This window comes from Alosa pseudoharengus, unplaced genomic scaffold, assembly GCF_046254945.1.
Source record: "Alosa pseudoharengus isolate Yale_2024_CS ecotype anadromous, Long Island Sound unplaced genomic scaffold, YU_APseudo_1.1 YU_APseudo_1.1_scf_4, whole genome shotgun sequence".
Lineage (NCBI taxonomy): Eukaryota > Metazoa > Chordata > Actinopteri > Clupeiformes > Clupeidae > Alosa > Alosa pseudoharengus.
Genome location: NW_027468774.1, coordinates 10,728,149 through 10,800,237, shown reverse-complemented (window position 1 = coordinate 10,800,237; position 72,089 = coordinate 10,728,149). Strand labels below are relative to the sequence as shown.

Here is a 72,089-nt window from a genome sequence, read left to right as displayed (position 1 = left end):
CAGGAATGGCCCAGGGACTCGCTAGCGCCCCCTAACGTCCCCTTAGATGACTGATCCCGTGGTGGGCATATACTTTCAGCTACAAACACCAAATTTGGTAGGTGTCTGTATCTCCCCAAGATGAACGACTTTCGTATCTACAATGAATTAGCCACGCCCAACAGGAAGTGAGGTATTTGGGATTTTGTGCAGACTAATATGTGATGAAATATATGATGAATCATGATGCCAAAAGAGGTGCTTCCCATGGGTGAAAACGCATGAAATTTGGCACACACATCAAGTGATACAGTGAATAGACAGGGATAAAAGCTTGGCACCGGGCGTTGCCCAGGAACTCCATAGCGCCCCCTTATGTCACTGTGACTTGTGGTTGGCATATAGTTTTAGATACACACACCAAATTTGGTGGGTGTATGTAACTCCCAAAAACAAACAACTTTTGTATTAACATGCCATTAGCCACGCCCACAGGAAGTGAGGTAATTGAGATTTTGTGCGTTGTGGACATGATCAATTTTGATGTACTCCTCCTAGACGGTTGATCCGATTCATGTCAAAGTTGGTATACATGACGCCGAGATGTTCCTGATAATAAATTGTGAAGATTTTTTTTGATATGTTGTAATTTGACGAAATGGCGAAATTATAAATTTTAATACCCTTCCACATAAACAATAAATGTGTCATAATTCACCATGCATGGCTTGAAATGTTTTAAATTTCACAGGTCATTGAAGACCATGTTAATGATAATATTCACATGCCCATAATGCATGTTTGGCATAGCGCCACCAACTGGCAACAGAAAGAATGACAATTATACTGATGTCACATGATCAATTTCAACATACTCCTCCTAGACGGTTTGTCAGATTCATTTGAAATTTGGCAAACATTATGCCAAGATGTCACTGATGTTAAATTGTGAATGGATTTTTGAATATTGTAATATATTTGATTTGATTTTAATATCTCACCACATAAACAGGAAATGTGTCATAAATCACAGTGCATTAAATGAATGGTCTGAAACTTCTCAGGTTAATAGATATCATGATTATGATGATATCCAGACACCCAATGGGCCTGCCTGGCATAGCGCCACCACCTGGCCAAGCAGGAAATGTGCCAGAAATGGACAATGCCTTAAGTGATTGATCTGAAACTTTATAAAATATTGGATATCATTATTGTGATGATATTCACATGTGTAATTCACAGGCCTAGCATAGCGCCACCTTTTGGCCAAGCAGGAAATGTGCCAGAAATGCTCTATGCTTTGAATAAATGGTCTGAAACTTTTCAGGTTAATAGATATTATGATTATGATGATATCCAGACACCCAATGGGCCTGCCTGGCATAGCGCCACCACCTGGTCAAGCAGGAAATGTGCCAGAAATGGACAACGCCTTAAGTGATTGATCTGAAAGTTTACAAACATTTTGGATATCATTATTGTGATGATATTCACATGTGTAATTTTCATGTCTAACATAGCGCCACCATCTGGCCAACCAAAAAGTGTATCAGAAATGTTCTTTGCTTAAAATGAATGGTCTGAAATTTCTCAGGTTAATATATATTATGATTATGATGACACCCAATGGGCCTGCCTTGCATTACGCCCCCACCTGGCCAAGCGAGTAAATGTGGCAGAAAATAAAATACAAAAACAAATAGCACACGCATCAAATATGTCCATTTCACAAACGCACCACGTCGGTGCTTTGTTGGATTCCGACATGTCACGGGTTGCGGCCCGCAGGTGCTCGGGCCCGCCATTGCCGCTTGCGGCTATATTTATTATTATTATTGTTATTAGGGCCCGAGCACCGAAGGGCGCAAGGCCCTATTGTTTTTGTAAGGATTATTATTATTATTATTATTATTATTATTGTTATTCCACTTTTTTGCTTTCCTGTTTTTGAGGTGGTTAACATGGTCGAAACCTCTTGAAATTTGGCACACACGTCAGGTGTCATGCATCGCAGTTAGGTACAACAGCTTGACCCCGGGCGTGGCCAAGGGACTCGCTAGCGCCCCCTTAGGTGACTGATCCTGTGGTTGGCAAATATTTTGAGGTGGTTAACATAATCGAAAACGCATGAAATTTAGCACACACATCAAGTGGTACAGTGAATAGACAGGGATAAAAGCTTGGCACCGGGCGTTGCCCAGGAACTCCATAGCGCCCCCTTACGTCACAGTGACTTGTGGTTGGCATATAGTTTTAGATACACACACCAAATTTGGTGGGTGTATGTAACTCCCAAAAACAAACAACTTTTGTATTAACATGCCATTAGCCACGCCCACAGGAAGTGAGGTAATTGAGATTTTGTGCGTTGTGGACATGATCAATTTTAACGTACTCCTCCTAGACGGTTGCTCCGATTCATGTCAAAGTTGGTATACATGACGCCGAGATGTTCCTGATTATAAATTGTGAAGCTTTTTTTTGATATGTTGTAATTTGACGAAATGGCGCAATTATTAATTTTAATACCCTTCCACATAAACAATAAATGTGTCATAATTCACCATGCATGGCTTGAAATGTTTTAAATTTCACAGGTCATTGAAGACCATGTTAATGATAATATTCACATGCCCATAATGCATGTTTGGCATAGCGCCACCAACTGGCAACAGAAAGAATGACAATTATACTGATGTCACATGATCAATTTGAACATACTCCTCCTAGACGGTTTGTCAGATTCATTTGAAATTTGGCAAACATTATGCCAAGATGTCGCTGATGTTAAATTGTGAATGGATTTTGGAATGTTGTAATATATTTGATATGATTTTAATATCTCACCACATAAACAGGAAATGTGTCATAAATCACAGTGCATTGAATGAATGGTCTGAAACTTCTCAGGTTAATAGATATTATGATTATGATGATATCCAGACACCCAATGGGCCTGCCTGGCATAGCGCCACCACCTGGCCAAGCAGGAAATGTGCCAGAAATGGACAATGCTTTAAGTGATTGATCTGAAACTTTATAAAATATCGGATATCATTATTGTGATGATATTCACACATATAATTCACATGCCTAGCATAGCGCCACCATCTGGCCAAACAGGAAATATGCCAGAAATGCTCTATGCTTTGAATGAATGGTCTGAAACTTCTCAGGTTAATTGATATTATGATTATGATTATATCCAGACACCCAATGGGCCTGCCTGGCATAGCGCCACCACTTGGTCAAGCAGGAAATGTGCCAGAAATGGACAATGCCTTAAGTGATTGATCTGAAAGTTTTCAAACATTTTGGATATCATTATTGTCATGATATTCACATGTGTCATTTCAATGCCTAACATAGCGCCACCATCTGGCCAACCAAAAAGTGTATCAGAAATGTTCTTTGCTTAAAATGAATAGTCTGAAATTTCTCAGGTTAATATATATTATGATTATGATGACATCCAATGGGCCTGCCTTTCATTGCGCCCCCACCTGGCCAAGCAAGTAAATGTGCCAGAAAATAAAATGCAAAAACAAATAGCACACACATCAAATATGCACATTTCGCAAACGCACCACGTCAGTGCTTTGTTGGATTCCGAAATGTCACGGGTTGCGGCCCGCAGGTGCTCGGGCCCGCCATTGCCGCTTGCGGCTATATTTAAGGCCCGAGCACCGAAGGGCGCAAGGCCCTATTGTTTTTGTAAGGATTATTATTATTATTATTATTATTATTGAGTATTATTATTGTTATTCTACTTTTTTGCTTTCCTGTTTTTGAGGTGGTTAACATGGTCGAAAACTCTTGAAATTTGGCACACACGTCAGGTGTCACACATCGCAGTTAGGTACAAGAGCTTGACCCCGGGCGTGGCCCAGGGACTCGCTAGCGCCCCCTTATTTGACTGATCCTGTGGTTGGCAAATATTTTGAGGTGGTTAACATAATCGAAAAGTCTTGAAATTTGGCACACACATCTAGTGATGCAGTGAATAGACAGGGATAAAAGCTTGGCACTGGGCGTTGCCCAGCAACTCCATAGCGCCCCCTTATGTCACTGTGACTTGTGGTTGGCATATAGTTTTAGATACACACACCAAATTTGGTAGGTGTATGTAACTCCCAAAAACAAACAACTTTTGTATTAACATGCCATTAGCCACGCCCACAGGAAGTGAGGTAATTGAGATTTTGTGCGTTGTGGAAATGATCAATTTTAACGTACTCCTCCTAGACGGTTGATCCAATTCATGTCAAAGTTGGTATACATGACGCCGAGATGTTCCTGATGATAAATTGTGAAGCGTTTTTTTGATATGTTGTAATTTGACAAAATGGCGAAATTATTAATTTTAATACCCTTCCACATAAACAATAAATGTGTCATAATTAACCATGCATGGCTTGAAATGTTTTAAATTTCACAGGTCATGGAAGACCATGTTAATGATAATATTCACATGCCCATAATGCATGTTTGGCATAGCGCCACCAACTGGCAACAGAAAGAATGACAATTATACTGATGTCATATGATCAATTTGAACATACTCCTCCTAGACGGTTTGTCAGATTCATTTGAAATTTGGCAAACATTATGCCAAGATGTCGCTGATGTTAAATTGTGAAGGTATTTTTGAATGTTGTAATATATTTGATATGATTTTAATATCTCACCACATAAACAGGAAATGTGTCATAAATCACAGTGCATTGAATGAATGGTCTGAAACTTCTCAGATTAATAGATATCATGATTATGATGATATCCAGACACCAAATGGGCTTGCCTGGCATAGCGCCACCACCTGGCCAAGCAGGAAATGTGCCAGAAATGGAAAATGCCTTAAGTGATTGATCTGAAACTTTATAAAATATTGGATATCATTATTGTGATGATATTCACATGCGTAATTCACAGGCCTAGCATAGCGCCACCTTCTGGCCAAGCAGGAAATGTGCCAGAAATGCTCTATGCTTTGAATAAATGCTCTGAAACTTCTCAGGTTAATAGATATTATGATTATGATGATATCCAGACACCCAATGGGCCTGTCTGGCATAGCGCCACCACCTGGTCAAGCAGGAAATGTGCCAGAAATGGACAATGCCTTAAGTGATTGATCTGAAAGTGTACAAACATTTTGGATATCATTATTGTGATGATATTCACATGTGTAATTTCAATGCCTAACATAGCGCCACCATCTGGCCAACCAAAAAGTGTATCAGAAATGTTTTTTGCTTAAAATGAATGGTCTGAAATTTCTCAGGTTAATATATATTATGATTATGATGACACCCAATGGGCCTGCCTTGCATTACGCCCCCACCTGGCCAAGCGAGTAAATGTGGCAGAAAATAAAATACAAAAGCAAATAGCCCACGCATCAAATATGTACATTTCACACACGCACCACGTCGGGGCTTTGTTGGATTCCGACATGTCACGGGTTGCGGCCCGCAGGTGCTCGGGCCCGCCATTGCCGCTTGCGGCTATATTTAGGGCCCGAGCACCGAAGGGCGCAAGGCCCTATTGTTTTTGTAAGGATTATTATTATTATTATTATTATTATTATTATTATTATTATTATTATTATTATTGTTATTCCACTTTTTTGCTTTCCTGTTTTTGAGGTGGTTAACATGGTCGAAATCTCTTGAAATTTGGCACACACGTCAGGTGTCACGCATCGCAGTTAGGTACAAGAGCTTGACCCAGGGTGTGGCCCAGGGACTCGCTAGCGCCCCCTTAGGTGACTGATTCCGTGGTTGGCATATATTTTGAGGTGGTTAACATGGTCGAAAACACATGAAATTTAGCACACACATCAAGTGGTACAGTGAATAGACAGGGATAAAAGCTTGGCACCGGGCGTTGCCCAGGAACTCCATAGCGCCCCCTTACGTCACAGTGACTTGTGGTTGGCATATAGTTTTAGATACACACACCAAATTTGGTGGGTGTATGTAACTCCCAAAAACAAACAACTTTTGTATTAACATGCCATTAGCCACGCCCACAGGAAGTGAGGTAATTGAGATTTTGTGCGTTGTGGACATGATTCATTTTAACGTACTCCTCCTAGACGGTTGATCCGATTCATGTCAAAGTTGGTATACATGACGCCGAGATGTTCCTGATTCTAAATTGTGAAGCCTTTTTTTGATATGTTGTAATTTGACAAAATGGCGAAATTGTTAATTTTAATACCGTTCCACACAAACAATAAATGTGTCATAATTCACCATGCATGGCTTGAAATGTTTTAAATTTCACAGGTCATTAAAGACCATGTTAATGATAATATTCACATGCCCATAATGCATGTTTGGCATAGCGCCACCAACTGGCAACAGAAAGAATGGCAATTATGCTGATTTCACATGATCAATTTGAACATACTCCTCCTAGACGGTTTGTCAGATTCATTTGAAATTTGGCAAACATTATGCCAAGATGTTGCTGATGTTAAATTGTGAATGGATTTTTGAATGTTGTAATATATTTGATATGATTTTAATATCTCACCACATAAACAGGAAATGTGTCATAAATCACAGTGCATTGAATGAATGGTCTGAAACTTCTCAGGTTAATAGATATCATGATTATGATGATATCCAGACACCCAATGGGCCTGCCTGGCATAGCGCCACCACCTGGCCAAGCAGGAAATGTGCCAGAAATGGAAAATGCCTTAAGTGATTGATCTGAAACTTTATTAAATATTGGATATCATTACTGTGAGAATATTCACATGCGTAATTCACAGGCCTAGCATAGCGCCACCATCTGGCCAAGCAGGAAATGTGCCAGAAATGCTCTATGCTTTGAATAAATGGTCTGAAACTTCTCAGTGATAATATTCACATGCCCATAATGCATGTTTGGCATAGCGCCACCAACTGGCAACAGAAAGAATGGCAATTATGCTGATTTCACATGATCAATTTGAACATACTCCTCCTAGACGGTTTGTCAGATTCATTTGAAATTTGGCAAACATTATGCCAAGATGTTGCTGATGTTAAATTGTGAATGGATTTTTGAATGTTGTAATATATTTGATATGATTTTAATATCTCACCACATAAACAGGAAATGTGTCATAAATCACAGTGCATTGAATGAATGGTCTGAAACTTCTCAGGTTAATAGATATCATGATTATGATGATATCCAGACACCCAATGGGCCTGCCTGGCATAGCGCCACCACCTGGCCAAGCAGGAAATGTGCCAGAAATGGAAAATGCCTTAAGTGATTGATCTGAAACTTTATTAAATATTGGATATCATTACTGTGAGAATATTCACATGCGTAATTCACAGGCCTAGCATAGCGCCACCATCTGGCCAAGCAGGAAATGTGCCAGAAATGCTCTATGCTTTGAATAAATGGTCTGAAACTTCTCAGGTTAATAGATATTATGATTATGATGATATCCAGACACCCAATGGGCCTGCCTGGCATAGCGCCACCACCTGGTCAAGCAGGAAATCTGCCAGAAATGGACAATGCCGTAAGTGATTGGTCTGAAAGTTTACAAACATTTTGGATATCATTATTGTGATGATATTCACATGGGTAATTTCAATGCCTAACATAGCGCCACCATCTGGCCAACCAACAAGTGTATCAGAAATGTCCTTTGCTTAAAATGAATGGTCTGAAATTTCTCAGGTTAATATATATTATGATGACACCCAATGGGCCTGCCTGTCATAGCGCCACCACCTGGCCAAGCAAGTACTTGTGGCAGAAAATAAAATACAAAAACAAGTAGCACACGCATCAAATATTTACATTTCACAAATGCACCATGTCGGTGCTTTGTTGGATTCCGACATGTAACGGGTTGCGGCCCGCAGGTGCTCGGGCCCGCCATTGCCGCTTGCGGCTATATTTATTATTATTATTGTTATTCCACTTTTTTGCTTTCCTGTTTTTGAGGTGGTTAACATGGTTGAAACCTCTTGAAATTTGGCACACACGTCAGGTGTCACGCATCGCAGTTAGGTACAAGAGCTTGACCCCGGGCGTGGCCCAGGGACTCGCTAGCGCCCCCTTAGGTGACTGATCCCGTGGTTGGCAAATATTTTGAGGTGGTTAACATAATCGAAAACGCATAAAATTTGGCACACACATCTAGTGATACAGTGAATAGACAGGGATAAAAGCTTGGCACCGGGCGTTGCCCAGGAACTCCATAGCGCCCCCTTACGTCACAGTGACTTGTGGTTGGCATATAGTTTTAGATACACACACCAAATTTGGTGGGTGTATGTAACTCCCAAAAACAAACAACTTTTGTATTAACATGCCATTAGCCACGCCCACAGGAAGTGAGGTAATTGAGATTTTGTGCGTTGTGGACATGATCGATCAATTTTAACGTACTCCTCCTAGACGGTTGATCCGATTCATGTCAAAGTTGGTATACATGACTCCGAGATGTTCCTGATGATAAATTGTGAAGCGTTTTTTTGATATGTTGCAATTTGACGAAATGGCGAAATTATTAATTTGAATACCCTTCCACATAAACAATAAATGTGTCATAATTCACCATGCATGGCTTGAAATGTTTTAAATTTCACAGTTCATGGAAGACCATGTTAATGATAATATTCACATGCCCATAATGCATGTTTGGCATAGCGCCACCAACTGGCAACAGAAAGAATGACAATTATACTGATGTCACATGATCAATTTGAACATACTCCTCCTAGACGGTTTGTCAGATTCATTTGAAATTTGGCAAACATTATGCCAAGATGTCGCTGATGTTAAATTGTGAAGGTATTTTTGAATGTTGTAATATATTTGATATGCTTTTAATATCTCACCACATAAACAGGAAATGTGTCATAAATCACAGTGCATTGAATGAATGGTCTGAAACTTCTCAGGTTAATAGATATCATGATTATGATGATATCCAGACACCCAATGGGCCTGCCTGGCATAGCGCCACCACCTGGCCAAGCAGGAAATGTGCCAGAAATGGACAATGCCTTAAGTGATTGATCTGAAACTTTATAAAATATTGGATATCATTATTGTGATGATATTCACATGCGTAATTCACAGGCCTAGCATAGCGCCACCTTCTGGCCAAGCAGGAAATGTGCCAGAAATGCTTTATGCTTTGAATAAATGGTCTGAAACTTTTCAGGTTAATAGATATTATGATTATGATGACACCCAATGGGCCTGCCTTGCATTACGCCCCCACCTGGCTAAGCGAGTAAATGTGGCAGAAAATAAAATACAAAAACAACTAGCACACGCATCAAATATGTCCATTTCACAAACGCACCACGTCGGTGCTTTGTTGGATTCCGACATGTCACGGGTTGCGGCCCGCAGATGCTCGGGCCCGCCATTGTTGCTTGCGGCTATATTTTGACATCGTTATTTGTACACAATGTAACTAAACAAATCACAGCATGTAAATAGGAAAATGTTGGAATTCTCACTATTGGGAGGTGTAAGCTAATGAAGCCGAGCCCCTTCGAGGCACTTGTGCTAAGCACAAGTTGCACGCATGCACTGTGCAGTTCCAAAGCACCATGCAGATGTGTGGGCAGTGCAGTGTTGCAAACTGGTATGTCTACTGAGACAAATTAAGTTTCAACTTCTTGAACCTGCATTGTTGATTGTCACCTACCTTACAAACTGCAGGTGGTTCATGTGACCTAAATCCTCCAGGGCATCTTTCAAATGTCAAGCCGTTTGACTCACCAAAATGGGACTTTCCTGGATTAAAGGGTTTAAGACAGTACATTACAGTATACATATGCAGCCAAGCATAGGGACACGTGGCTTAAATATGATGGAGGACAGTCACAGGGAACAAAGCTTTAGTTGACACTATTGAAAGTAATTGTGGTGAATAATTACTTAATATTAATCTTAGACTGGTGAACTTCAGGAAAAACTCAGGAATCAGGTTTATTCTGTTACAGGCAGAGAGAGTACAAAAAAAAAGGTCTATGGTCTGCAAGTTAATCACTTTGTTTAACTCATACAAAAGTGATTAACTTGCATTGTAAGACACAAGATTAGGACATGGAGAACTGAGAGAGAGAGGGTGATCCTGGGCTAGGCCTACATAGACCATAGACCTTTTTTTTTGTACTCTCTCTGCCTGTAACAGAATAAACCTGATTCCTGAGTTTTTCCTGAAGTTCACCAGTCTAAGATTAATATTAAGTAATTATTCACCACAATTACTTTCATGGAGGTTCCAACCGCAGAGATAATATACTTTTGTCGCTGATTCTAAGATGCCGCAGTTTTTTTTTTTCTTTTTCTTTTTCTCATCGCTCTGGTGACAGCTCCCAAGTAAGGACGCTTTTTATCTGCATTTCTTCTTTGGTGATGAACGAAGGTGGATCTGTAAACCCGGGCGGTTCCTGCTAACCACAGTTTGGGACGGGCGTTAAGATATCGGAAAAGGCATTCTGAGTGAGTAGACATTTTGGCAAAACCGTAACTTAATAGTGGACACAAAATTGTGCTTCCCCGATTTTGGCAATATTTTGGCAAAACCGTAATTTAATAGTGGACATAAATTTGTGCTTCCCTGATTTTGGCAAAACGTTGCACAAGACGAATTCATCCATATTTTGTAAATGGCCTCATATGTGTTGGATGACATTGGCTTCTATGAAGCCCAATCCAGATAAGGGAGCCTCTTTATTGGATATAAAGAGTAAATAGATTAGCGAGTGTGCTAGGCAGCTCAGTATTAAACACGGTGGTTCGTGTGCGATCTATTTTTCGCGGTTTTAGGGACGCCAGGTCCTAAGAAGTTACGTAGCTTATGTCCCTCTTTGTTTACAGAACATTGTTATTCCTTCACTACCAAAACAGAATATTAGACAGAACTTGGCGCTGCTGTTTTTGTTTTTATCACCAAGAGCGTATGAGCGGCTAGAATCCAAAGTGTTAAGCTAACACTAGTCTTGTTTTGTTTTTGAGTAGATGTGTTGTTTTGTTGTACATCTACACTCAAGTATTAATAGACTGATATATGATGAATCCAGGATTCATGTCGCAGACATCCCAACCTGCAAAAAGTTATTTCAGGGAGGTATCACGACCCCCCCCCCCAAAAAAAAAAAAAAAAAAAAAACTTTAGCCTAGTCAGTCGGCCTACACCAAATAAGGAAGGCCTATAGATATAAAATATTTAGATTTTGGTAGTTTGGTGTTTTCATGTAGCCTTGGCAACTAGCCATCTAGGCTATAGGCCTGAATAATATGCACATTAATTGGCACTTAAACTCACCTCAACATGTCTTTTGCAATCATTTCACCTGGCATGGGCAATGCTAAAGTCACTGTTACAAACAGGGCAGCGTGCAAGACTAGGCCTATCATTTTTTACTCTTATGAGACAAGGGTAGCCTACATTTTCTTTTTTTTTTTGAGGCACTGACTCTGCTATGACGCTCTTATTCATACACTGAACTGATTAATTAAGTTCGGGAGAAAAGAGATCAATTAAAGCCCGAATACAATGAAAACTGATTGGTTGATTTAGCGAAACAGGCCAATCAGGATGCTCTCTCTCCCTTGGATGCGCTCAGGCACACACGCACCACCCCTCTCTCTCTCTCTCTCTCTCTCTCTCTCTCTCCCGTCGTGTGCGCGCTACACTCAGATGCACACGCGGTCTCGAATGCTCGCTCTTGATCGCTCACTCTAGATTCCGGGAGATTTTATCTAATTTGCGGGCGTCAGGGAGCCGCTATCAATATACGGGAGACTCCCGGAACTTCCGGGAGACTTGGGATGTCAGATGTCGTAGGCTAATAACCTTTTTCAAGTGTGAAAACAGCATAAGCTCAAAGAGCGTAGGCCTAAGCTCAAGAGAGCATGGTTAGGCCTCTTTTAAGTACGCCTGAGCTAACTAGCTGCCGCTAGGGGCGTCTAGCTGTCTTTGTCTTTGAGCTAATATGAGCTAACTGAAAAGGCTTGACTAAACTTCTTTTGTTTTTTTAAGCAGGAAATTCTTCCTGCAGCCATTTAAGTTGTCCTCCAGCTCCATGGAGCTGTGTGTGTCCAGTATGAATGAATGCGCGTGTGGGCCGGCCCTGTGTGTGTGAAATTTGTTTATTTCTTTATATGTGTTTGTTTCCATTTTTTGTTTCAAGTCCTTCTGTTTTGAAATGTATGGGTGAGGAATTGTTGCAAGTTTATAATCTTATCAGGATCAAGGACAAAGTAGTTTTTCTTTTCCTGTAACTTTTATTTCCCAGCTGAAATGGATTGCTGTTGAAATGTTGTCTTTGTTTTCTAGGGTCAAAGGTTTTCACACCTCTTGCTATCTTATCTCACTGCCTTTGTTCCTAGCATCACTGTATTCTATAACCAACCCCCCAGCTTCTCCCCCATGGACACAAAAGGAACTTCACTGGGGAGATATGAACCTAAGAGAAATGTATGGGAAACCATTGTTGATTTCAACCATTTTCTTTCTTTCATTTGAGGGACATCTTTTGGGGTTAACATATTAAGACATATTTTTATTTTTGCTTGTATGCCAATGGGAAATGTTTGCTACATGTTTACGCCTTGTTTGATGTGGGCAAATGTTCAATTGAATGGATTCATACCCACAACTTGAGTTTCTTTATGTTTGAAATTACTTTTATTTGGTTATAGTTAAGAAACTATAAAAAGGGGGAGATAGATGGTATTGACTTGAAATACTTTCTTCTCTAAGTTTACTGGTTTTATTGCTCAAATGGTCATTTTTTTTTAAATGCCTACTGTTTTGTTTTACTGACCCTCACTTCTAATGCAAAATCTCTTTAAAGAAAGGGATACCCTACCCACGTGAGTCTGTGGATTTTTCTTTTAAACATCTAAACTTAACCAAAGTTTATTTATTTTCTTTATATTGGCCTTTGCCAATAGATGCAAATGTCTGTTTGGAGGTAAATAGCCCTGCTATGTTAGAAGACCCATAGGTGTGACTGTCTCCAATTGAGAAACTGAATACATTAGAATACTGTTGTTGACTTGTGAATCTGCATTCACGAGACACTGTTTGACTCTGTTTACACTCATGCTAATGTCTCTCCAAGTTGTTGTGAATCCACTCTCCAGTCTCTCTAGAATCTCTTTCATGCCAGAAGGGACAAAGGGAGGTGTGACGTGCCTTTGTCTTCAACAGACCACCAAGCAAACATCTCAGAAGATCCTTTCAGGATGGCCGATGGCTCCACCAACCAGGCTCAGCTACCACGCCAGTACAACCCAGCAGCCGTGGAGACCAGGCCATGCCACTGGACGAGATTGATGGACCAGACAACTCTGCCCAGAGCAGCAGCAGTGGCCAGCCAGGCCAGTCATTGGACGAGACTGGACGAGACTCAGGAACCACAGGTCCAACGGAACCTGTGGCAGAAGCAACTGCCATGACTCTGGAAGCAACAAAACTGGACTGACTGAAAGCAACAAAAGCAACAAAAGGGGGTGCCGAAAGCAGCCTCGCACTCCTGCATCATCAAAGACACTCATCGCACATTGTTCACTGCCCGCAATACATGTGGAAATATTTGGACTGACACAAGGGTGCACGCCGAACGCGGCCTGCATGCACACCCTTTGCACTCACATACACTTACACTGAAACAATGCAGGCACATTCAAGTTTCATAAGAGGACCCTTCTTCAACGGAAGAGAAACGCAAGAAAGGATGTATGCTGAACGCTGCTTTCCTTGCTCACGCACACACTTACATTGATTATGGACTGATTATGGACTTAATAAAAAAAAAAAAAAAATTGTAAAATTGTTCAAGAATGCTCATGTTTATGGAATCTTATGTTAAAATTCAAGTCATTCAGACTTGAAAAGGGGGAATTGATAGCAATAAATTTATGGTTAAAATGGATAATAATTTAACTTCAAGACTGCTTTTAGTTAGCCATGTAACCTTCCTTGGTTTAAACAAAGACACCCTCCCCTCCCCCAATGGAATGCTAATGTGCTGGTTAAGGACTATCAGGTACACAAGACAAAGGATGCTACCTTGATATAATGTATCCATGTGTCATGAAATGTAAATGTATTCATGTTTGGTATCATTCTGATAGTCTCAGTACAAGGATTGTAATGATTTGATTGTGAGAATGTTTGGAACATTCTATAAGTGATATTTCTGATATATATGATATCTCCCCTCATGCTATTCTGATAAGAATGCATAGGTGTGAAATAGGTGTGTGAGTAGGTGTGTCTGATGCCAACTGGAGAACCAATCATGTGGGATTGTTCTTGGCGCCATTTTCCTCTTTGTTTAACTCATACAAAAGTGATTAACTTGCATTGTAAGACACAAGATTAGGACATGGAGAACTGAGAGAGAGAGGGTGATCCTACAGAGGCCATGGCCTGGGCTAGGCCTACATAGACCATAGACCTTTTTTTTGTACTCTCTCTGCCTGTAACAGAATAAACCTGATTCCTGAGTTTTTCCTGAAGTTCACCAGTCTAAGATTAATATTAAGTAATTATTCACCACAATTACTTTCACTATGTAGTGATGGACATGTTACATTTTAGCTGGCCTAAGAAAAAGATGAAACTCAGTTTTGCACTAGAAGTCACCTTGCTATATTGACTAAATCAACGTTAATCATACCTGAAGGAGTTGATATCACACAAAAGCAAACATGTACAGTACATACTGAAGTTTCCATTCTACTTATGGCCAGCAAGCAAAAACTGTGTTTGAAATGTTATCATCATACTGTAGCAAAAAATTGCCTGCTTTGAAGAGCCTAAAATATAAAACATGTAAACAAACAGCTTTGTTTACTCTTCTTTCGTTTCCTACATTACTCTTATCCCTGTTAATTCATAGTTTTCAGTTTTACCGTTAGCTTTTTTTTACTATTCTCGGGTTGTTGCTGACAGGCTCAGCCACAAGTGCAATGGATCAGACATAGGCCTACGACATACATAGTGCTACATGTAATAGCACTACATGTAAAGCTCTTACATTCGTGCGTGTAATTGCATGTAGTGGAGCCACCGCACCTGTAACACCTGTAGGTTGCTCACACACCAGACTCCCAACACCTGTCCATTCCGTGAAAGAATTAGAAGGGTGAAGCTATCAGGTCTTTAAACCAGTATCCTACATGTGAGTGGAGCAAAACATTTAGAGTTAGCCGCTGGAGTCCAAAGGTGGTTTCACCTTACCGTAAACTACGTTCCAGTGCTCCACCTCAAGATCTGCTTTTCATTTGGGTGCTGTGTGTGTGTGTGTGTGATTTTTTTTTACAATTTTATAATGTAATGTTCTGTTTGATTTTTTTTTTGTACTCTGTAAGTTTGATTCAATCGCTTTGTGAATTTGGCGAAACATGCCACTCCATCTGACATCTTGTTTTTGTTTGTTCTTTTTGCAACTTACAGTATCTAGATTAACATGCATCTCCTTTATTACGCATTTATATCATATTCCAATATAAAGCTCAAATGATCATTATGGAAGTATAGATATTGATTAAAATCAGTCAATTCATCCACAGTAGAATCCATAATTACAAATATATCATCAATAAACCGCCTGTAGAATAGTATCTTCTGTTCAACACATACTTGTTTTCAAAAGGACCTGTATAGACCAGCTACTGCAGCATTTCATTCTAAGTGTCTGCAACTAAGAGTAGCAATAAAAATGTGTTTGATTTCTAATAAAGGCTACTAGCCTGTTAGCTTTGTCAGTGTGGATTTCACATGGAAAAAATACTAAGGTCACTGCTATATATTCATATCGGCTCTTCAATTTCACACAATCTTTGAATACAGTTAGGAAGTCAATTATTTTGTGTTTTGTACATTATCTGTGCCTGAGATTCATAAGTCAAGTCCAATGCAGAACTGAAGAAGAGGATCATAAGGCTATGTATCCTGCATGTGACAAACTTGATGCCTAAATGTCTTCAACATGAAGTAGGCTGTTAATAAAATAGTTAATTAGACGAGTTGAGCTTCTCCCCACAGTGGAATGTAGAAGGGAATTCAAACACACCTGGCACTCAAGAGTAAATGAAATGTGTCAACACCACCGAAACTAGATGTACTGCAGAGTGGTACAAAATGTGACCGCCGCCCAGTCCTGCACAGTCTCTCTACACATGTCTCTGTTTTTGTGTATTTGTGTGCTTCTGTGTGTGTGTGTGTGTGTGTGTGGGGGGGGGGGGGGGTGGGGTGGGGGGGTGGAAATGGGTGTGTGACAAATTACCTAGCAAACAGCCTACAAATACCCACCATATCATCATTGCCACACTCACAACTGCAAAACTGATCACATTAGAACAGAAGCACACCCATTTAAATTCAGGTCCACAGTATCATCTCAAAAACACACACACACACACACACACGCTCACACACAGAGCAACCGATGGAATGCAATTCTTGAGGTGGAGCACCAGAATGGGCGCTCCACTTCAAGAATAGCATGTCATGTGTTATTATGACCGCCACGCTAGCCAAGCCAGTTTACTTAGAGTTTTTAATTTCTTCATTTAGTTTTTCTACACACACACATAAACACATGCATACACACACAGCACACACATGAATAGGCACACAAACACACATGAAGACACACACACAGTACATATGCACGCACACACACGCACACCGGCACGCATACACACACATAACCACACAGTCCAGAGTTCATAATTAACATGCATAACAATAGGATTTAATTAGCCTATTGAATTCTTTCTTTCCAGTTACAACATGAATTTGCAAACGGAGTGAATTCCATAAAGACATGGATCTATAGAAGGCTGTTTTCTTCATTGCATTCGTTCAGTGTCCTGCTATTGCAGATCTAGTACCATATGAATGAGCATCAGAGTAGAAACCAATTTCATTGAAGAGAGCTCTAGGAACATAAGTGGAAATTACATTCTTAATAAATATCAAGGACCTAATGGATAACCTATCAAGAACTTTAGGCCACTTCAGATCAGAATGCATTCGGTCAACATTTGATCTGTAAGATCTATCAATGGCAAGTTTCGCAGCCCTGTTTTGTACAATTTGAAGTTTGTTTAAGTCAATCTTAGGGACAGAGGCCCAAATTACAGAACAATAGTCAAGATGGCATAATACTAATGTTTGAACAACCTGTCTACAAAGTAGATGGCACATTTCCAGACCGTCGCAATGCTTCTACTCATCTTGGCAGCTATCTGCCTAACATGATCAGTCCAGGACCGAGTGTTACAAATGGACAGTCCTAGAAACTTACTCTCCTGCTTGACTGGTTGACCAGAAATCTGCAGATCAAGCATAGGCTCACTGGCTAGACTATGCAGTGATCCAAAGACAAGGCTCAAAGTTTTTGATAGGTTTAAAACAAGTCTATTTGCTGTAACCCATTTAACCACTGCATTCAGATCTTGTGACAGAACAGACTTAAGTTTACAGCATGTAGATGCAGAATAGTACAGTGTAGAATCGTCAGCATATAAAACCATCATGGATTCTTGAATAACAAGAGGTAGATAATTCGTAAAAATACCTGTGATTACAACGCCTCGTTTTTGCTTTGTCATTTTTAAGGTGGCGCTATTCTTCAAATGAGTGGATATAATATGGGATGGGTTGACATGGCCCCATGAGACCCACATGTGAAAAAGAGTTGGTCATCCTAGGCCCCACTGTTCTTGAAATATTCACAGAAAAACAATGGTTCCGTGTCATCTACTGTATGTGGGGCTATATGCCCACCAAGTTTCGTGCAGCCCGGTCTTTTAGTGTCCCGGGATTCGTTGACAGAAATGTACTGAAGAAAAAATAAATAAATAAATAAAAATCCAGAAGAAAAAAACTGTGACTAAACTAACTGGCTTGGCAAGCGTGGCGGTCATAATAACACGTGAAATGCTTTTCTTTGGAATTGCATTCCATTTGGTTGCTCTGTGTGTGTGTGTGAGATGATACTGTGGGCTTGAATTTAAAAGTGTGTGCTTGTGTTGTAATGCGATCAATTTTGCAGTTGTGAGTGTGGTAATGATTTCATGGTTGGTATTTGTACCGTAGGCTGTTTGCTCGTTGAGATTTGTAGTGTACATTTTAGTGTGGTTGTTTGAGATTGGCAAAACCGTGTTTGGGCCTTACAAGGTCTGCAGATGATATCATTACTGCTATGATGCTATTCCCAAAAGGCTACTGTGGAATGATGTTTGACTACTCTGTCAATACAGATGACACTATCACCAAAATAGGACTTTCCTGGATTTGCAAGCTTGAGTACATTACAGTACACATCTGCAGACAAGCATGGGGACATGTGGCTTAAATATGATGGAGGAAAGTCACAGTGAAATTTTGGTTGCCCTGAGAAAAAGATGCAAACTCAGTTTTGCACTAGAAGTAAGGTGACCAGACACCCCGGTTTGGAGGGGTTTCTCAGTTCTTTGACCTGCAGCCAAGGGCAGATGATATAGATGTGATTGGTCCCCTTTTAAAGGACTCTAGTAGACCAGACAGAAGCGTTTCAGTGATGCTTGAGTTACTATAAGCGGTATAAACAGTAGTCTTCTTCTGCATGGAAAGCTGTGGCTTGTGCTTGCATCAGTGAGGCCACCATCCCCTCATGTAAATCCTGAACATGATTTCTGTTACTGACAAACCCTGCAAGGCAATGCTCACTGACACTGGCACTAGATCATGCAACTCAATTGTATTGCAATGAATTGAACTGTTCAGCACAGTTACAAACTTCTCTCTTGAATCTTTTCCACATGTAACATTAAAAGCAGAATTGGTAGTATTGGTATATTTATTCTCTCTTCACTGCTTCCAGGGCACCCCTACATCACGCTCAATTCTTGACACCTGTCAAGGCATCAAGGAAGAAAAATTAATATTTGAGACATGATTACAGGGAGCCTTAATACACTAAATGCTTTCATCAAAAATCAGCAAAACTGGTTTGGAGATTGCGCAATAGCACAACAGCAACCTGTCAACAGCACCAAGCCGTATATAAATGAGATGGACAGGAGCAGATGTTATAGATCCAGGGGAAACTCAGGAGTGAAGAACAAGAGCATTGCAATCACATTATTCTGCACAACCTCAACCAGAATACTGGTAGGATGTACCATGTATTTGTACCATGTAAATGTTTTTGTTATAGTTCTTTAATCATATAATGTTTGCAGAGGTGAAATTGTTGGTGACAATATCTCACCATTTCGATGCATTTTTGATTCAATGCTACACTAGCATTGAATCAAAACACTATAGAGAGAAAAATATCTTTGTGAGTATGAGTACTTAAAACCAATGGTTGTAACAGTCAGTAGACACAGACAAGTACAGAAATAGACATAATAAAAGCTCATTATTATAATAAACTCTTTAGTTATCTATGCCGTTTTATACTCTGTCAGTATGTGGAATTATGCCATTATTTTATTTGAGTGAGACACTATTAATCATCGCATAGCATTTCATATTGGCAACTGCCTAAAATATTTAATAATTAATGACAAAATTATGACAATGGCATTACAATTATAATATATAGCAATATAGCCTTTTGTGAGTAACCCATAGACTAATCAATATATATTTTAACATGCTGATATAACTGCTCAGACACTTCCACATGATAGCATTCGTGCCTCCAAAAGAGTGGGTACTTGTTAGTGCCTAAGGTAGTGAATGGCTACTCTAAGCATAGTTTTGTGTTTGTGGACATTATGTTGGGTGCTGTGTAGATATCAGCAGCTGAGAGGAGTGGACCCTGTTCTGCTTGTGAAAGAGACCAGGTGCAGCAGTCACCATGGGCTTTGCCGTCTGTGTGTGTCTGCTATCCGCAGTTATGCTGATGATGGGTAAGGCCTCCTGCACACTGTAGCTGGTTTAGGCAGATTCCCACATACAGGTGATTCTCAAAAAAATTTAATATTGTGGAAAAGTCCATTGTGCTGCCTAGAATGAGATATGAAAGGCTCAGGAAACCATTGCCAGTGTTTTGACTTAATTAGCTGATTAGAGTTCTTCTCAGGGTGAAGTTTCTGTATTATAAATTCTTTATTCTAATATTATGAGATGCTCGATTTTTAATTTCCATGAGCTGTAAACCGTAATCAAGATGACAATAATCAAGACAAAAAAAAGACTTAAATATTTCACTTTATGTGTAATGAATCTAGGTTGTACTTTTCCATGATATTCAATTTGTTTGAGATGCATCTGTACACACACAAGATGTACCATTAGATTACACAACTTTGTGCCATTCTACTGGTGCTAACATGATATGCTCTTTTTCATAAACAGGTGAACTGTCAGCAGCACAAGGTAGGAATAACTTCAGAATTATTCAGCACTGAATGGCATTAAGCCACACTTACAGCTTTTCAATGGTCTTAGGGCAGGGGTGGGCAACTAATTTCCCCAAGGGGCCACATGACAAACTGGGACTGTTGAGGAGGGCCGGACCCAAAATACCGAACTCAAGTCTGAACTCAATTCTGTTCTATTCTGTTCTTGTATAACATTAAGTAAATCATATGGTTTTGTTTACTAGTCGTAAGAACAGATGAAAATGTGAGGGAGACAAAGGAAAAACAGCAATATTTAATCTATGTCCAGTATTTAATCCTCATTCTCGAAAATGATTTTTTGACATTGACATTTTTTTCAGTTTTCAAAGACTGATATAAAAAAGTACTACAATATCTATATAATTAGGCTAGGTCATGAAAATGTGAAGGAGTCAGTACAACCGATAGGCCTGTGCCACCATTTCATCAACACTCAGCAATATTTCATCATTAAATCATTACCATCATTAAATTAACTCTATGCAGAATTAGACTACGAAAATGTGGAGCAGACAATAGTAGGCTGTCATTAGTTAATCAACATGCACAAAGAAAACTATTTTAAAAATGTAGGCTATGTTTTTGCTTTAACTTTATGCACATAACTGTGATTGGTCAACTCGCTCTGTGTTGAGCCGGCTGCTTCAAGCAACCTGTGGGTAGTAGCATCATACTAGTTCGCTAACATAAGCTTTGCAAATAAACTCAGACATATTTTGGTTACAATTACGGGGTTATCCGATTGTAAACTGTCTATCTGCCAGTAACGTTTTGAAATGAACACTTCGTATCGCCAACGAGCAGCAGTAGGAGTTCGTTCTAACAACCTTTGCGGTGGTGAGCGACGCAGACATAAGAGACACAAAACTTTGAAAGGTTTACGCCGACGTAAAGGCAACTGCATTGTGTCGACGCAGAAGCATAAATTCACCAGCACATCAGTGAGGGTGTTTACGTCGTATGCATCCACGCACAAATGTATGGGCGTACAAATAGCACTCGCTTTCAAAATAAAAACAACGATATTGATTTGCATGCATTATCTCTATGCTAGGCTCTTGACTATTGTTCTTTCACGGACCTTACGCGGGCCGGTCAGGGAAAGCCCACGGGCCGGATGTTGCCCATGTATGTCTTAGGGCATGATACCTTGACTCTGATACCTGAATCCAGTTTTACACTTTCCATATAATGTACATACACATCGTGTGTGTAAGGCTACGAATCTGATACAATCATCTTAAAATTTACATTTGTAAAACAAATAGTACAACGTGTAAATGGACACATGAACAGTCTACACAAATAATGTTATAGTACAGTAATGTCTTGTGTATAAGACACACTGTGTATAAATCACATGACTTGACCGCAGCCGTATTTTGTGTCACATTTCAGTCGTGCATTTCAGGTGGTTACGGGCCGTCAAGCTATCTGCATGTATAAAACCACTCAGTTTTGGGTTGAGTGCCCACAAGGAAGAACAGACAATTTACCCCTCCCTGTTAATCCACTCACATAGAATAAACATGAAAGATTCTTTCTAACATGTATTATGAGGTTAACACAGTTCAAATGGTTACTGGCATACTAATCCTTTTGGTTTTGCTTTGTGTGTTGCCTCCTTTGTTCTCTGAGAACAAACACAAAGAGGAAAAATGCCAACCTGCTGGCACAAATCCAGACTTTACTCTCATCTCCTTCCACCAAGCATGACTATTTCTGACTGAAGCTTGTTAAGATTACATTTTTCAAGAACAATTAACAATTTTTGCCTCAGTATTTTTGCTCTCCTTTTTGGTTAGACATTAATGGATGGATCAACTTGCATCTTTGGACAATAAGTTCTTGTCAATGACAATGTCAACAATGTAACCGTGCTGTTTACAGCACGCAGGACTTTATGTAACACACATGAACAGAAATCTTCAAAAAAGTAGAACATTTATTTTAAACACCAGTTTAAAAATATACACTGACATGCACTACTACGCAGGTAAAAACACACACAATAATTGTAGCTGACTTCTCCAGTCCAATGGCTAGGTGGAAGTTACAAATCTGGTGCCCCCTGGCTGACCAGCGAATAAAACAGTTATATAGGCTACCACAAGAATTAACTTAAGTAGTCGTCTTTCGCACAGCACACAGTCACACGTGAAAGTTACACAGCAGGCAAAGATGCATGAATAAGAAAGTACGTAAAGTAAAGTGTAAGCACGGCAAAAATAGGCACACGTTAAGAGATGCAATTCTACAACTACATTAATACATTCAGTGGCAGCCTTTAAAACTATTTCTTCATCCAGTGTGAATATTAACAGCGAATAGGCGAGCAGCCACAATAACTATCCCACCAAACCAAGTGGAGTATACACAGGGGAAGTTTATGGTTATGGTTATGGATTTAGCAGACGCCTTTGTCCAAAGCGACACATAAATACAAAACAACATAATGATATTTAAAATTGAACAGGGAACAGATTAGAATGTAGGTCAAATATAGTAAGGCCCCCCATGAACGAAAGTACACAAAACTTGGCATGCATTTGGAGGGTGTCATAATGATCCTATACTTTTAATTTCGTGCAGTTTTGACCTTGTCAGCCAGAGATATTGTAATGAAAACACCTAATTTTTTGCTTTTTTGTTTTTAACTAGGTGGCGCTATACATGAAATGAGTGGTTATGGAATGGGTTGACATGGCCCCTTGAGATCAACATACAAAAAAAAATGGTCCTCCTAAACCCTACGGTTCTCGAGATATTCACAGAAAACTGTGTCTGCCCTACCCTCCTTTCGGGGGGTCCAGTCCAGCGGGGGGGCCACAGATCAAAACGAAAAACGATGGTTCCATGCTATCCATGTGGGGTTACATGCCCACCAAGTTTCGTGTACCCCGGTCTTTCAGTGTCCCGGGAATCATTGACGGAAATTTGGGCATGCGAAAAAGAAAAAAAAAAGAAAAAAAATAAATAAAATAAATTCTGACTAAACCTATATGACCGCTGCTTCGCTGCGCGGCGGTCATAATAAATACACATCAGTGCCCACACATTCATAGGTAGCTAGAAAGAGTTCCCACTTTCCTTAATCAAGCTGAATAGAGCGCGTTGATTTATCGTAGGCCTCGCTGTCTGGCTTCAATCGAAGTGGCTGCAACTGCGGTGGTGTCGTAGTTTATAAAGGTTCGCAGGCACAGTCTGACGTCTTTTGTGATTGGGCGTAGGCATAGATATCAAAGATTCTAGAGCAAGATGGATTACTGGCTCTAGAATCTTTGATAGATATATACACTAGATGTCGCCTTGACTACTGCTGTTCATTGGAACGAATGCGTCAATCGAGACGCCATCTTGCTTCAGTGATCCACTCCTCTATAATGCATTAGCGTCAATCTGGGCAAAGATCTAGCGAAAATAAAATCACCATAAATCGTCAAAATCTCAAGCAATTATCTAGTTTTTTGGGATGTTCCAACTGACAGGCATGTATTTATGGTTGAGTCTAGAGAAAACTAAGCTTAAGACGATAATAAAGATACATTTTACCCTTCTAGCCCCATAGACTCCCATTCATTGATTCATTCTGCACTAGCTAGCGGCGGCCCCTAGAGGAACAATGAGTAAACTGCAACCAGGTTCGATACAATGAAAGTAAACAGGCTCTTCGTAGACAGGCTCTGGTTGAGGCCACATACCCCTCGTCTCGTTTACTCATGTAAGTTGTAATCTCACCAGAAGTTGCTGTAGATCTGAAGAACATTTACCTCTGCTACTACATAGGCTACGCCAGTCGTTACTTTTATAATCATGGGTCAGTGCCATGGGCAAACGAGATGTAGCTGAATTCATAAATGACAAAGCCATGAGAAAGGTGATTTTCTTACGTTTCAACAACAAAGAAGCCGATCTGCCATCATTGTGAGAAGTTCCCAAATTTGTCGCTAATCGCTAAAAAGGTTTTCTATCGCTGGGGATGGCCAAACGTCGCTAAATAGGTAACGCTGACAATACAGGAGAACTAGTTTAGCGCTTCAGATCCCTGTTCAAAGATGGCGGCGGTGTTGACGCATGCTGAGAAGCAGAAGGCGACATCTAGTGTATATATCTATGGGGCGTAGGTATACCGCTGGCTCATCAGTTATATTGGACGCACCTGACACACCTGTGAACAGAGGCTCGCACAGACACACATGCACACCTGATAGACATTAACGTTTACAACACATCTACACGTATACAGGCCTACCTAGAAATGTTAAACCATGGAAATATGTTGACACGATGGCATTAAGGCCGATTCACACCAAGAACGGTTAAAATTCGATGGGTTCTGATTGGCTATTAGCTTTTTATTGTTCTGAAAATCGCTCTGAAAGTGATCCCCAACGATATCGTTCTTCATGTCGTCATCGTTATAGTTTATGTGTGAACGTCATCATTCATATTAACGAGAACGATATTTATTTATAGTTATCGTTCTTGGTGTGAATGGGCCTTTACACTAAAAATGAATGCTCAGACCAAAGCCTCAAAACCTAAAGTTAACCATACTTTAAACACTGTGTAATCATATATATGCTGGAAAGATTAGGCCTATTTTTTGGTCAAAGTTTTCTCCATGGATTCCTGGTCAGAACCCCTATTGGAACAGATTAAAACTTGGGGCATGTTGAATTTTGTCCAAAAATCCAATATGTCCACCATATTCAAAAATTGCACATTTTTACACACTTTTTGCAATGCTATGGGGACATTTCCGCTAAAAACAGTGTCATTTTAGCTGTCCTTTTCTATCAAATACATATTTACAGAGGTTAACTGATGATTTTTAAAACCCTAAGTATTTTTCTAACAATTTTAAATCATTAAAAAATTATAATTTTGTCAGATATTTGTCAAATATCAGAAATCATCAAATTTCCCTCAAACAGGTTAAATACAGTTCAAATAAATTGGGTACCTTAAAGGTGCTCTAAGCGATGCTGGGTAACGTCACTTCTGTTGACTTTCAAACAAAACAGGGAGCTAACTCGCTACTTCCTCCCCCTCCCTCCCGTGCTGCTCCCTCCCGTGCAATTGAAACTCTCCTAAACGCACATCTCTTCTGTGATTTGCTGCAACAGTTTGTTATGTTTTTATGGGCTAGGTTTGCCCAGGTTGTTTTTGTTGCCGTTTTTGGAGCCTGGGCTGTCCACAGAGATCGCGTTTGTTTACAGTGTATTCAGGACACAGACAGCTAGCGGTTGGTTAGGTGATGTTTGCAGTAAGTGACAAAATGTTTTAGCCTAAAAAACATGCGGCATCGCTTAGAGCACCTTTAATTTAAACAGATTAAAACATATGGCATTTAGACATTTTCCCAAAAACTCAATATAAATTCAACTAGATGTACCGCAAAGCGGTACAAAATATGACCGCCGCCCAGTCCAGCACATTTTTTCCACAAAAATAAATCACGCTGAAAGGCCTATATGATTCTAACTGTCTCACTAAATTGCATTATCCACACTCAATTCTCACTGGTATCTGCTAGACAACAAGTACCAAAACATGATTAGTGCATAGATTTCACATGTAAACAGACATATGTCTACTGTGTGAGTATGTGTCATACGTATGATTACTGTGAATGTATGTGTGTGTGTGTGTATCTGTTTGTGCACATGTGTGCACATAAAATGGGTTAACATGACCCCTGGAGGCAAACATACGGAAAAAAATGGTCATCCTAGGCCCTACAGTTCTCAAGATATTCACAGAGAACTGTGTCTGCCCTACCCTCCTTTCGGGGGGTCCAGTCCAGCGGGGGGGCTACAGATCAAAACGAAAAACGACGGTTCCATGCTATCCATGTGGGGTTACATGCCCACCAAGTTTCGTGTACCCCGGTCTTTCAGTGTCCCGGGAATCATTGACGGAAATTTGGGCATGCGAAAAAGAAAAAACAAAAAAAACAAATCTGACTAAACCTATATGACCGCCGCTTCGCTGCGCGGTGGTCATAATAATATCTCCAAAATGGGGATTTTTGGGCCTAAACTATCACAGGAACGGAGAGCAATGGGCTACTCATCAGATGACCGCAGTGAGTGGTTGGGGATGTTCAGCTGGATCATAGAATTGAGATAGCCGTATAGCAGATCTAGTAAGTGTCCTACAGTAGAGGCCAAGGTCTATTATAGGGAGCCAATGTAGAGTAACTAGGAGAGGAGTTACATGTGTCCTCTTTGGCTGATTGAAGACCAGGCGTGCTGGAGCATTCTGAATCATTTGCAGCAATGATCTCTTACTACACAATCAGGCAGGCCAGCTAACAGTGAAATACAATAGTCCAGTTTGGAGATAACCATAGCCTGCACAAGAAGTTGTGTGGAATCTTGTATCAGATAAGGTCTAATCTTCCTAATGTTGTAAAGGATAAACCAACATGATTCTGCAATTCAGGTTACATGCTCAAAGAAATTAAGTCGGTCATCAATTATGACGCCAAAGTTACATGCCAAACTAGTTGGGGTCAGTGAAGAGGAGTCAAGCTGGATGTTAACCTGTTGGGGAATAGCTCGTTTAGCTTGAGACACCAAACGCTCAGTTTTTAAGAGATTAAGTTGAAGGTGTCGGCATGGACGGATTATGAACTTTCGGGGGGATGCGATTTCCTGTATTCTGGTGCATTTTGGGGATGGCCAAAACTAAATTCAATCAGATTCATAGCCTACATCCTGATGTGTTTATTGAGGCAATGATTTCATGCAAAGGCTTGGGCTTCAGGGCTCTCTGACCCCTTGGGCCCCTGGGCCTGGGCCCGATAGGCCCGTGCAGTAATCCATCCCTGGATGTCGGCCTGTCATCCAGACTGAAATATCAGGCATGCAGAAATGATGGGAAACAGTCCTCAGGTGGTAAAGACAGGTAAAGTCGTCCGCATAGCAGTGATAGTCAAATCCATGGGAGCGAATGGTCTCACCCAAGGAAGAGGTGTAAATAGTGCCCTAATACTGATCCTTAAGGCACACCTGTGGTGAGGTCATGATCATTTCTTTCCCAGAAATTCCCAGTTCAGACAGTGTAGAAAGGAGAATGTCATGGTTTATATCAAAGGCTGCAGGTAAGTCTAGTAGAATTACTGTAATACTGATGACTGAGCAGACTCCTGATTTGAGGTGTTGCTGTTTTAGGGGTTTGAGTCCGGGCGTGTGCAGGACTGAACCACGCAGGTTAAACACAACATACGTTACATTAGCTACTCTCAATGCTTCAGTCACAGACAGAGCATTTTCAGTACAATGACCACTCTTTCCAGACTGCATACGGTCTAGCAGTTTGTTCTGATACAGGAAGTCATAGACTTGCTTGAAGAACACTTCCTCCAAAGCCAACAAGAAAGGAAGAAGGGAGACGGGTCTCTAGTTCTTCATCAATTGTATGAAGTGTACATTTTTTAGACATACTGTAACCTTGCCTGTTTAAAATAAGAAGGAACTATTCCTTCAACAACAATTCACAGGGCAAAGCTCTCCTAATGGGCTCTCCTAATCAAACTGAACACTTATCCTGTTGTTTTCACGGTCAAATGTGACCGATTGACAATTATTCTCTCTAAAAAAATATTGTTAACTTATTCTGACTATCATGAGGCTTCTTGACTTTGTTAACACAGGGCATCTGGACACACAAAACAAATTTGAGTGTTTTATTTAACTTTAGAACACCCATGTGTATTTCCAGTCAAATGACCGGCCATTAGAAATTAATGTGTGAAAAAATGGTCAGTGTATAAAATTGAGTCCAGGCACATACTTATTGATCAGATGGATTGTATACTGTATGTGCTTCTGTACATTAAAACACACACACAAACACACCCTCACCCCCCCCCCCCCCCTTGCTTCTATGTCAGCCCCCATTGGAACCTTTCCCCAATAAAATCTTCCCCTTTCTGGCTTGCTAAAGGTCAAATGGAAGTTTAAAACTGGTTATATCCAATAGAACACAAGTTGATACAAAGGTCTATCACAACATTAGATGATAATATGTGTGTTACTATGGATTTATAGACAACAGCTACTTCTGTATCAACTGCAGAAATATCATCAACGACTGCAACATCTCCATCAACAACTACAACATCTCCATCAAGTACGACACTAACTACAGCAACATCTACAGAGGAAACACCAACAACTGAAGCAATGACCACATCAGTATCAACAGCAGCAATATCAACAACGATTGCAACATCTCCACCGAATACAACATCACTTATGACAAGCACCATATATATGCCACCTGGTATGTATAATGCTATAATATTTCTGTAAAATGATAACGAAGGAGGCAGTTTATCACTCACTTGTTTACTCTCTCAACGCTCGGTGCAAGTACTGTACTGTACTGTATTACAGATGTGTACTGTATTCTGTAAGTGTACTGTATTACAGATGTCACTGCATGAAAAGTGTGATTTTCGTCAGTATGAGGCACTGTAGATTGTCGTGGAAGTTCAGGTTATTGGCTGTTCACGGCAATTTGCAGGCAACGCCGAAAACTGCCACGAATTGTCAGAAATTGACATGGGCCTTGCTTGGCAGTCGTCCCCCCATAACCCCCTCCTCCTAATTCTAGGGGAGGCTTTAACATGTACTGTAAATGAAAATGCTGTGAGCTATACAAAGGAAAACCAGGGTTGCAGGGGTTTTACCCCAGGTGACATTTTTCTAAAAGGTAAGAAAATCTCTGGTACAAATAGATCAGGCTCAGTATAGCCTAATTATAGACTCTTACATTTTAGCTTGAATTGAAAAAAGTATGCTAAATTACTGTGTATGTCATTAGCAATGGCAAATGTTATGTAAAAATGATACACAAAAGAATTTATTTCAACAATTAGTTTTAATCAGCCTTTGCCACAAAGGTAAAATGTGCATTTGTCCCGTCAGGGACAGCTCCAGTCCCGATTTTCAATCACAGCTCATCGGCCTTGTTAACTTGTCAATAGTAGGCTACTGTAAACGCACCTGGAACAAAGTGTCCAGTCCCCCCGCTACCACGCGCATCTCACACTGTGCCATTTACATGAAGCACATAGGCTATGCCAATTGTAACACTTTCCACTCAGATATCTAGGTATGAACCAGGTTCATAATTCACTTCTAATTGTAAACAGAAAATATCTAGCTAGCATCATTACATGCTTCTATTTCCACAGGAATGAAGGTTGTTTATACCACCTTAATATACTTATCATAGCTAATATTGTGCCTAAATGTGGCACAAACAATGTTACAGTTTGTGGAATAGCCATAGGCTATATTTGAATGGAGCTGGAGTTAAACAGCATCAAATCGGTAGTATTTCTTAAGAAATGTATCAAATAAAAACAAAATTACTTTGTCGTTATTACCATTTGAATTATATATAATTCATATAATTATATTCCCACATTTGAAGTGAAGTGTCCCTCATTTGGGGTTGAGGAAGTTGGGAACCATAGGTGATGACCCTGGGAAATCGAAAATGAATTGAATTAATTCTCAAGAGAGTATTGGTCTGGTGTGAATCATAGAAAATAACAAATGGTCGCACTCCAAAAAGTCTTTTCTTGCTTTTAATTCATTTTAGCACAGGGGTTAATTGACAAACGTTTCGGCCTGATGGCCTTCGTCAGTGTGTCTGGTGTGAATCAGACATTAGCACTTACAGTACTTACCACTGATTAACTGTTATGACAAATCAGATTAACAGCTGTAACAAAACAGATATAGATAGATAGATAGATAGATACTTTATTGATCCCTAAATTCAAGGCCACAGTAGTGAAAGTAATTGTGGTGAATAATTACTTAATATTAACTTAGACTGGCAACCTCCAGGAACACTCAGGAATCAGGTTTATTCTGTTACAAGCAGAGAGGGTAAACAATGGTCTATGGTCTATGTAGGCTAGGCCATGGCACAGCGGCCATGGCCTCTGTTGGATCAACCTCTCCCTCTCTTCTTCAGTTCTCCATCTTTCTTCTTCTTCTTCTTCTTACAATGCAAGTCAATCACTTTTGTATGGGTTAAACAAAGGAAGAATTTGGCGGCAAAACAATCCCACTTGGTTGGTTCTCCACTTGGCACCAGACACACCTACTCACACACCTACTTCACTCCTATCTGAATAGCATGAGGAGAGATATCTTATATATCAGAAATATCACTTATAGAATGTTCCAAACATTCTCACAATCATTACAATCCTTGTACTGAGACTATTACAATGATACCAAACATGAATATATTTACATTTCATGACACATGGATTCAGTATAGCAAGGTAACATCCTTTGTCTTGTGGATCTGATAGCCCTTGGAACCAGTACATTAGCATTTCATTGGGGGAGGGGAGGGTGTCTTTATTTAATGCCAAGAGGGGCCACATGGCTAAAACTAGTCTTGAAACACAACTAAAATTATTGCTATCAGTAGCATACAGACATACACACACACATTCACTAACAGCAGAAAAAGTAATTAAAGTATATAATATAAAAAACACAACTAAGCAATAACTGTAGAAGATAAAGAATATACTAAATATACTAAAATACAAATTATACTAAATAAAACTTCAATCAGGTGCACTTGCAATGACTAAAGCAGGGACTAAGCCTGTGGTCCTTTGTGCATAAGGTAAGGTGCTCTTTGTGAATGAGTGTCATGGTGATGGTGCAAATGAGTAAGTCAAACAGTGCAATAATAAAGTCTATATATCTATGTATAATAAACTATATTAAGAAAGGTATAATAATAATAATGTATTTTATTTAAAGGCGCCTTTCTTGGCACTCAAGGACACCGTACATACAAATATAAAATATTTAAAAAAAACAAGCAAGAAAAGACAAAAACAGAAACAAAACAAACAAACAAAAATAACATCATATGGAATAAACAGTTTTAAAAAGATGTGTTTTGAGTTGTGATTTGAAATGGGGGAATGAATCAATGTTTCTGAGTTGGGGTGGTAGTGAATTCCAGAGACGGGGAGCAGAGCGGCTGAATGCTTTGCTCCCCGTGGTGGTAAGACTGGCAGTGGGGACAGACAGGTGTATGGAGGAAGAGGATCTTAGAGAGCGGGAGGGAGTGGGAACATGGAGGAGATCAGGCAAATATGGAGGGGCGAGGTTGTGAATGGCCTTGAAAGTAAACAGGAGGACTTTAAATTGGATGCGGAACTGAACCGGGAGCCAGTGGAGCTGATGGAGGACAGGAGTGATGTGGTGAATGGAGGGGGTTCGAGTTATGATGCGGGCAGCTGAATTCTGGACTAGTTGAAGTTTATGGAGGGATTTGTGGGGGAGGCCGAAAAGGAGAGAGTTGCAGTAATCAAGACGGGAAGTGACGAGACTGTGAACAAGAATGGCAGCAGTGTGGGGGGTTAGGGAGGGGCGGAGGCGATTGATATTACGTAGGTGGAAGTAAGCAGACCGAGTGATATTATTGCTGTGGGCTTGAAAGGATAGTGTGCTGTCAAGGATGACACCCAGACTCTTAACCTGAGGGGAGGGTATAAGTGTGGTCACAGTTCGGCTGTGGCATGGAGGGAGGGGTTGTGCATATGTGCTAATAAAGCACGCAAACAGTGAGGCAGAAGACAATGGTAAAGTGGCTAGTGGACAGACAGTTCAAGACATGGAGGTGGTGAAGAGGCAGACAGACTATGCAGATAAGTCTATTTCTCCTCTTCCCTTAAGTGATGCATTGAACAGTTCAATGGCCCTGGGGATGAATTACTTCCTCAGTCTGTCTGTTGTGCAAGGCAGTGAGCGAAGTCTCCAGCTGATCAGGCTCTTCTGCTTAACAATAGTGCTGTGGAGTGGATGACACTCATTGTCCAATATGTTGATCAGTTTGTTCAGGGTCCTTTTGTCAGATATTGAAGTGATGCACTCCAGTTCAGCTCCCACTACAGAGCCAGCTTTCCTTACCAGCCTGTCAAGTCGCCCCGCATCCTTCTTCTTTGTGCTTCCTCCCCAACATACCACTGCATAGAAGAGGACGCTGGCAACAACAGACTGGTAGAACATCTGATGGTAGAACATCTTGCTGCATACATTGGTAGAACATTTTGCTGCACACATTGAAGGAGAGCAGCCTCCTCAGGAAGTACAGCCTGCTCTGCCCTTTCTTGTAGAGTGCGTCAGTGTTGGCTGACCAGTCCAATTTATTGTCCAAGTGGAGACCCAGGTACTTGTAGGTGCTTACCACCTCGACATTGACCCCATCAATGGAGACTGGTAGCAGAGTGGGCTTAGACCTGCGGAAATCCACCACCATCTCCTTGGTCTTTGAAGTGTTGAGTTGGAGATGATTGAGTTTGCACCATTGCACAAAGTCCTCCACCAGGCTCCTATACTCCTCCTCCTGCCCGTTCCTGATACACCCCACAATTGCAGTATCGTCAGAAAACTTCTGCATGTGGCATGACTCAGTGTTGTAGCAGAAGTCAGATGTGTACAAGGTGAACAGGACTGGAGAGAGCACAGTTCCCTGTGGCGCTCTGGTGCTGCTGATCACAGTGTCAGAGAGACAGTTCTTCAGTCTGACGAACTGTGGTCGCTCCGTCAGGTAATCTGTGATCCAGATTACCAGGTGAGCGTCCACACCCATCTGCAAGAGCTTGTCTCCCAGTCTGAGGGGTTGGATGGTGTTAAAAGCACTTGAGAAATCAAAGAATTCTCACAGCACTTTTCCCCTTGTCCAGGTGAGAATGTGTCCTGTGTAAAAGATAAGTGATTGCATCGTCCACGCCCACTTTCTCCTGGTATGCAAACTGTAACGGGTCTAGTGCATGGCGTACCTGGGGTCTGAGCATACCTAAGACGAGTCGCTCCATTGTCTTCATCACATGTGATGTTAGAGCGACAGGTCTGTAGTCATTAAGCTCACTAGGATGTGGCTTTTTAGGGACAGGGGTGAGACATGATGTTTTCCACAGTTTTGGAACTTTTCCAAGGTGTAGACTTAGATTGAAGATGTGCTTCAGTGGCTCCCCCAGCTCAGCAGCACAGGCCTTGAGTAGCCTCATTGTTCGTGATCGCCGTGTGGGGTAGGGGTGCAATATCCAGTGATGGTGGGGGTACGATAGCCTGTGATGGTGGAGGTGAGTGTTGCACTGGTATTGAGGGGTTGTGGGGGTGGGGGCTTGGGGATGACCACCTCCTTGATGTCCCTGTCAAGGCTGCCAGAGTCGTGGACGCCTCAGCAGGCACAAGCAAGGAGGCGTCAGGTGGGGGCAGGGCGTGAGGTGGTGATGGTTTAGGTCATACATGGGCAACATACGGCCCGCGGGCCACATCCGGCCCGTGGGCTTTCCCTGACCGGCCCGCGTAAGGTCCGTGAAAGAACAATAGTCAAGAGCCTAGCATAGAGATAATGCATGCAAATCAATATCGTTGTTTTTATTTTGAAAGCGACTGCTATTTGTACGCCCATACATTTGTGCGTGGATGCATACGACGTAAACACCCTCACTGATGTGCTGGTGAATTTATGCTTCTGCGTCGACACAATGCAGTTGCCTTTATGTCGGCGTAAACCTTTCAAAGTTTTGTGTCTCTTATGTCTGCGTCGCTCACCACCGCAAAGGTTGTTACAACGAACTCCTACTGCTGCTCGTTGACGATACGAAGTGTTCATTTCAAAACGTTACTGGCAGATAGACAGTTTATAATCGGATAACCCCGTAATTGTAACCAAAATATGTCTGAGTTTATTTGCAAAGCTTATGTTAGCGAACTAGTGATGCTACTACCCACAGGTTGCTTGAAGCAGCCGGCTCAACACACAGAGCGAGTTGACCAATCACAGTTATGTGCATAAAGTTAAAGCAAAAACATAGCCTACATTTTTAAAATAGTTTTCTTTGTGCATGTTGATTAACTAATGACAGCCTACTATTGTCTGCTCCACATTTTCGTAGTCTAATTCTGCATAGAGTTAATTTAATGATGGTAATGATTTAATGATGAAATATTGCCGAGTGTTGATGAAATGGTGGCACAGGCCTATCGGTTGTACTGACTCCTTCACATTTTCATGACCTAGCCTAATTATATAGATATTGTAGTACTTTTTTATATCAGTCTTTGAAAACTGAAAAAAATGTCAATGTCAAAAAATCATTTTCGAGAATGAGGATTAAATATTGGACATAGATTAAATATTGCTGTTTTTCCTTTGTCTCCCTCACATTTTCATCTGTTCTTACGACTAGTAAACAAAACCATATGATTTACTTAATGTTATACAAGAACAGAATAGAACAGAATTGAGTTCAGATTTCGAGTTCGGTATTTTGGGTCCGGCCCTCCTCAACAGTCCCAGTTTGTCATGTGGCCCCTTGGGGAAATTAGTTGCCCACCCCTGGTTTAGGTCATTGGGCGTGAGGTGGTGATGGTTTAGGTCGTTGGGTGTCACCAGGATGCAGAGGTGGAGAGACTGGGAGGCTGGGAGGTGGGGATAGGGCAGGCACGCAAACAAGAGCAGTGCCATATGAAAAATGTTTTGAAGTGAAGGTTTTTATTCTAGCATGCAATTTACAAAATGTCACCCTTACAGATATATTCTATCCCTATGGACTTGGAGACAACGTGAACAACCGTGCACTTGATGGGAGTTCCCCTCCGATCAAACTGCTTCAACCATTTACATTTTTTGGAGTGACATACAGCCAGACATTTGTGGGTAGACACAAAAGCTTTTTTATGGGCTATCTGTAAGCACATACTGTATGTGTTACGTCATAGTTTTGATGTCTTCAGTACTGTATGATGTAGAACATAAGAAAAATTAAGAAATATGAGGTAAAACCACACAATTTTGTTGCAGGTAAATAACAATGGTGACCTCACCTTTGACAGTTCATGGCACAGATGGTATCCTTACCAATTCCCGGGATATGGGAACCGAGATATAATTGCCCCGTTCTGGACAGACATGGACAACAGATGGAGAGGCATCATATCCTACCGACAGTACACCAACGGCAGTGTCCTACAGCAAGCCACTACAGACATTAACCAGTACTTCCCTGGAATGATCTTCTCCGCCTCCTGGGTCTTTGTTGCAACATGGGACAGAGTGCCATACTGGCAAAATGACACAGTAGGTCACTAAAATTATACTCATACACCAAGTGTAATTGGGTGTGTACATGTGTATAAAATAGTTAGGAAAATGTATTTATAAAAACACATTTGAACACCGCTTTCACTGACCAAAGTGCAGTACAAAATAAAACAAATAAAATAAAATTAAGTAAACAAATAAATACAGTAAGAGATCTACAACAGCAGACAGACACAGATCAACAGCAACAACAGCAGGAGACATGAACAGAGTTACATATATGGGAACAGACAGAGGGTTAGGAAGCTGGGAAAGCCAAGGTGGGTTTTGAGCCTAGACTTAAAAGCAAAGATAGAAGGAGCATTTTTAATGTCCAGGGGCAATTGGTTCCACAGCCGTGTCGCTGTATCTGCAAAGGCTCAGTCTGTCACCCTTTTGTTTGAGCCGTGACCGGGGCACGTGGAGGAGAGCTTTGTCTGCGGATCTGAGAGACCTGGGGACTCGGGTGTAGATGGATGAGGTCAGTGATGTAACTAGGGGCCTACCCATTAAGAGCTTTAAAAACAATCAAAAGGACCTTGAACTGGAATCTAAAATTAACAGGAAGCCAATGCAAATGTAGCAGGGCGAGGTTTTTGGGGGATGGCACTAACAGCCAATCACTGTAGCCAGACTACGCCACCCTGGGCCTAGCACCCAGGGAATGAGTTAAGAGAACACATAATTGCACCATTGCACACAGGTTCGTATACACGAGGCAGAGACGTGAATTCCAGTGAAAACATGACCAAGTTTATTTAATAGAAGCCAGGGAAAAGGAAATGGGAGTAGCTGCAAAAAGACATAAAGACTAGTCTGGGTTAGGAAAGTAGAACAATATTTATTATGTTTTCTTGATGTACTTCTGTTTTAAAAATCATCATAACTAACAGACTGGTTCCATAGGGGAGGCACGATGGAGCAAAATGAGCAAGGCAGGAGCTTACCTGGGGGAGGCAGACTACTGATAATGTGCCCTAGAGCCCACACAGATGCACACGCACAGCAAGAAAGATCAAATAGTAACACCACAGACCACAGCAAACATTTTGATAATTCACACCAAAATGTGCATCTTCACTGCACCACCACTAGGTGACTGACTAGCCTCCCGTCAGCGAGAACCCTGCCTGCCAAATTAACAAACAGTTAAAAGTTGTTGCCCCCAGACTCTATGGAATAGACAGACACTGGGTAACTAAGATAATAAAGTAAAGTAAAACAAAAGGGTACAAGTACAATGCAGACAGTTGCCAAGTGCAAGCAAAGCTAAACAGAAACAAAACAAAACTAAGACAAGACAGCAGCACGACCTACGCTTAGTACAACGCGGATGGAAAGGCTGTGTTACCTGGAAGACAAACAAAACGTACATCAAACCTGATACCATTTCCCAAAACATCCACATTTATTTTAAAGCTATACATACCCATACTCTTCTCTATACCAATTTTCCCAATGACAACAGATGAGGACAGCATTAGTGATTTGCCCAATGAAGCGAGGCTTCGGAGCTTGTATCGAGCAGAAAGTTGCGTGCCAGATGAAGCCCCGGTTTGAGGCTTGTTTCGTTTCCATAAAAATCACGTGACTGATGACAAACGAGGCCTCGGTTTGTGAGTGTGACGTCTGAAGCTTTGTTTGGGACACACACCCACGTGACTGCTCGGAATCTGATTCAAAGGCTTTGAATTGCGCGAACCAGGGCATCCGCTCTAGTGTCGGAATGAGTTGTGTTGTATTGCAAGAGTCAGGCGAATTATGGATAGCCCATATATGCTTTCTCTGTTTGGGAATTTACGTTCCTTTCTTTCCAGAAAATGTCCATAATCCATAATATAATGCACATAGAAATAAAGAAGAAATAGCCTAGGCCTATAAAGCTTTGCCATTTAGAACAATGACATTAAAACGTGTCTGTGTTGCAATCTTGTCTCAACTTCAATCATGTAATTTAAAAGCAATACAGGCTAATCATTTCTATGTAGGCCTAACAATAATGGCTGACATAATATTTTCCTTTTATTGAAAGTTTGATTCATGAAACGTCAAAACATGTCGGGCCATATAGGATTTGGTTTAATTAGGCGCCTGGTCGTTTCCTTTTCACTCTTGTCCATAGCGTGTTGAGGTTGATAATACTTCGTCCTGGTCCAGAAGCTAAGTAGTGTCTACTGCGGTTGTTAAGTGGATGGGAGACCGATTGGATCATTGACTGGGATAACACATGATTTCACGCCTCCGCGGAAACACCAATCTTCATGTGACGAGTTTATGCTGCCTAATCGTATTTTATTGTATTGAATTGAGACAAACAGATAATTTCTGCGATAATTTATGCAAACCTTGTCTTCCATGTTTCGAAGCTTCGGCACATTACTCGACACAGTAGGGAAATGTGCCGAGTAGCGCTCGAGGCTTCATTTACCCATCACTAGACAGCATATCCATCCATCTACAGGGCTATAGAGAAATGGAGTTTAGCTACACCAAGCACATGGTTAGTGTACAACATTAGGGCAGCAACATACCTGACGGTCGGTAGACCCCAGTCCTCAAACAAGGGACAACCAGTGGAACCTAACGAGCTCCTTGCTGTAGAGCTCCTTAAGTAGTGCATGGTTGGCCTAATTGAATGATTGGCCCCACCCACTCATTAGCAGAGAGCCAGGGAGAGGCCAGGAGGAAAAAGCAAGCAAGCAGACAAGGTCTGCCTGCTACACAAGGAAGCCAGGACTGGAATAATGTGGTCACGTTTCTTAGTACCGGCAAAGTCCTTTTAGGCAAGTCCCTCCACTCGGCGGCCATATTGCAACGCTTTTTGGGCACTCATCGGGCATCCTATTCGGCAGAAATGTGCGTGCGCAAGGCTTCACGACACCAATCTTGCTCCAGCGGCGAGTTCACAACACATGAATGGCACGATGTCTTCACAACACACCATATGATTGGCTCAATGTATTCACATCACACCACATGATTGGCTCAATGTATTCACATGCAGAGGTGGGCAGTAACGAAGTACATTTACTTAACCCTTTAGCCGCCAGGGTTTAAAAAGAATAAATTGGATTTGTACATAAAAATTTCAAAAGGCCATGGCTTGCAAGTGGTCAGAGATAAAGTCCTACTGTAAATGTGAAAATCATTTAGTATGAACAGAAGTTTATGAAGGGGGTAAATTTACTCATCTAATTTGCATATTATGACGTCACTGGATGATAACCACCGTGAATTATGCACATTTCAGTAAATACTAGATGTTGAACATATTTGAGCAGTTTTTCTTTCTTTTTTTGTCATTTCACCGACATAACAAATGAACAGGAATACAGTCACATGTAAACCAACAATAGTAAACTATTACTATAATCACAAACCCTATGCTAGCCTACTATAGCCTACAATAAAGTAGCCTGGTCAAATCAGTTCCATATCGCGGGTGACTGTAGTTCTTCAGAGCCCTATTTTTACAACCCCTGCTGTCTATACCACGTCCATTACGGACACTGTCATCACTATTGTCACTGGTACCTCCAGCTATGTTGGGCAGAGGGTCGAAATCGGTCGAAATAAGCATGGTATGCTTAGTGGACACTGTCGCAAAGACGTACCTCCATTCACAGACGCACCGTGACTATCAGTCAATAGACGATCGATCATATTCTCCAAAAGGCAGATATTCTCCTTCAGAATCATAATAGGTGAATAACAGATCCAAGACTTCATCACACGTGAATTTTTTTTTCAACATTTGGTGTATTTCTGCTTCAATTTGTGCAAAACTATGGCCCGCATCGCTTCCGCGTTATGGAGGAAATGCACGTCTTCTTCGTGTGTTTCTCGCGTGTTTTCACATGCTTCCTGAAAACTTTGAAAAAAAAGGTTGAGCTTGAATCGAAGCTCTGGGTGTCTGCCAACTAGTGGTCAAGAGTACAAATGAGATTTTACACTGTACTCGCGTCTATCGTCTGTTTTATTCAGTAATGACGCTTGTCGCAATATTGCGACATGGCGATTAGAAGGTTAAGTACTGTACTTATGTACAGATTTTGAGTATTTGTACTTCACTTGAGTTAATTTTTAAAAAAATACTTCCACTTTCACTTCACTACATATGAATGACAAAAATCGTACTTTTAACTTCACTACATTTCTGTTAAGGCTCTCGTTACTTTTAACTTTCAATAAACTAGGTCTAGCCTATATCGAAACTCTGTCCCCCCTCCCCTCTCTTCTAAAATGTGATGGTTTGTTCGCAGGTGACAGCCTATCACTAATCAGGGTTGCGTCACATCTGTGCGCTAGGCTATAAAACCAAGTTCAACGTCTAACCGTTCTCTATTCCTAAATTGACAGCAAGATGGAGGTAGACGGAGACGGAGATGAAGGCGGATGCCCTGTCGAGTACTCGCACCCATGGCCGTATCTCGACAAAATGTTTAAGTTTACTGAACGGATGAACGATTCCTATCGTTTTAAATGCGTGCTTTGTTTGCCGAAAGTAAACCACATCACTGCATACACACCTACCTTACTTGCCCTCAGAAACCATGAGCCACTGTTGGACCTGTGATGTAAAGTTGCTTGAATGTTGCTTTCATGTCAAGCCAGTTTGATAGAAAATATGTTTATCTCTATAGAATAACATTTTCTTTCTGTCAGTTGGGTTTCTTCATTCTGTAACATTCTATAATCCCTTATTCTGCAGCTTATACAAGCTAGTCAGGGGCATGCATTTAAGTGTTAAACCTTACACATGTAATTTCAAATTGTACTTTAATAAAATATTTTTAAAATCAAGTACTTCGGTACTTTCACTTAAGTACAATTTTGAATATGCAACTTTTACTTGTATCGGAGTAACATTTGACCAGTAGTATCTGTACTTTGACTTAAGTACTGAAATTGAGTACTTCGCCCACCTCTGTTCACATGTCGACGTTTTGCCGAGGAAGGGGTGGGATATGTGTAGACAACGGCCTAGCCCCATGCATTTCTATGGAGGATTTTTTGAGTGCTGTGTCTCCTCATTAGAAAGTCTCTGGTACCGGTCAGCAGTCTAGCAGCTGCATTTTGGACCATCTGAAGATGATTTTGCAGGGACAGGGGCAGGGGCGTCACTAGACCTTATTCACTGGGGCACGTGCCTTAGTAAAAGTCTCCAGTGCCCCAGTAAAATTCTAGCGCTGCTCTCGCTGGAAACGGCATTCATGAGCGCATCTCCGTGCCTGCTTTAGTCATGACTCGAGCCTGTCACTTACCAGCCAATAAAAAACAAACAAGGAAAAAAAGAAAGGGGCCATAATAGCCAATCAGGAAATAGCACCTCTGTAGCTGGTTAAGATTGAACGCAACAACCAATGAAGATCGATGTTAGAGAATGTTGCCCACATAATTAGTATCTGTTTTTCAATGCTTAGCGTCAAATTTGTAGCCTAAATTTAGCAACAGTTTACCAGCTTGTGCTCTCTCCCTGACACACACACTCACACCATGGGTAGGCTGCATGCACACATGCAGACAATTAATAATGATTTACGTATAGTGTAGAGAGAGTCTAGTAAAAGTAGCCTATACTGTTTGTGAAGTTGTCCTACTGTAAAACTAAACATAGCCTTCTGATAAACTATTCAGAGATGGACATCAGAAAATTCTTCCTGAACAGAGGCAGAAGGAGAGGAACAGTGAGGAGAGATGAGAAGGATGAGGGAGGTATGATAATTGCCCACATTAACGGTAACATTAATATTTATGTAAAAGTGCCAGTGCTGTGATTTGATCAATGGTTTAATGGCAAACTTAAATAAGTTTGCTGCATTTGCAAATGTAGTCTATAACTAGATGTACCGCAGAGCGGTACAAAATATGACCGCCGCCCAGTCCAGCACATTTTTTCCACAAAAATAAATCACGCTGAAAGGCCTATATGATTCTGTCTCAGTAAATTGCATTAGCCACATTGAATTCTCACTGGTATCTGCTAGACAACAAGTACCAAAACATGATTAGTTCATAGATTCCACATGTAAAATTCATTTTATACAACCCCACCCCCATCTTGCCTGTTCATAATTCTTGAAAAAGAAGAAATTCTTGAATTGTGTGCATGTGTGCGTGTACACGTTTATGTTTATGTGTGTGGGTGTGTGTGTGTGTGTGTGTGTGTGTGTGTGTGTGTGTGTGTGCGTGCGTGCTTGTGTGTTTGCCTGCGTATGTGTGTTTGTACATGTGCATGCATGTGTACATATGTCTACTGTGTGAGTATGTGTCATACGTATGATTACTGTGAATGTATGTGTGTGCGTGTGTATCTGTTTATGCACATGTGTGCACATGGAATGGGTTAACATGACCCCTGGAGGCAAACATACGGAAAAAATTGGTCATCCTAGGCCATACGGTTCTCAAGATATTCACAGAAAACTGTGTCTGCCCTACACTCCTTTCGGGGGGTCCAGTACAGCGGGGGGGCTACAGATCAAAACGAAAAACGACGCTTCCATGCTATCCATGTGGGGTTACATGCCCACCAAGTTTCGTGTACCCCGGTCTTTCAGTGTCCCGGGAATCCTTGTTGGTGTACGGTCACTAAATGTACACATAAATTATTTTATTGTAAGGCCCCCCATGAACGAAAGTTCACAAAACGTGGCATGCATTCGGAGGGTGTCATAATGATCCTTTCAATTTCATGCAGTTTTGACCATGTCAGCCAGAGATATTGTGATTATGAAAACACCTAATTTTTTGCTTTTTAATTTTTTAACTAGGTGGCGCTATACATGAAATAAGTGGTAATGGGATGGGTTGATATGCCCCCTTAAGACCAACATACAAAAAAAGGTGGACCTCCTAGGCCCTACGGTTCTCGAGATATTCAGAGAAAACTGTCTCCGGCCACCTACAGGCCAGTTGGTGTATAGTAACATAAATTAATTTATTGTGTGGCCCCCCATGAACGGAATTCCACGAAACTTGGCGTGCATTCAGAGGGTGTCATAATGATCCTACACTTCCAATTTTGTGCAGTTTTGACTATGTTAGGTCACAGATATCTGCGATTACAACACCTCATTTTTACTTTTTTGTGTTTAACTAGGTGGCGCTATACATGAAATGAGTGGTTATGGAATGGGTTGACATGGCCCCTTGAGATCAACATACAAAAAAAATGGTCCTCCTACACCTTACGGTTCTCGAGATATTCACAGAAAACTGTGTCTGCCCTACCCTCCTTTCGGGGGGTGCAGTCCAGCGGGGGGGCTACAGATCAAAACGAAAAACGATGGTTCCAAGTTTCGTCTACCCCGGTCTTTCAGTGTCCCGGGAATCATTGATGGAAATTTGGACATGCGAAAAAAAAAAAAGAAAGAAAAAAAAAAAAAATCTGACTAAACCTATATGACCGCCGCTTCGCTGTGCGGCGGTCATAATAATCTACACAAACTCTGTGTAGATTATAGGCTACATTTGGAAATTATCACCAAAAGTCAATATGAAGGCTTTCGTAGGCTATTTAAGCTACAAAGAACTGCAGTATTGCCAGGATGACTATAGGACCCTTGCCTGGGAGGGAAGTATATCTCAATTTTGACTAAAAAATAAGCTTTCCCTTGTGTTAGTAGGAAAGCCTATTAAATTCATGCAGTGAGTATAGGCCTACTTATGCCTATGTGTTTGGATGTTGCTGGATAGTGGTTCTTACAAAAATTTAGGGAGAGAGTGCTGGTCCTACAGTATGACAGTGACAATAATGATTTTGAAGCTTGTAGCCTACCCGTAGGCTAGCCATTTATTTCATATTGCGCCACATTTTTTTTTTTTTTTTTTTTTAATGTATTGGGAGTTGGGAGCCTGTGCCCCAGCAAAGCTCTAGATCTAGAATCGCCCCTGGACAGGGGGAGGCCTAGATAAAGGGAATTGCAATAATACAGCCGTGAATAAAATAAAGTGGATGTTTGTCAGGTAGACCAATTAATTGGTGTATATATATATCCGAGTATATTAAGCTGATTAACAGGCAGGTGCATCTGCGGGCAGCCCAGTGTTATTGTTGCTGTGGAACACGTATGATGCACACTGCCCCTTGTGTCAATTAAATTACCAGCAAACCTCTAGTCAGAAGTCAAATGGAGTAATAAAAGACTGGCAAATGAAGAGCTGGAAGTGTGTGTGGTCCATGGTGGTATAGTGCAGGTGTACAATAAATACATTTTAAAAAGATAATTATGACCGCCGCTAGCGAAGCTAGCGAAGCGGTCATATAGGGATTGTCAAAGTTTTTTTTTTTTTTTTCCCCGTCATCTACTTCCTGAAATTTTGGTCAACGATACCCGGGACACCGAACCACTGGGACACATGAAATTTGGTGGGTATGTAGCCCCACTAGACTTTTACGGAAAAATTTTGTTTCGTCCCCGGGGTCCACTCCCCCCCCCCCCGTGCTGGGCCCCCCGAACCGCAAAAAAGCAGTTTTTCCTAAATAACTACCTGAACCGTGGCACCGAGGATGAAGAATCTTTTATGGTATGTTGGTCTCAAGGGCCCACATCAATCTGGCCCATAATCACTCATTTATGATTTGCACCCCTACCGGTAAAAAATGAAAATGCAATATTATTCTGCTTTAATCGCCCCTATCTTCAGTTAAGATGTTCAGAACTGCACCAAATTTTATTTGTATGATTGACCTGGCATTCTCTGGGGGTATGCCAAGTTTCATAGAATTTCATCCATGGGGGGGTCTTAAAAAAATAGATTATGTGTACATTTAGTGACTGTACACTCATTGGCCTGTAGATGGCGGTGCACACATATACACATGTACACACACACAGGCACCCACATACTATCGGTATTAGAACGGGCGATACATAATTACAAATTCAGTAGGATTAAAAGAAAGCCAAAATATATCATCATCATCATAGCTGCATTTCCAGTATTGGCGATAAGTAGTCGTTTGTCCACTAGATGGCGCATCGTTGCAGTGAGACGTAATTTTGTTGGAAGTTAATCGTGGGTTGGAATAACAATGGACGCTTCCTACAAGGACTATAGTTTACCGCATAGAACGTCTAATAAGGATAGGATGATGATCACACGAAATGTAATTCCCATTTCTTCTTGAAGCCGAAATAAATGGATGTTTATCGGACATGCTTGGTTTTTACTGCAGGTACGTTAATCTTATAATATCAATAAGGACCTGTAGGTAATGTTACCGTTAGCGTTGGTTGAGTGATGGAGGCCAATTTGATTGATTGCATTTGTAGAAAACTATAAATGCGGTTATACCAAGCAAATTGATAGCAGCACTGTAATTGTATCTTTCGACTGTCATTTGTTGCATTTGCTATAAAAATCATTCTGTGCAATGGAAGATTTACCAACGTTACACCGGTCTGATACAGTTTTGCCTATACATGCGTGAGACTGAGACGCCTGTTTATTTTGTTTTAAGTGCGTGCAGGGTGTGAGAGGGGAATCGATGTGCTTTGATTCCAGCTTGGTAGTTGTAGTCTGTGAAATTAAAAAGCATGTGTGTGAGAAGTATCCAAACAATGACACCTTCATTTCATTATGGCTGCTTTAGCAACAAACCTTAAGCTACTGTGTAGTGGGTCCCATTTAGAAGTGGCTACTTCATTCGCGCTTTCCTTGACTCATGGAGCTGCGTGAATTTTATTACAACTTTTCGCCACGAAATGGCAGTTTAAGTCCGCTTGATACTGTAAGGCGTAAGCCATTGGTTTCCAAAGGAGATTTTATTTGTGTCGCCAGCATAGCCTATTGACAATTTATGTTGTAAATAGGCCTACCTTATAAGCCTACCTGTAGCTTAGGGAAGCTAACAGCTTTCTATTAGGATCTAGTTTGTTAGTTACAGTTTTGTCATAACTCCCTGATGCATTTTTGCATTTAGAATAGCCAGAGCGTGAACAATATCGGGTGCCTATGGACTAGGCTTGGTGAACCCAGCCTGATCTGCCCGCTATTTAAGTGTGCTTGCAAAGCAGCACACTTATTGTTCTTCTTAAGTTTTATTATTTTTCCCGTCTCCCTAATTTTTTGTCAGCTCTAGTGCCTAGGCCCTTTGAGACAGAGACACCGTTCCAACTTTAAAACGTCCGGTCAGTACCGGTGTAAGTTGGTCGCGAAGATGACGTCAGGTGGGCGTGTCGTTCGTCCGCCATATTGGATTGAATAGAAAGCAAAACTAAATTTTCACAGGTCACAAATTTGGTCCGAACGCCACGAAACTTGACGTACATTATCCTTGGACCAAGCCTCACAAAAGTTAGCGGAAGGATTTTTGATTTTCGAAAGCGTTTGCCCGTCACAGCCAAACGAAATCAGCGGCGAAGCTCCGAAACAGGAAGTTGTCCATATCTCAGGAACACTGTCACATATCGATACCAAATTTTGTATATGAACTGGGGACTCCAGTGTGAGGGTGCATAAGCTAAAAAAAAAAAAGAAATATTCCAAAAGTTTCCATCATTTGGCAAACCACCTACAGGTATTTGGTAACTCTCACCATTCACCTTTGCACCATTCACCTTTTATCACAATGCCTTCCAAGTATGCTCAATGTCTCCGGGCAACCTTGCCCAATCATGAAATCCTTGCTCTGCCATGGGATAGTACGGACTTACAAACTGAAATAGTAAGGAGAACAGTAGCTATATATAGCTTACATAATAGAGTTGTTTTCACATTGACGGTATTCAAATAAAAATTTTCCTTATTGTTAAATATCATGATGAGAGAGTATTATTAAAAATTGTACAAGTATGCAAATTCATATGTTTACGGGAAATTAGGTTTTACTGGGTTGTTTTGTTGTAAAGACATGCAAGGCATTCTGGGCCATGTAATAGACAAACAGTGGTCGGCAGCGTTAACTTGATTTCCATACGTATTAATATGAATAGGTGTTTCTGTAAACCTAGGGGCAATAAACAACCATCTCTGTTACAAAAACGACCAGGTAATCGCTCACTGAAGAGGAAACTATGATAAAAACATTGTTTTCCTCAAAGCATGGATTTGACGACAGTTCAAACCGGACATGTCACGTTAATGTTAAATACATCTGAACACTAGGTGGCAACGTTGTATTACATTTCACATACATACGGTGACATCATTAGAATTATGTGATGTGAACAACAAAAATTTTCCTTATTGTTAAATATCATGATGGGAGAGTATTATTAAAAATTGTACAAGTATGCAAATTCATATGTTTACGGGAAATTAGGTTTTACTGGGTTGTTTTGTTGTAAAGACATGCAAGGCATTCTGGGCCATGTAATAGACAAACAGTGGTCGGCAGCGTTAACTTGATTTCCATACGTATTAATATGAATAGGTGTTTCTGTAAACCTAGGGGCAATAAACAACCATCTCTGTTACAAAAACGACCAGGTAATCGCTCACTGAAGAGGAAACTATGATAAAAACATTGTTTTCCTCAAAGCATGGATTTGACGACAGTACAAACCGGACATGTCACGTTAATGTTAAATACATCTGAACACTAGGTGGCAACATTGTATTACATTTCACATACATACGGTGACATCATTAGAATTATGTGAGCTTCACAAGAAAGGAAGGTGCAAATATTATGTAATTTATAATGGGAAATGATTGGAAATGTTATTTCTTGTTTATTGTAATTGCAAACCACACACATCCATTCGTGTACACCAGTGGCGGCTGGTGGTATTTTTTTCTAGTGAAGCAGTTATGAAATTATGACCCCCCCCCCCACCCACCCCCCGCCCCCGGAAACGAGCATTGCGCCTAACACACCAAAGTTGGTGAGGTTGAATGTATGAGACACATGATGACATTGAACTGTCTGCAATGGCATAAACAAAAGCTATGTTGTTTGATCAGTCAGAGCTCAGAGTAATTTGTTGAGAAATCAAGACCTGTTTACCACCATCTCAAAGTACAGGCCACAAATGGGGTGTAGCAGGCCTAAGACTGGACAAGACAGTAAACAAGGTTTATGTATTATTATTATTATTATAAGTTTGCATATTTTTGTTAGACATATTGCTTGCAAAGACTAGGCTATCTATGGCCATGCCCCCAAAAATGAGCATCTCCACTTTAGCACTAATTAGTGACTAGGTAAGTCTCTATATACTGAAAACAATACCAACTATATTTTCTGATCTTGATATAAGATGAATAACACTTGGTTAGACTGTATTAGATAAGCAGTTTTTGCAGTGTAGCCTATTAATGCCAAGTTGTTGATGTCCACATCTTGAAACAACAACCTTCCAATAGGCCCTATTCTAAGCTACTAATTATGCCCCATAAGCAATGTCAAATTCATTTGACATTTGCCTCCTGATACACTTTATAATCCTAGAAAGTTTTTCTGAATCAATCCGTGTCTATTTCGTTTTTAAATTGTAGTTGAAATTTAGCTTCAAGTAGATTGTTCTGAATTGTCTTTGACAAAATTGAGGATTTAAAATGGGAAGCCAAGACGTTATAACACATCCATAACATAGGCTAATGTTATCATAACACATCAGTGAACTTACAGGATGGCTACGTTGAGAAGCTGCACTTTCTAATGCATAGCCTACTTGGAACAAGTTTATCCTTACCGTAGCACCCACGAACTGTGTTAATTTCACAGAAAGTCTCTTGGTCTCCCCTCTGCAGTCACTCATAGGTCCTCATTTCAAAAAACTGTAAAGAATCCTGTAAATTGCGGTCAACGATGTTCATCGCCTGAAACTTCCGTCGAATCCATCTTGCTAGGACTTAGCGAGTCACTAACGTTAGCTGTGGGGAGACCGCTAGCAAGCTTTCCACCTAGCTGATGTTAGAAAACACAGAGCTACACACAATACTTCTAAATAAAACGTTCTCCCCTACACAGAAAAAAATCCGATGTACCTTACAAAATGAATGTAAAACAAACTATGTGAATGAGTTACACAATTTATAATGAAACTCTAGTGAGGTCACTGAAAGCAACTGAAAAGTGATGGCAAGCAGGCTGGAGACAGTGATTAGCCAGAGTGTTGCGTCAATCATATTCAACGGCAGGAAGTGTGAAATTCTGCCCAATCGGTCACTGCTTCACGGGTGGGACTTATCTGCCATAAGGATCAATTGAAACGGAAAAAATCCACGAGCCGCCTGGGGTTTCACTCGATTTACATTGAAGTCAATGGGGAAAGATATCTATGGTAGTGAAGCAAAACGAAAAGTTGGTGAAGCAGTCTGATTCACTGTAATTCTCTGTTCCACCGCGGGTGACTGATGGCGCTGTTGTCTCTCACAGAATAGATTTCAGGAAAACAGTTCGTGTTAGTGACTGTATTTCTGTTTCAAAGGAGTATAATTGGGATTATTATAAGATTTTTTTTGTGTTTTGTTTTTTACTTTTCTTTGGTGAAGCACTGCTTCAACTGTAGTCTTATAGAAGCCTCCTCTGGACTGTACACGTGTACACATTTAATACTGAAAGACACTCATTTCGTTTATTTGATGTTGCCCCTAGCAACCCTGGGTGCAGCCTACAGTAGTCCAGTTTCAGAGTGACGAGTTCGTGGCCAAACAAGTGCCCAAAATATCGGTTTCCATGTGTAGAACTGTGCTGGATGGTGTGTGTCCTTTATGAAAGTAAGTGTTTTATAGAGTTACAGACATGAGTCATGTTGTAGTGGTCAACATAAATGTGCCCCTTCTGTTATTAGAATGCTAAGCGGAGAAGCATGCTAAACAGAGATTAACTATCATTCATTTCTTGTGTGGCTAGATAGGGAGGAGATGTATGTTGCTAATTGGGATTTATGTTGCTTAGCGTAATGCCATGTTCATTTGATTTGAGATGCTTGTACTCGTAACTTCGTCACTCGTAACTTTAGGATTTTTTTTTACTAAGAGTAATTCAGGAAGCATTTTAGCCCTAAAAGTAGCGCCTGAGTCTGTGACGGCTTAAGCGAGGACTCCTAATAAGACCGATTCACAAACAATATTTTGTGGTGGCATTTCACGTCGCGATGTTTTGAAATGCGTCTAACAATCACGAGGGAACAATTTTGCATTGTAGGCATAACTAAGGGATGCAGTAACACCGCCAACAACAACCAAAACTAGCCTACTCATTGTTTACATGTACATTAAATGTAACGTTTCATTGTGAATCAAATTAAAAGATTCTCCTCTTTGCAAACGTTGGCATGATAGGCATATGGTGACAGATTAATTTAATAATGTTGCTGCGTGAATCACGGTAAGCGCGAATTAAGTGGCCACTTCTTAATAGGAGTCACTGTATGGAAGTGAAGTAGGCTAAGTAAAATAGAGATGTTTAAAATAAGATAGTTAGGATATGCCCGCTTGACAACGGCAGAGATAACTGGCCTTTGGCCATAGCAACCATCCATTTAGAACGACTGGCCTTCATAGCAACCAAGGATCTTAGCTGTGATTCATGTAGCTACAGTATGCATACAATGTGATGCAAAGTATAGAAAGGTGATGAAATATACAGAGACAGGTCAAGAAATATAGTGCAATGTAGACAGTAGTATACAGTTGATTTACAGAAGGTGGTTTAGAGTAATATGAATTAAATATAAATATGTTTACTTGTGCAGTGTATTAGCAGTTATCTCAAACAATAAGTAGAAATAATGTATGTAGTAGTAACATTATAATAGTAGAAATAATAATATAGATATATGCAGTGTATTAACAGAATATAATAAAACAGAATAAATATGGATATTCAATATGACAAATATATAACAGATATGTACATAACATACAGCTATGTGCAGTGTAGTTTTTTGCTGGGTCCCAGGCCATGTTGGTCTGAGGCAGCGTTTCTCAAACTGTGGGTCGCGACCCACAACTGGGTCGCGGAGACATGCCAGGTGGGGCGCGAACTGACTTGAAAAACAGGAGTTTTATTTCATTTTATTTTTTATTTGTAGGCCCAGGTAGCACCCGATGCGCAATGGACGCACTGTGTTATTAATAGGGAAGCGCTCGTGTCAAGGCATCTTAGTTAGTCCTGACCTACATGAGATTTTGAACGTTGTTGTGAGAGTGATGAATTTCATCAAAACCCGGCCCTTAAAAGCGCGTCTATTCTCCGCACTTTGCGAAGAGATGGTAGCTGACCAAAAGGCTGTACTGTTTCACAGCGAGGCAAGGTGGCTTTCCCGAGGTAAAGTGCTGTCGCGCGTGTTTGAGCTCCGAGTCGCCTCTTCTTGGAGGAAGCGCGCATGTTTGAATCTGCAAGCACGTTCACTAATGAACATTTCTTGACGAAGCTGGCCTATCTTAGCGATATATTTGATATATCTTAGCGATACATGAGTTAAATGTCCAGTTACAAGGCAAAGACAAGCACCTACCTCACCTAGCAAATAAGATTACTGCATTCACCAAAAAAACTTGAGGTATGGGACAGGCGCCTCGATCGCGACAGTATTATGCCTTTGAGATTTCTGAGCGAAATCGCTGAAACGTCTGATTCGGGAGCCACTCTTGTGATCCCATGTGTTAAACAGTAGGCCTATATCACATCCCTGCAAAGTTTATTTCAAAAATATTTCCCAACCAGCAGTGCTCAGTAGCCTATGACTGGATTATTGATCCATTTAATGCAGCATGTTGGTATTTCATTGAATATATTGTACAATGCTGTAAAATGGCCTATGCTTCCTAATATGTTGCTGGAAAACAGAAATATGTGTGTTATTATGTATTTATTTATTTATTATTATATCTGCAGCACCAGCTGATTTTAACTCTGTTGAAGAGGATATATTTAGAACTTGTCATTATTTCAATAAATTTGACAATTTTAAGCTTGACCTACCACTTTCTTAGAGCGATGAGGGACAGGTGGGGCTCGAGAATGCCCCCTTGATCAAAGTGGGGAATGAAAGAAAACGTTTGAGAACCACTGCTCTAAGGAGTGACTCAAAAAGTAGCTGTCTCACTCCCAGGGTACTAAGCTACACAATAACATAACATTTGTTGTCTATCTCATTGGTTCCTTATACCTTATATAGCTTAGGAAAGCTAACAGCTTTCTATAGGAAGTTTGTTAACTACCAGTCACGAGTGGGTCGCGATAGTCTGTCATTTTTAAAAAGTGGGTCCCCAGAAAAAAAGTTTGAGAAACACTGGTCTGAGGGGAAATGAGAAAGCGGACAGTGCTGCTAAGCAAGCCCTCAATGAAGAAGTCACAGAATGTCAAATCCCTGCCCCAGACCTTAAACCTATATTGAACTCTTACATCTCAGATAAGTGGCAATCTGAATGGGATTAATGTACCAACAACAAGCAAGCAATGTGAATTTTGGCACATTTTCATGATCCACTGGGTCGTTATGGGCCACACAAAATACGGTGTTGCTAAAATTACTCCTATTGTGGCTATTAGAGACATGCGTTCATGAGTATCCAGCTACATTCAATGAGTTAAGTAAAATACATTCACACACAAAAAAAAAACCCATCACTAATGTTGTGGACATTCCTTTATTCTGAGATACATCAATAGGCTCTCAAAACAATCCCAAACAGACATAAGGTCTTTATAGAGCAAATCCATATAGATTATTTGTCAAATAAACCAGTAAAACAGAATTAGGGGATGGAATATATAACATTCACACTCATAACTCATATTTCTAAAATAAATCAGTGAAAAAGTATCCTGACAAACAAGCAGCATTTTAATGCCTTAGTCATATTTCATAATTTCAAAATTTTCTCTAGGTTACCTGATAGCCCAGTTTGAGAGGTGCAAGACGCGTGACATTATTTATTTTTGCAGCCAATCACTGCTGTTGTTTTATTTTATTGATTTGATTTTAGTCATAGAAGCTAAATTCGAAGGCAGGCCACAGGTAAAAGCCAACGAACCGCATTCACCCCGCAAGGCAATAGTTGAATAGAGCTTTTGAGGTATTGCCACTGCTCCAACACTGAAAGGCACTGTTAGAATGCTTGGATCAAGCCAGGTTCAGCATAGCGTATGTCACTGTCTGCTCACGTTGGTGACCGGACCATGGCAAGCACACTTTCGCAGTTCCCGCCGGAAATGCAGTCTAGTTATTTTTTGATTTCTTAAAAGATTGAGGTTGGTCTGGTGAAAGCCAGACTAGCCATGGACCTCAGTTACACAATGCAAGGGAACATGAATCAGCCTATATTTGCACGAACAATAACGTACAACAGCTCTTCAACTCTGGCCCGTTAAAATGAACAGTCTAGCGACGCATTTCATCAAGGCCCATTTGGACATGTCAGTTATTTGCACCACTAGATGTAAAACAGCATTTCGTTTCAGACTACTGTTACTTAATTTGTGCATTAACAATAACGTTTCAGACTACTGTTACTTAATTTGTGCATTGACAATAAAGTATTACATGAACTAAAGATGTCTAAAATCTTATGTAGAAGAAGAAACATTCACAAAAAATCCATCCATCCAAAAATGACCTTTGTTTTTGATAGCTGTTGAAAACGGCATGGAACTGACAGAGATGTTTTTGTTTATAAATACATAAATAAATACATAAATAACATTATGCTGATACCTTTTGCTTTTCCCAAATACAATGTAGCCTACAGGTGTAAGTGACCTTTCATCAATCCAGTTGCAATGGATGAACTGTGATGAACTGCCCTACTTGTGATTGTTTAGAGATGTTAAAGGTTTTATAACAATGCTACATCTTCTTTGGCTATTCTACAATCTATTCACCTTTTCAGCATCAGTAGGCTACTCTCTGTGCAGCCACACACACACACACTCAGGCATGCCAAACAAGCATACACAAAAGTTTCAAGAGTGGGGGATGGAGTAAAATATGGAGACAAATTGAAGTGTGATTTATTTTCGCGGAACGGATGTACAGGACTGAGCGGCGGTCATATTTTGTACCGGTATGCGGTACATCTAGTTTTTAATGTGGTCTGCATGGCTAATATACATGAATACATTCTAGATGAATCTAGAGTGTGTGTAAGTTTCACTTTATGAAATAAATTATGGAAAATGTTTTACTTTTCCACAATATTCTATTTTTTTGAGAGGCACCTGTATTTTCATATAATACCTTCTGTTTGCTAAAAATGCAATATCATGTTTTAGGAGACATCATTCCAAGTGGTTCTGATCTCAGGCATTCAATACACATTTGTAATGATGAACTATGGAGTCATCGCCCCAAATCAATGGAATGTCCAGGTAAACCTACAAAATGACATTCATTGCAGTTTCGAATGCTTTGGAAAACAACTAAGGTGAGGTGGTTGTTTTCTTCACATTAACTTCAAATTCTGTTTTCAGGCTGGCTATGACACAGTCAATTCCACTCATCATTTTTCAATTCCTGGATCATTCATGAACAACATCACAAATATAACATTCACAAGTAATGTAAACATACCAGGTCGTTGGGTGTTCAGAACTGATCACGGCCTAAGGGGCTGTCATTTCAATGGTGAGTTGTTTTATCTTAACCGTAACCTGTCCAATACATTTCAAATGCATCAGTGGTATTTCAATAGTTCAGTCAGTGATTTTGTCAAATGTACAAGCATCATTGATATGATATGACCATGACATCCACAACCATGAAAGTCAAAGAAGTATTTACACTGAAATTAAATGAGCTACTCTTTTGTTACAGCTGACTCATGACCCATGACATAAAAATGAAAACAGACAACAGGATTAAGGATACTCAAAATGTATTTTCTTTAAAGTAATCACAATAATAAACAGTGTAGTAGTCAAAAGTCTAGGGGAGAGAAAAAATTATTAATTGTGTGTGTGCGATGCCTGTGTCAGTAATTAGAAAGAAAGAGGGAGATGTAAAATGATAAAATATGGTGTGAGAGAGAATATGTCTCAGAGGCACCGAGTGCCCAAAATGAAAGCTAGTGGCCAAACAGAGAGAGTGTAGAACATAAATACCCAGGCACACCCCATCTACAGTTGTGCACAATGCCTAGCCAGGCCTGCACTGCCCGTGCACTGACTGCACAGAGCCATAACTTCATGCCACTGGTGCCAACATATCTTAGCATTAAAGGTGCGATTTGTAGGATTGTTTACGAACGTTCTGAAGGCCAAAATCAAAACACTGGTGAACGTTCTCAAGACTACCAGACGCGAGCCTCTTCTGGGTTGCCAGATGTAATGAAGACTTAGCTAACGTTAGTTGACCTGCAGCTGCTTTAACGTTTCTCCAACCATGACCCAGTTACACATTACGGAAACAGTGAAAACAAAAAATACCTCTCTAACCAACGTAACATATTTAGCTGAAGTTAGCGATGCAGATGAAGTTTAGCATAGGCTACCTGTTGTGGAGAAATATGGCCAGCTCTGCGTCAGACTTGATATTCTTAGTTTGACGAAGACGTCACCATCTCAGGAAGCTCCTCCGATGTCCACTTAATTTGTTTCTTGTTTTAATTTTGGAAATTTGCCTGCCTCTTGTAGGCGTTCATGACTACAACTGACAGCGGTTGACAGTTGGCCTTTGCTAATTTGGCAACCCAAATAGGAGGACGCGCTAGCCCATTATTAATACGCTATTCTAGAATTAATCGTTCAAAACAACGAAAATTCCAAGAGATTCCGCCCCGTAACTGATTTTTTTTCATGGGTTTTACGGGGTTTCACGGGTTAGAGTAATGTTGTCAAATAAGCCATTACTTCAATTCATCGTGTTTCCTCACTCTCTGACAACATATGGTGATCATTTTTGGAATGGTTACAGTTTATTTTCCATTATTTCCTACATACTGGACCTTTAATATTTGGTGGAAAACACTTGTTTTTAATTATGCCGGATCTCCCTCAGGCTCACCTGTGCAGGTAGGGGACTCTTTCTGGAGAGATGCCACCTGTCAGCAGAGATGCACCTGCGTCAGTGGAGGCCTCCTCCAGTGCCAGCAGCAGCCCTGCAGCTACTCCCAGGCGTGTCGTCCAGCACCCTTCCAGTACTCCTGCCAGAATATTCAGCGCCGCACCTGCACCATCTCTGGAGACCCCCACTACTACACCTTTGACGGGAAAGTCTTTCACTTCCAGGGAACCTGCACATACATCCTCTCAGAGGTATTATACTTCTACTACCTTTAGAAATATGGGTTCATTAAGTTTCTTTGTTGAGATGTTTTTATGTGTTTGGAGCTTAAGGCTAAAATGGAGCTTTCACTTAAATGTCCACTAGGCTTGTGGCAATGGACTGCCGTACTACCGGATTGAAGGGAAGAATGAACATCGGGGCAGCACACATGTGTCTTGGACCCGTCTTGTAAGAGTGTGGGTTTATGATGAGGAAATTGAACTTGTCAAAGGCAATCAGTACCAAGCAATGGTAAGCACAACAAGAATGCATACCAAATACTCCCAGACATGAAATATATATTTTCAGTTCAAACTGTTCTAGTCAAATTAGCCCAGTGTTAATGGTAGTAATCTCCTTCAGGTGAATGGTAGCTTTGTGACGACCCCATTTACCCTCCGACATGGGTCCATCCGAGTCTACCAATCAGGTTTCTCTGTGGCTGTCAGTACAGACTATGGCCTGCTGGTCACCTACGATGCCAATCACTATGTCAGAATCTCAGTACCCTATGAGTACCAGAATGCAACCTGTGGCCTTTGTGGCAACTTCAACTTCCAACCTAACGATGACTTCCGAACCCGCGGTGGGCAGCTTGTGAGCTCAGACGTGGAGTTTGCTAACAGCTGGAAGGCAGAAGGGGACGCTGACCCTGGCTGCCAGGACGTGCGATGTGCAGGACTTGCTTGTGCTGCCTGTACCCAAAGCCAAAGGACTCTTTATGGAAACACGGCCCACTGTGGTATCTTAAGCAACAGTGTCGGTCCGTTTGCCTCCTGTCACTCAAGGCTGTCTCCACAGACCTTCGTAGAAAACTGTGTGTATGATCTGTGTGTGGGTGATGGCTACCAGCCCATTCTCTGCCAAGCTCTCAATGTGTACGCTGCCCAGTGCCAACAAGAAGGCATCCAGTTGGGCCAGTGGAGAAGCCAGGGATTCTGTGGTGGGTGCTGACTTTGTAAATATACTGTATCTAGTGAACAGTTTTGGCAAGCGTTCATTTTACTAATTTTTGTTTCCACAGAAATCCCCTGTCCAGCTAACAGTCACTTTGAGTCTCAAGGAACTGGATGCCCTGCAATCTGCAGCAACCTCAACGCCTCCCAGAATTGCCCTCTGCCCAACCAGGAGAGCTGCATCTGCAATGCTGGCTATGTCAGAAGCGGTGGGGAGTGCGTTCGGCAGAGTGACTGTGGCTGCACCTTTGAGGGGCGGTACTACACAGCTGGGGAGACAGTGGTGATAGACCAGGACTGTGGGAGACGTTGCCACTGTACTCAAGGGTCAATGATCTGCCAGGCACACAGCTGCAGTGAGCTTGAGGTGTGTGGGGTCCATGGTGGGGTGCGGGGCTGCAGAGCTGTCAGCTACTCCACCTGCTGGGTGGAGAGCTTTGGGTCCTACCGCACTTTTGATGGACAGACCTTCCACTACCCAGGTGCCTGTAGTCTGACGCTGGCTAGGGTCAGGGGACAATCACAATTACCTCACTTTCAAGTAACTGTTGAGAAGGTTCCCACAGGCCCAAGAGATTTTGTCAGACATCTGAAGTTTGAAGCAGAAGGAACACAAGTCTCGGTGGAGATGGGAGAGGGGGCCACAACTAAGGTATGAGTTCTATTTTTACACACTTAAAAGAAATAGAGATATCCAAATAGTGTGTCTGATAGAACTACTGATTACAGTTCCAATACCATGATACACATCTGTAAGTATAAACCTAATGTTCTCCCATTAGGTGGATGGGCAAACAGTGGGCATTCCGCTCAGCGTCAGCCCCGGTCATATTAGCATCTACCACAGCAGTGTAAATGGTGTTGTCATAGAGACCAGCTTCGGAGTGCTGGTGAGAGCTGACTGGCCACACGTCATCCGCATCACCGGTCCAGGCAACTACAACGGCACTCTAGGAGGCCTGTGCGGAAATCTGAACGGAGACCTTCGTGATGACTTCCTCTCCCCCACTGGAATTCCCCTCAACGACTCTCAGCAGTTTGGGGACAGCTGGAGAGATGGCTCCCTGTCAGCACACTGTGTAGAACCTCAGGTATGGGAACCTGGACACTACCAGAACACCAGCCAGTTCAGGGAGCTCTGTGGCATTATGGGATGGGCACATGGGCCTTTTGGCCAATGCCAAGCAAGCCTGGACCCCTGGAGCCGAATTGAAGACTGTGTCCAGACTCTAGTGAGGACCCAAGGTGCTCGAGAGGGACTGTGTAAGGCACTGCGTGGCTACGCCCTGCTTTGCCAACAGAGTGGCATCACAGTAGGGGAATGGAGGAACATCACTAACTGTGGTAAGTGTGATGACATATTATAATAAATATATGGGAAAATAAACAGTTTGAAATGGAACTGACCTGTCATTCCTTTTTATAGAGGCAACTTGCCCAACTAACAGCCATTATGAGCTGTGTGGTACGTCCTGCCCAGCTTCCTGCCCAAGCCTGTCTTTCCCCTTCCTGTGTACCCAGCAGTGCCAGGAGGGGTGCCAGTGTAATGACGGGTTCCTCCTGAGTGGGGATCGCTGTGTGCCCCCCACGGGTTGTGGCTGCCACCACGGCGGGCGTTACAGACAGAGTGGAGAGCGCTACTGGTACGGCGAGGAGTGCCAGTTCCTGTGCCAGTGTAATGGCATTACTGGGCAGTCGCATTGTACCGCCTCTACTTGTAGTGCTCAGGAGTCTTGTGGAGTTGTGGATGGACAGTATGGCTGCCATCCCAAACCTGAGGCCACCTGCTCGGCCTCTGGAGACCCACACTACACCTCCTTTGACAGACGCACCTTTGACTTCCAGGGCACTTGTCGTTACGTCCTGGCATCAGTGTGCAATGGAACACAAGGCCTACCTCACTTTCAGGTGGAGGCCAGGAATGAGGCATGGAATGGTCTGCAGGTCTCCATCACTGTGGCTGTTTACGTCAATGTGTCTGGACATCTCGTGTACATCTCAAAATACAACCAGGGGACTGTGCAGGTAAGGGTCAAATTCAGATTATTTTTTAGATCATTTTTAGGTACTGGACAGTGTTCTTTGTCCATCATGGTAGAACCAGTTTCTGAAACGTTTACGTAATGTGCTTGAAGTTTGTTGAACCAGTTTGTTAATTTAAATATATAAGTAAGCCCACTGGAACAATAGATTCTCTGCTTGCTTTGTAATTTACCACCTGCATCTGTTTGGTATATAACCCTTTTCAAGTGAAATTTTAAAGAAAGTTTATGAAAACAAGTTACATAAAATCCTGTCTCAAGTTTATGAAAACAAGTTACATAAAATCCTGTCTCACAAAAGATAACTCTGACTTTAGGTGAATGGGGAGACAAGAAACTTGCCGATCGTTCTTGATCAGGGAAGAGTGTCAGTGTATGCCAACGGGCTTCACACATTTGTGAAAACAGACTTCGGTCTAACTGTCAGTTATGACGGCCGGTGGGTGTTGGACATCACGGTACCATCCAACTACAGTGGAGCTACATGCGGCTTGTGTGGCAACTTCAACGGTTTCCAGGGTGATGACTTTACGGTCCATAACGGCAGTTCAGGCCCTGTTGCCCTCTCTGTCTCTGAGTTTGGAGACTACTGGAAGGTTGATGACGGCACTCCCTGTACTGGAGGATGTGGAGACTCCTGCCCAGTGTGTCGAGACGACTGGAGAGCCCGTGCCATATGTGAGCTACTCAGAGCTAGCAATGGACCACTGAGCTTCTGCCATTCCCATGTGAACCCCCAACAATTCTTCAACGACTGTGTGTTTGACGTCTGCTTGTCTGGGGACAGAAGCGAAGTCCTCTGCCATGCAATGGAAGCATATGTCAGCGCATGCCAAGAGGAAAATGTCATCATCTACCCCTGGAGAGAAAATTCCACCTGTCGTAAGTTTCCAGGACTTTACTTACACTGATTGCTTTTGTGGTTGGATTCTTTTGGTTGATCCAAATGTCTGAAAAGTAATGAAACCATACCCGTGTCAACAGAAATGGAGTGTCCAGAAAACAGCCACTACGATCTGTGTGGCACAGAGTGTGGGCACACCTGTGCCAGCAGCATTGATGCCAGCTGTGACAGGACGTGTGCTGAGGGCTGTTTCTGTGATGATGGATTTGTGAGGAGCGGGGGGCGCTGTGTGCCTGTGGAGCAGTGTGGTTGTCTTTATGACGGCTTCTACTTTGATGTAAGCAGAACCTGACCAAGAGGATGATGTGTCTCTCACACAGTGATTTTATTACCTCATAACCATTAGCAAGTAAATTAAATCTCAGTGTTATTTGTGTTTGTTAGATTGGAGAACAGTTCTGGACACAAGACTGTTCACAGCGCTGTGAGTGTTTTTCCCCCAATGACCTTCGCTGTATCCAGTCCTCTTGCCCTCCAAGTCAGGAATGCTCTGTCAAAGATGGCCGCCGGGGTTGCTATGGCCGCTTGTCAACCTGCACGGTCTGGGGAGACCCCCACTACTTCACCTTTGATGGGGCTGTGGCTCACTTTCAGGTAGAACAGACAGAATGGAATACAAAAAATGAAACCGAAAAATGAGATCCTAAATCTGAGAGAAATGTCTCTAGATGTTTCTAGATTCAAGGTCTTAATTCTGAAAGAGATGATTCCACCACCTCAACACAAGTTTTAAACATATTTCAAATATCTATTTCCAGGGCACCTGTGCTTATGAGATCACCCACACCTGTGGCAACATGAGTGATGATGCCTTGACCTTCCGCGTAGTAGCCGCTAACAGTCACCGTGGCAACTTAATTGTGTCTTTTGTGTCCACTGTGGATGTGTGGCTCTCTCAGGGAGGAGTTCAAAGCCACATCAGCATTGGACAGAACAGGAGAGTCAAGGTACCTCCAAACTGTGGAACTTCTCTGATTGGGCACTAAAGGGTCAAGTCAGTGAGGACATGTGTCTTGTAGTTCAGTATGCAAACATGTCTGTCCCACCTCCTGTAGCTGTCTTCTGTTTTTTACAGATTGATGGTCAAGATAACAATGCAAACAGCATTCACGTTGGCTCCCTGGCACAGTTGACTCGAGAGTCTGGATTTGTGGTTGTGAATGCCTCAGGAGAGCTGGTGGTCCAGTTTGATGGTCGTAGTAGACTTCTTGTCAGACTGAGTCCGGATTATCACCAATCTGTGTGTGGAATGTGTGGCAATCACAATGGCAACCCAGCAGATGACAAAGTTCTGCTCAATGGCACTCTAGCCCAGACTGACAATGAATTCGGTCAAAGTTGGAAATCAGATGCAAGCAGTCCTGGGTGAGTTGGAATTATTGGAAAAGACACAAAATGTACTCATTAGGTGACATTTCCAAACTATAGGATTAAATGGCTGACGATGACTATAACCTGCATGTTCAGAAATTTATAGATTATGTCCATCGTTTGGCACACTGGGCTATTGATCAGATTTCCAGTTATGTAGAAACTATGTAGAAAGGTGAAAAATCCTGGTAAAAATCTGTACACCTTTACAGGGATATTCCACCATTTGGGGAATTACACTCATTTTCCACCTCCTCTTATGTTAAACAATCAATTTTTGCCTTTCTCAAGTTCCACCAGCCATTCTCTGAGTCTGGCGATACCACTTTTAGCTCCAGCCTAGCATAGATCATTAAATCGGACTAGACCATTAGCATCTTGCCTGCTAGCATCACATTTAAAAGTGACATAAGATTTCCGCTAATTTTCCTATTTAGAACTTGTCTCTTCTCAAGTTAGAATGTGCAATAAGACTAATGGAAAAGGAAACATGGCGATTTACTAGGCTGATTTGACATGAACCTATACTCTCATTAAAATTCACACCACACAATCGGTACGCCTTTAAAATTCACACACGCAACACGTCTGATACTTATTTCTTTCTCATCGTCTTCCCTAGATGTGGAGCAAGTGACCGAATTGGTGATGGCACATGTGTATTTGAAGCAGAATACACAGATCTGTGCAGCATCATCACCAACAGCAGTGGCCCGTTCCAGCAGTGCCACCTGCATGTTGACCCACAGGCGTACTTCACTTCCTGTGTGTACGATCTCTGTGCCTACACACCAGCCAATGGCATGCTGTGCTCAGCAGTGGAGGCCTATGAGACAGCTTGCAATGTGCTGGGGCTCCAAACACCAGAATGGCGTTCTGCACTGCATTGCTGTGAGTACATCAAGTTCATATTATCACTGCCTGCCTCACTGACACAGCCTCATCTAAAATGAAGTATTATGTTACACACAGTGAATATTCTGATCTACAGTGCCTTTAAAAAGTATATACCCCCTGGATATTTCCCATTTTACTGCGTCTATAAATTAACATTTTTATCAATTTAATTTGGGCTTTTTCTAGTTAGTTAAAAAAGATATAATGCCAAATAAGCGAATGTGAAAAATAAGGGTAAATATCCAAGAGGGTGTGAATACTTCAGTGTACTAACTGAGTAGTAAAAACAACAAGGGACAGGATTCAGGAATAGGCTACTAAGACAGGCCCCTCTTCTGTCTGACTCACCTCATGTTACCCATGTATGCATTATAGACTGGCTTCTGACAGAAATTACGTTTTGTGCCAACATGTAGAAACACTAGGCCTACTACAGCCTTTAATTGGTGAATGGAGGTGCAAATTCCTTTCTTTGGTTATTGTCCGCGATTCACATTAACTATCATGTTTTGTAAACGTCGCCACATTTGATCACGTTTTGCCTGCATGGATGCGCGATTGAGTGCACATCTAAATAATATGCAAGATGCAACAATCATTTCTAAGAGGCCTATACACGGTAATTTCTGGCATTACTACTAGCATATGAATGCATTATTGATGTTGAAAGACGTGAAAGAAATGACACAGGCTTGCACAAATTCATCATTTAAAATAAAACGTTTCACTTTCGCTATCATTGCGAGAATAGGCTACAATATGGAAAATGTTCCCTTTCAGTCTGATCGGCTCCAAACATGTATGGGATTTCCTTAGCCTTCGCTACACTTTTCCAAGAAGTTTTGTGAAAATTGTTCCGGTAGCTTTTGTGATATTGTTGACAGCCCTACCTCGCCGCAGTAGGGTGCAGTAAATGGAAGCTTTTGATAGCGCACGCCACTAACGAAAAACGGAAAATCACCTGGACAAACCACTCAGGGGTGTAGGCTACTCTGGAACCATAGGTCGTTTGATTACATTTCAGACACGTGTTGGTTTCCTGTAGGCCTAGTATAGCGCTTTATTCTTTCTTTATTTTTCTATGTCCGAATATTGGGGGGGACATTTTGGTCATATTTAAATATATTGGGGGGGACACGTCCCCCTCAATGTCTATGGTGACTACGGCCCTGAAGTGCATGTAAATGTAGCCTAGGCCTACAGCACGTTTCAATAAAGTGCATGACAAACAGAAATAGCCTAGTCCATCTCAATTAACTATGTTCAGTTCAGTTAACTAGTTTAGTCGAAAACGTGTAACAGTGTAGGAGTGTAAACAATGTTTAGGAGTCGGTAAGTAACTTTGGCCGTGGGCCAGTATTTTTCTTAGCCAATAGTTGGCGGGCAAGAGTATAGACTACTATTAAATGCAGCTCCGGTGGATAGTCTATTAGTCCACACACGCATCCAACCGCAGAATGGATGAAAAAATCTTTATTGTTTGCCTACAAGAAATATTAGCATGAACTTAACCTGTCTGCCTTCCGAGATGCAATACCAGCTTATGGCAACTTACTTTCCTGTCATCAGTGTTTATGTGCTTCATCCATATATATCACAGGGGGGAGACAGACACATCTTATTACAGTTTACAAAGCAGATGGTGGAAAATGGAAAGGGCCATTAATAGACCTTATGATAGAAATTGTGATCCAAACCCACCTGTTTCTGCCTATGTCTTCGTGTAATAATTCTACACATAGTCTACATATGGAGTCATCATGTGTTTTTCAACAGCTGCAGTTGACCCTTGTGAAGAGCTGGACTGCACTGAGGAGGAGTGGTGTGGCCAAAAAGATGGAGTCTATGGCTGCTTCTGCAATGAGGATCACCCGAGACCTCAACCTGAGTGCTATGGTAAGATTTTGTATGATCTACTGCTGTTATGGACACTGCATGTTGAACAGAACATTATATTCCTCCTTCCTCCTATTCATTTTTCCTCTATTCCCTCTCTCACCTTTTAATCTCTTCCTCCCACTATCTCCATCTCTCTCTCAGACTCTGTTGAGTTCTGTTCCAGCAGCACAGGCACCATGTCTTTGTCTCGCTGCCAGCTGTTTGAGGCAGGCTTCTCGTCTGACACCCTCCGCCTCAACGACCCCAGCTGCAACGGCACACTCCAAAATGGCAGAGTGGAGTTCCTCTTCGACAATGACAACCACGTTTGTGGAACCTCGCTAAGGGTACAACAGCTTTGCCTTCTCACTGGTCCAGTTTTCCTCCTAAATGTGAAAGCAAAACATGTTTTTTATGTGTAAGAATAATTACTGGTCTTGGTGATAATCAGTACAGTAAGCAATTACATACAGAGCTCTTCTTTGGTGGAGTATTATCTTTAGGTGTTGTTCTTTGAGCGAAACCAAATGGCGTTTGTAACAAACGGAAGTTCGGGAGGAGCATGACGGAATTTGCCACGCCTCCTTCAATCAGACAGGTTATTTATTCGCAGTCTGCCTCTATCTGCCGAAGTTGCAGCATCGGCGTCACTCCGCTTGCAAGGAGAGCTACTCCGCGGACCATATCTTTGATTAAAGCAGAGTTGGATGTAGGATCGATTGCCCTCGTTTCGCAAGGAAAGCAGACCTGTGTCGCCTTCTCCAACAATCAGTTATCTTTCCTCTCCTACTATAGCCGATCAACCGAGCACCAGCGCCGCAGCGCGGAGCTCCGTTCCTCCGGCGTCTCCCCCTCTGTTCATGCAACATGTTTTCAACTCAGCAAGTTCCGCTACTGCGGCCTCTTTCTCTATTCCTAAACAGCTTTCCCCCTGCTCACTCAACTCGCAAGTTATGGCAGCCCGCGTGCAGCCCTCTACCTTGCCTTCCGCTACTACGGCCTCTTTCTCTATTCCTAAACAGCTTTCCCCCTGCTCACTAAACTCGCAAGTTATGGCAGCCCGCGTGCAGCCCTCTACCTTGTCTTCCGCTACTTCGGCCTCTTTCTCTTTCCAGCTAATAAACCCTCCCCACTTATCTCTTTGCCTACCTAGGGTGCTGCGCAACCTCCTCCCCCTTCCCCGTAGCGACCGCGTCGCTACTTTTTCCCCTTTCCCCATCAAACTCCCGCCGGCGCGAACCGCGTTCGAGCCCGCGTTTTTCCCCAGCCAGGGACCGCGTCCCTGGTTCCCCCCCACCCCTCTTTCCCTGGATTGGTGCCACCACCCTATAGGCTACCGTATCGGCATCTCATCTGAGACCATGTCTAGAAATAGTAATAAAATTTAATCTATGTGGTGATCACAAAATGTATTTAAGGGAGCATCGCTTTAACTCAATGCCGGCGTTGGCTGTAAGGCAGCTGATACACAGGAGCTGTTGCTCTGTCGCTTATTGCCAGGAAGGAATTTTTCTCCTTAAATGTCGGAGTTTTTCGCCTTCCTCTGTGTTTATTGAGTGTCAGCATATTAAAGCCCTTCCCTATCTGACCAAGGGAGCACCTGCACCTGCGTGTAGCTCTGCCCTGTTCCTCGGAATCCTCTCTAATAATGTGTTGCTGCTCATCACTTCTCTTGCCGTTATAGCTACCGCAGTTAGCTACAGCAGCCTATTTTAATTGCTTAGGCCTTACTAGCCTACTAAACATTGGGGTGCATTAGATGTTGAACTTCACAACCGCGCGTCTTTGGGCTGTCATTTTCAACATCTACACTCTCCTGCAGCCCTATACAATTGTTCTAATTAGTTTTCCATCGCATGGAAAGATCCCCCCCTCCAGACTACGGACGCTCCGTTACTCGCTTTCAAACGCAGCTCAACGCTGTTCTAACGCAAATTGGAATCCCAGCAGGCCGTTACATATTTTATGGTGCAGCCACCAACGCGGCAAATAACGGCCTGTCCGATCAAGCGCTCAAAACTCTCGCCCGTGGTCCTCCGACGCCTATCACTCTTATATCAGATCAAGTCTCTCTGATCTGAGGGAATTAGCACACCTCGCGCTCTCGCGTCGAATTTGTTCGCGTGGTCCTGGCTATAGGGTCCCTCATCTTTAACGCATTTTTTGGGGTGTATTGCGGAATCCTGCACGACTCCTGCCTGCTCAGTTGACTCCTGCACGATCCCGCAAATCACTTCAGGACCCTGGCCAGAGACTTCGCCGACAATGCTTTTCTATTATGCTATTATATCTGTTTGCAAATTATGGAATGTGAACTAGTGAAATGGCGTTTGTAACAAACGGAAGTTCGGGAGGAGCATGACGGAATTTGCCACGCCTCCTTCTTCAATCAGACAGGTTATTTATTCGCAGTCTGCCTCTATCTGCCGAAGTTGCAGCATCGGCGTCACTCCGCTTGCAACCCACCACCTCCCCTTACGCCTCCCGTCTTCCATAGTTCAAGAATAAGGGGGTGTATGGCGGAATCCTGCACGACTCCTGCCTGCGCAGTTGACTCCTGCACGATCCCGCAAATCACTTCAGGACTCTGGCCAGAGACTTCGCCAAACATGCTTTTCTATTATGCTATTCTGTTTGCAAATTATGGAATGTGAACTAGTGAAAAGACCTTAACACCACCGGAAGTCTTCCAAGAAACAATCTAAATATCTTTATCCCAGAACTTATCCCAGAACATAGATGAAAATATTTGGTAGAACATCATGGTTGTCATGGACATTTACCCCTGCATGTGCTGTGTGTTGGCCAACAGAGCAACAGCACCCACTTCATCTATGAGAACTCCATCCATGGGGAGGCCAACTCAGCCAGCGGTCCCATCAGCAGAGAGAGACGGATAAATCTGCTCTTCTGCTGTGTCTACCCCCTCACACAGACCCTCTCCATGAATATAGAAATCAACCCACTGGAGAGGTTGGTTCTTCCCTCTATCATGTCCACGCTTTACTTCATGGTAGTTTGCAGTGCCTTACAGCAGTGACCAAACACAAACAAAAGACTTCATATGATACTGAATTCAGTCATCTATAGACCCTTTCAAGAGAGTTCCATTATCAGCATCATAGTTTGCCCCACAAGACTTCCGTTTTAACATTCCATATGTTATCTTAATGCAGAGGAAGTAGATTGGTAACCAAATAGAACGTTCAAGCATTGTTTTTGTTTTTATTGTTGAAAGGGTCTATATGTGTTTGTTTCTTCAGCCGTATCACTAAGAAGCTACCAGGAGGGGAAGGAAGCTACCATGTCCGTATGATTCCCTATGAAGATGCAGGATTCTCCCATGCGTTCTCTGGGAGGGTGAATGTGGCGGTGAATCAGCAGATCTACGTGGCTGTCCAAGTGGACGGAGTGGATAGCCGTCAGATCGCCATGGTGATCGACTCCTGCTGGGCCACTCCGGTCAATCAGCCAAACTACCACATCCGATGGGACCTCATCAGAAATGAGTAAGAAGTGCAGACCTGCAACACACCTACTACTAGACCATCACCTGTTAATTTCCCTTTTCCCCATCACCTGTTCTACCCTACTATTAAACCTAACAACCTAGAACACATAAGGCTTGCTGTTGTCATCACTTGGATGTGTATCTCTCTTTCTAGGTGTGCTAACCCCAATGACAATACAGTGGAGCTGGTGGAGAATGGGGTCAGTACAACAGGCCGATTCTCCTTCAGGATGTTCACCTTCAATGCAAACTCCTCCAAGGTTTACCTGCACTGCAGCATCCACCTGTGCTTGGTGGCAAACAACGACTGCACAGCTGTAAGTTCAACACACGTAAACCACAGCAGGTTGGGGTGGAGGTAGCATAGTGGCTAATAGGCTAGCAAGCAGTAACCAGAAAAGTTGAGGGTTCAATTCCTGACTGCCATTACTGCATTGGGGAAACTGGCCCCTGTAAGAATTGAAGTTTTTGAGTCACTTCGGAAAAAAAAGAGTCGTCCTAGTTAAGTGTCAGGGTTTGGCTTAGCCTAGAAATCTAGACGCACCCTAGCGGCAGCAAATGTAATTTGCAGCCAGGGTAGTCTAGCAACTCTCCGTTGGCTTGTGAGCTGGAAAAACCAAACTTCGGTCAGGCCAATTACATCGTGTATAGACTAGAGTCGGTGGGTGGGCTTAGCATAATGAAGGCAGAGTTGCAACGGTTCCATGTGAATTCCCTGCTACTTGAAAACAAAAAGATGGATGCTGCTGCTGGCGAACAGCGGTCTTTGAATTGTGAAATCGAGTTAAGCTTTTTTTAAGTTTGATCAACTAGCCAACTAGCTCCGCTGATGGGAAAACACATGGGATTCGTGAGTTGTAGCGCGATCCTATTGCGTGCAGAGGGAATTTGAAAGACAACCGTTTATCCTACCCCTCGGGTTGATCACTGCCAATGATGAGTTCCCATACCCTACATCTTGATGTGGGTCTGGCTCGTCAGGCTAGGTTTGGTTGAAGTTGTAGCCTAATCTGTTCATTACAGATGTTTTTAATGAAATAGGCTACAGCTTTGATTTTATTTGATTTGATTTTGTTTGTCAGATTGTTCAAATATACTGAACTGCTTTAATAGAAGCAAATTTCCCTCACGGGATCAAAAAAGTATATATACAATATAAAAAGGACATCTTTCTTGAGCTGGTCCAGCAATGTTTCCTCTTTCTCTTCCTGTTTACAGCACTGTTACCCAGGTTACCACCAGAGGCAGCGCCGTTCTGTAGATTTCCATGACAGCGCCTCCATCTCACTGGGCCCTCTGGTTTTGGCCAATGGCAATGAAGGTAAACAAAGATGATTCAACACTGACTGTTTGTCATTTACTGTAGTTATTGTGGTCTGAAATTGTTCCCTTTGTTCCAAATGTAATTCATCAATGCATGATGACATCTATAACTTTATGTATAACATCTGAGAAAACAGCTTTACAATCACTGTGACACTCCAGATAGCAAAATCAGATTGGCAGATAGCGGATCGCTGGTGGTATGCCGCCGGTGGCGTGCCACTTGTGGTCCGCTGTTGGACCACCATCTCTTTAAATTGAACTTGTCATGAATATTAAGAAAAGTTAATAAATTGATATATGGAGTATAACTGAACAAATGAAAAAGATTTTAGACCAATAGTGGCAAAATATTGGGCAATTTGTCTGCAACCCGCCAGAGAACCGCCAGAGAACCGATGAGCAAAATGCCAGCGGACAGCCAGCTATGGCCCCAATGGACTGACAGTGTTCCGCCAGCCTCTTGCTATCTGGGACTAGTGTTGTTGCAGTTTGTTCACCTCAAAACAATTGTCTTTGTTATTGATACTTAAAGATTTCACTTCACACTGCTCTCTTACTGACTGCCTCCATAACTGGAATAGGCTACCAGCAAGCGTGCCTCCTATTAGCAACATTTGACATTCTTCTATCCATCACCTCATTTGTTTTTTCTTTTCTTTTTCCAGAGGGGAGAAACATGTTTGTCCCACAGGCTGTGAGGGTGTCTAAGGCCTCGGGTCTGACTGCATCTCTGATGGTCCTGCTACTCTCTGTTCTCCCTCTCAGGGCTCTGCTCATCTAACACACACAACACAACACAACACACAGCTCAGCTATATAAACAACTACACAACACAACAGACAGCACAACTACACAACACAACACAACACACAGCACAGCTATATAAACAGCTACACAGCACAGCACAGCACAGCAAAACACAGCACAACACAACACAATACATCACAACACACAGCAATATATAAACAGCTACACAACACAACACACAGCACAGCTACACAACACAACCTAACACAACACACAGCCCAGCTGCACAACAGCTACACAACCACCTGGTCTGACACACACACTTTCAAAAATGAAAGGACAAGAATTTTACACATCACTGATTTAAGTCATGGCCCTTTGTGTACATGGGAAATACAATGTTTAATTCAACAGTGATCTTATGGGGACAAGTATGCACAATTGTATTTAGTGTCTTTATAAAGGACTGTTGTGACACTCAGTGAACAGTAACAACAGTAATGGGAATAGGTGAACAGACATAATGAAGGACCGACAGAAGAGTCTGGTTATCTAATTTACTACTAATCTAAAACTACAGTACTATACGCATTGTGATTTTATAATTGCTAAAGGGTTTTCTGCTACTTTCATACATGGAAGTTTCAACATTTTAAGATTTAAACATTCTGTGATGATTTATGGGCTTATACGAGGTGTTTTAGATCTGTCTTGGTCATTATAATGGACAACTTTGTATGCTATATCAGGTGTTTTTTTAGGACAGTCTAGGGTACCCAAATCTGACATGTATGTGTAATACTTATATGATGTAATAAAATGTTTGTATACACTACCAGTCAAAAGTTTGGGGTGGGTCACTTAGAAATTTCCATTCCACTTCATTATAGACAGAACACCAGCTGAGATCAGTTGTATTGTTTTTTTTTTTAATCAGGGCAGCAGTTTTCACATTACTTTATGTGCATTGCAAAAGGGTTCTTGTCCGTTGTAGAAAGAAATGGCTGATCTTTAATGCAATATCTATATTGCCCATTATCAGCAACCATTCATCCAATGTTCCAAAGGCACATTCTGTTTACTACTCTTATATCATTTTAAAAGGCTAACTGAGAAAACGTTGTAAAACCCTTTTGCAATTATGTATAAGCACATAATGTAATCTGAATGTATTGAATGGGAATTTCTAAATAACACAAAACTTTTGACTGGTAGTGTATCTTATATTGGCCTATAAATAAAATAAAAACATATTGTATAAATGTATGTGCCTACATATATTTTTCATATCTGTATGTGTCTCATCACACAGTCAGGGCACAGAGACTCAGGACAGGGAGGTAAAGTCAGACTTTACAAGACAGACTTTATTTTTAAACGAGCAAACTGGAATACGTAGTGGTTATTACACCCGGAACACAAACACACAAAAGATCCAACCAGGATCCAACCAGACCAGGAAGCATACAGGAGCAGGCGTGTCAGGCTGAGGAGAGAACACTTCAAGGAAGTCCTTTGTGTCATCACAGATGAAGCCAGACAAAGTCTGAGGAGGAGACGGGTTTATATGGGGTGCAGATCATCAGTCCATTGGGGAATGTGAAAGGGAGATGGGAGCTGCAGGAGAGGTAGCAGTTTGTGTGGCTGGAGGAGAACTTGGTGTGACTGTGACAATTAGGGAGAGAGGCCAGGAGTCAGGCTGAGGAGAGAACACTTCAAGGAAGTCATTCCAGATGAGGCCAGACAAAGACTGAGAGGAGACGGTTTAAATAGGGAGTGAGTCTGATTGCACACGCGTAGGCCTGCAGGTCATCAGTCGATTGGGGACTGTAAAATGGAGATGGGAGCTGCAGGAGAGGTAGGAGTTTACATGGCTGGAGGAGAACCTGGTGCGACTGTGGTGACCACAATGTGTTCGCCACAGAAAGCATGTCAGGATAAATATTTCTTTTCATATATTTTCATAGTTGTGTAGGGGAGATTGTCTGGAATCTGGTAATATCAGAATCATGATATGTACAGATATGTGTGATTTATATATGTTTTATTCCTTATAAGTTGATGTATTCCCTGAAGTGTTGTCACTGACCCATTCACCATTCACTGAACATGGATGAAGAATATGCTTTCTACTCCTCTGCATTTGTGACCTGAAGTGTCTTGCAGCTGGACAAAAGCAGATGTCATGTTGCCCAAGGCACAACTGATCCATGCATGCTCAGACCAACCTTTGAACCATTAGCTGCTTTCAGACCTACGTGTACGGATGTTCTGCGGATGTCAAACGGTTGCCGTATATCTGAACAACATAACCGGTCATTTGGAAGTCCGAACTTAGCCGGCTGTTCTACTGCTGCCCTTCTAGTATTTCCGACGAACATTATATAAATGAGCTTGTGTAAAAGAAAGAGCATGTGGAGATCATGTACATGTTCAACCACTTCAACCTGTTCATCCACGTGGAGATTCTGTTCATGTGCGTTGGTGTCTTTCATACATATGACCGCATAATGTCAGCATGTTTGCATCATATCTGAATCACCCGAAGGGTTGGACCTCCATTTGACAAAGCTCTGCTTATTCTGCGGAGGACGTGTCTGAAAGCAGCTACTGACATGGAAAGCAGATGCATTATTATAACTGCCACTGGCATAGCTAGCGTAGCGGCCATATAGGAGTGGAACCGGGGAACATAAAACTTGGTGGGCATGTAGCCCCACTGTTATCTTATAAGAGTA

At 41.8% G+C, this 72,089-nt stretch overlaps 1 protein-coding gene across 1 annotated transcript; it reads left to right on the top strand.

Annotated features, from left to right (window-relative positions):
- The first annotated feature begins 28,577 nt into the window (after nt 1-28,577).
- On the top strand, nt 28,578-70,627 carry LOC143101679 (alpha-tectorin-like). The gene is made up of 24 exons (XM_076264808.1): nt 28,578-28,692; nt 35,005-35,126; nt 35,275-35,550; nt 53,729-53,824; nt 53,927-54,080; nt 55,452-55,708; nt 55,824-55,970; nt 56,082-56,661; nt 56,743-57,326; nt 57,457-58,018; nt 58,101-58,699; nt 59,034-59,598; nt 59,701-59,897; nt 60,005-60,214; nt 60,379-60,567; nt 60,696-60,985; nt 61,614-61,882; nt 63,665-63,784; nt 63,929-64,113; nt 66,579-66,739; nt 67,030-67,275; nt 67,432-67,594; nt 68,496-68,598; nt 69,269-70,627. Exons 1-24 carry the CDS (start codon nt 28,593-28,595, stop codon nt 69,382-69,384), a joined length of 6,291 nt encoding a protein of 2,096 aa, XP_076120923.1. The 5' UTR covers nt 28,578-28,592; the 3' UTR covers nt 69,385-70,627.
- The last annotated feature ends 1,462 nt before the right edge of the window (nt 70,628-72,089 follow it).

Excerpts from the sequence above, each read along its gene's own strand:
- LOC143101679 (XM_076264808.1), top strand. The coding sequence starts at position 28,593 with ATGACCACATCAGTATCAACAGCAGCAATATCAACAACGATTGCAACA. Across the intron at positions 53,825-53,926 it reads CAAATCAATGGAATGTCCAG|GCTGGCTATGACACAGTCAA; the intron begins GTAAACCTACAA and ends TTCTGTTTTCAG. Across the intron at positions 66,740-67,029 it reads GAAATCAACCCACTGGAGAG|CCGTATCACTAAGAAGCTAC; the intron begins GTTGGTTCTTCC and ends TTGTTTCTTCAG.